Source organism: Canis lupus, chromosome 2 (genome assembly GCF_003254725.2).
Source record: "Canis lupus dingo isolate Sandy chromosome 2, ASM325472v2, whole genome shotgun sequence".
NCBI classification, from domain to species: domain Eukaryota; kingdom Metazoa; phylum Chordata; class Mammalia; order Carnivora; family Canidae; genus Canis; species Canis lupus.
Genome location: NC_064244.1, coordinates 70716446 through 70788026, shown reverse-complemented (window position 1 = coordinate 70788026; position 71581 = coordinate 70716446). Strand labels below are relative to the sequence as shown.

The following is a 71581-nucleotide window of genomic DNA, read 5'->3' as shown; positions in this document are numbered from 1 at the left end:
GGGATGCCTGTCTGGCTTAGTCAATAAAGCATGTGACTCTTGATCTTGGGGTCAGTGGGTTTGAGCCCCACACTGGGGACAGAATTTACTTAAAATAATAATAATAATTGTTATTATTATATATAAGCATATAATATTTACTTAAAAAAATAATAATTTACTTAAAATAACAATAATAATTGTTATTATATATAAGCATATAATACTTTTATATTAAATTTAAATTCAATTAAAATTTAAATTTGATATTATAGTTATATATAAATATTAAATTTCAATATTAAATATATATTTATATATAAATAATAATAGTTATTATTTATGTGCTCATACAAAATCTGGAAAATACAAAGAATTATATTAGGGTGACCCAAAGATGAAATACTAGCCAGTCATTAGAAAGAATGAGTTGTATCTCATTCTTGTACTGACATGGAAAGTTATCCCCAGATAATATTGTTAAGTAAAACAAAATTTTAAAAATTGGTGTGCCCATTATATGTGTGTATATGACATCTAGAAAATTATCTAGAAGGATATAATCTAAAGAGTGCACAGTGGTAAGTAACCTTTGGGAAGCTGAGATGGGCTTCATGAGAAGTTACTTATTCTATTCTTCCTTTGTTTTAATTTTTTAGAAGCATTTATTGCTTTAATAATTAAAAGGAAAAAGACTAATGAAAAAGTAAAGTATAGGTGCTGGCTCAGTTAGTGGAGCATGTGACTCTTGATCTTAGGTTGTGAGTTTGAGCCCCATGTTGTGTGTAGAGATTACTTAAAAATAAAATCTTTAAAAAAAAGAAAAAGATGAAGATGAAGAAAAGTAGACAGTGGAGAAACTCAGATAATACTTAAATGATTAAGATGCATCCATCATTAGTAGGACATATATCAACATCAGGTACACTTGATAATGGTGCACTGAAAAGAATATAATATCATTTTTGTGGTTTTCTTGCCCAAATCTTGCCCAAATTGCATAATCTCAATTTAATCATGAGAAAACATCAGACAGACCCAAATTGTGGGACATTGTATAAAATGACTGTTCAAAAGTATCAAGGTAGTGAGTAAGGAAACACAGAGGAACTGCCATAGATCAGAGGATATTAAAGAAATGTTGACAACTTAATACCATGTGGGATCCTAGATTGTATCCAAGAACAGAAAAAGATCGTTAGTGGAAAAACTGGTCAAATAAGGTCTATAAGTAAAATAATATCATATCAATGTTCATTTTCTGGTTTCGATCATTGTATTATCGTTTGGTAAATTGTTAACATTAGGGAATATGAAGTGAAGCCCACACATGCACTCCTCATACTATTCTGCAACTTCTTTGAAGGCCTAAAATTATTTCAAAACAAAAAGTCTTTTTAAAAGCATATTAAAGGGGTACCTGAGTGGCTCAGGTGGTTAAGTGTCCGACTCTTGATTTTGGCTCAGGTCATGATCTCAGGGTTGTGAGATTGAGCCCCAAGTCAGGCTCTGTGCTGGGCGTAGAGCCTGCTTGGGATTCTCTCTCTCTCTCTCTCCCTTTCCTGCTCATGTGCTCCCTCTCTCTCAAAAGTTAATTAAAAAAAGATTCTCCCATAAACTATATATAAATTTATATTATAAATATATATTTATATCATATTATAAATATATAAACATATAAATATATTTTAAGGAAGATGAAATTAACCATAATCCCACCAGCCAAAGTCTGGCCCATTTTCAACAGCATCTTTACCACCATCCACTCTCCATCAGAACCGGTTTGCTCCCTCCTCTCTTGTTCCTTCCACTGTGTTGCCAGCACAGAAGCCTGAAAGCCTCTCTGATGTTTGCATTGCAGGTGGGGTGGGGGAGGAGAGGGCAGGAGGCCCAGATGGGGTTAAGCAAGGCCCAAGGCTCACCATACACCACAGAACAGTGAAAAGAAAACAGAATTGGGAGTAAGATGCTACTTCGGAGCCAGACACCCTGCTAGATGTTTCCACGTGCACTACCTCATTTGGATCTCATAAAAGCCCTTTGAGATAGGAAGTAAAACCCCATTTTACAGAATAGGAAACAATAGAGGGTGTTTATGTGATTGTTCAAGTCACACAGCTGTTAAGAGATGGAGTCAGAATCTCAAATCCAGCTCTATGTGCATCAGTTCATTCACACATTAAGCCAACAGCGATTTCTGAGCACCAATTGTATGTCAGGCCCACCACTAAGCACAGGGGATCTGGGGTGACCATGACCGAACAGGCCAGCACACAGGAACTGACAGCCTCATGAGGCCGATGGACAAAAGCAATGTAAACAAACATAGTTGCAATGTAAAGAAAAGGGAGTGCTGATATGGAGCATACAAAAAGATATCCTTAAAAAATAAGTGACATATTTCCTCAGAGATCTGAGAGAGGAAGAGTGTTCCAGGCAGAGGGATCTGCATGGGTCCAGGATTGAAGCAAGAAGATCCTCACCCTGACGTCTAGCTGCCATTTCATACTCATCTGCTATCTTCCCACCAGAGGCCAGTCAAAATGGACCTCCCAGGTGGGTCTCCAAACATGCTCAGACCTTTCCTGCCTCAACCGGCAAGCATACATCTGTGCCAATGCTTCGAACCCTCTTTCCTAACCACACCCCACTTCCACCTGGCCATTCTAACTCATGCTTCAGACCTTAACTGAATTTCACTTCTTCAAAGAGGTCTTCACCAGTTCAGGTCAGGTCCCACTTCAAAGCTCCCTGTCCTTTGTAAATCCTAGCACATTTGTGATCCTATTTATGTTTGTATGATTCATAAGACTCTCCCACTTGACTGTGAGCTCCAGGAGAATGAGGGCCTTGTCTGATTATTCAACACTATTCCCAGCACCATGAACCAATAAAGGAATGGGTAATAAGCCTTGTTGATTACAACCATCTCTGGAGTAGAGAAGAAGAAGCCTATAGATACTTACAGGTGAGTTTAAAGAAACAACTGTCTCTCAAAGTGGAAACAGACCCATAAATAAAGAGAACAAGCGATGGTCTGGTTGCCAGAGGGACGGGGGTGGAGGTATGGGCAGTATGGGTGAGGGGGAGTGAGAGGGCTGGGCTTCCAGTCATGGCATGACTAAGTCACAGGGATGAAAGGTACAGCACATAGAGTCAAATGGGACTATAATAGCGGTGTATGGTGACAGATAAGTTACACTTGTGAGTACAGCATAACACAGTTGTCAAATCTCTATGTTGTACACCCAAAACTAATGTAACATTGTCTATCAACTATACATCAATTCAAAAAAAAAAAGAAAGAAAGAAACTAAGAAACTATTGGCTCTAATTCGAATTTTGATGATTGAGAAAATGTGCTTTGCCCCATTTAGTGTGGCTGTGGTTTATTATCTATGCTAAATTAAATACATGTAGGTTTCATTATTCCAATAAATAATGGTGATTCCTTTAAAAACAAAGAACTCAGCCTCAAGTCATATTGTGGATTACAATTTGTGGATTTTCATTGTGGCTGATTTGAATTACGTAGTTTTATGTTGCTTCCCCGGCAGCAAAATTGCTAACTTCTACTTAGCCAGGATCTTTTCCACTCCTTTTTTTTGTTTTGTTTTTAATTTTTATTTATTTATGATAGTCACAGAGAGAGAGAGAAAGGCAGAGACACAGGCAGAGGGAGAAGCAGGCTCCATGCACCGGGAGCCCGATGTGGGATTCGATCCCGGGTCTCCAGGATCGCGCCCCGGGCCAAAGGCAGGCGCCAAACCGCTGCACCACCCAGGGATCCCTCTTTTCCACTCCTAAATGTGGTCCTGCCATCTGATCCCAAAGCTCTAGAGTAATTATTCTCAAAAGGTGGTCCACAGAGACGAGGGAGGAGAGAGGAATATCTCTGAGAACTTCTAAGGGATCCATGAAGTCAAAACTATTGTTCTAATAATATCAAGACATTATTTGCCCTTTTCACTGTGTTGATATTTGTACTGATGGTACGGAGTGAACAAAACGGCTGGCTTCTTAGCACATATCAAGGCAGCAGCACCAAAAGGGAGTAGGAGCTTTATTTTTCACAGCTGCGCACTACTTAGTGCAAATAAATAAAGCCAATTTCCTTGATAAAGCAAGGACATTATTGATTTTTATTAAATCTTGAGTACACGTCTTTTTAATATTCTGGGTGTCAAAATTGGAAATATGCACGCAATACTTCTAAACACTGTAGTCAGTGTTTTGTCTTCAGGAAAAGCGCTTAAGCAACTGAGTCCTGAATTGAACTTCTCTGAGGATGATTGTTATCACTTGAAAAAATTACGGACCAGTTATGGTATTTCAGACTTGGGTGTCATATCTGCTCAAATATGAACAAAGAACCATCACTTCAAGGAACACAAACAATAGTCTTGGTGGCCAAGCATAAAATTCAAACTTTGGAGAAAAATAGTATCTTCAGAAAAAATTGTATCTGCCAGTCTGAGTTTGACAGCTTCCTATTCCTTAAAGACTTTTCTGATAAGATTGGTGGAGATGAATGTAATTTTTAAAAAATCATTTAGTCAAAGGTCTGTGTTTGGAAAACCTGCATAACTTGGTGAACCAATATTTTCCAAATGAGGGAAAAATGTTTCAAAATTATGCATAGGTAAAATAATCAAAGGGCGAGACAGATCAATATATTGCTGTGCAACAGATTACAGAAAGTTCATTGATATGATTCAGGTTCCATATTGCAACTGACTTTTAAGAAACTACCATTTGTGGAGATTTGATATAGTATCAAAGAAGAGCATCATCAATTATCTGAAAAAGACATTAAAATATCCCCCCCACATCGCTCCTCGGCCTTTTGACTAAGGTCAAGTGAAAATATCCCTCCCACTACAGATTTTCCTCATATACTCCAATCAAAACAACATATCACGATAGATTAAATGCAGGAGCAGGTATGAGAATCTAGCTGTCTTCTATTAAACCATCATTAAAGAGATTTGCAAACAAAAATGTAAATTAAGGCCACTCTAAATTATTTATGTTTTGTTTTTTTTTTCTTTTTTCTTAAGATTTTATTTATTCATGAGTTATTTATGTTTTGAAATTGTTAGCTAATTTTTGCTAAAAATGTTATCTGTGTTAACATGGAATGGGCTTGTTACTGGGTTTTGTATTTAAAAACAAAAGTTTTTCGAAAGTCTTAGTTTTCATTTTGAATATGGAAAATTCTGATTGGCTATAACCCACATAAACAAAAGTTCTCTGGGGCCCTCAATAATGTTTAAAAATATAAAAGAGAGGTTCTAAGACCAGAAGATTTTAAACCCACTGCTCTACAAGAGGAAGAAAAAAGAGAAAGAGAGACAAACCAAGAGACAGACTCTCAACTGTAGAGCACCAGCTGGTGGTTACCAGAGGGGAGGTGGGAAGGAGGCTGGGTGAAATAGGTGATGGGGATTAAGAGTACACTTATCATGATGAGCGCCGAGTAATGTAGAGTTGTTGAGTCACTATATTGTACACCTGAAACAAATATAACACTGGATGTTTACTACAATGGAATTAAAATTAAAATCTTAAATAAAAAATACATAAAATTGCAGCTCCGCTATCTCAGCCCTCCACCTCACCTTTTGTTTGAGCCCAAGACGCCCCATTCTTCTGGGACTGGCCTTGTTTCTTTCTCCTGCTGGACCCTCATGCCTTGGGGGACCCTGTTTCTGGGACCTCAGAGAGGTGGGGAGGCAGCCCACGCTGAGCAGTGTGTCGTGCTCACTCCGGGTCTTTGGAGAAAAGACACGTCCCACCCATCCCTACCACTCAATCCCACCCCTAAATAAGTCCCTTCCTCTTCTTGGGTGTAGGATCCAGCTTAGTAGGGTGGGGGCAACTCTCCCCTGGAAAGTCTTTCTACAGCCAGAGGATTCCACCCAGGTTGTCTCCTTGGGCCCTGTCCTGCTGTGCCATGCCTGTCCAGGCCTGTTGAGAGAGTCTTCCCACCAGGACCAGAACTGAGGTAAGGCTTGTGGAGGCATTCACCTAACTGTAAAATATAAGGGAGTGTTGAAAACCTCAGTAATCAAGATAAATAATATTTTAATGCAGTATCTTAAAAACATCAAAATCAGTATTGCAAATTGTTCCTTTTGCCTCAGATTCTAATATGGCTCTGCCTGGAACTATTATGATCCTGTCTTCACTATGATAATGATATTGTGGTTCTATATTTTTATGTTTTAATTCATTAGTGAAGTATTTGTAGGTAGATTTACACAGTATCTTGACTTTGCTTTAAAACATTTCAGGAAAAACATTCCTGCATGCTAATCTCCGTTTCAAAATCAGCTTCCCTGTGAACCCAACCTCTAACAATGTGTAATCAGGTCGGCTTGGCCCTGGAGACTCTCCAGTCCACATGGCCCCTACAGGAAGCCCAGTGGAGGCCTCTTCCTTCCAGATATAGGGCCATAATCAGTCTCGGGTGGGACCCCAGCTTTTGCCCAAAACCTTGCCCTGGATGCCTCTAGTACCTGTCACCCTGGCTCTTCCTATCTCTGCTGTCTTCCCAGATCCTGGTCTTCATGTGATTCCCACTCCCTTAGCCTTCATCATGAATTTAGCACTCAGTTGTCCCTTTGACACCCAGTGGAACCCTTTGACATCACCCAAAATGTACCCAGCAGAGTCTCTTCTGAGTCTGGGGGCTCAAATCTCCATGCCTTTGTTCATGCTTCTCTTTGCTCTGCCTGGCTACCTAGTGATCACTCTTTAAGACTGCCCCTGCCTCTTTCCCTACAGCTTGTTCCTCCTAAGCCTCCCTGCCTCTTCCACACCCTGTTTTCTGCCCCTAGATGTGGCTAAGTCCTCATTGTCTGAGCTCCCATAGCTTATAGCTTCTTATACCATGGAAATTGCTTGTGTGTCCTGCCATACTAGATGGTAGCTACTGGAGGGCAGAGAACATGTCCATCCATTCACTCTACAGTTATTGATATATACTGTTGGGAGCTGGGCACTTTGTTGCGGATGCTGCAGGAACAAAATAGGCAAGACTCCTGTTCTTGAAGAGCTTACACTCTAGTCAGGGAAAACAGATACAGAGAGATCAAAGAACACAATAATTCCAAATTGTAATGAATTCAATAAAAAGAAATAAAAATAGTGACATGACAAAGCTTGGGTAAGGTGCTGCTTTAAATAGAGTGACCAGGGAAGGCTTCTCAGAGGAGGTGACTTACAAACAAAACCAGAGGAAGATTTGCCATGAGGCCAATATAGCGTAAGCTTCAAGGCCTCTTCCTAGGTCTTGTATCTAATCAATCACCCTCCGTGGCTCCCTTGCGCAGGATCAAATCCAAGCTCTTTTCACACCTCATCTGCCTTCAGCCTCTTTTACTACTTGCCCTGTATTCCAGCCACACTGAATTTCCTGCTGTTTCTCTAAAAACTCCATTTCCGGGGCACCTGGGTGGTTCAGTCTGTTAAGTAACTGCCTTTGGCTCAGGTGATGATTTCAGGGTCCTGGGATTGAGCCCCAGCATCAGGCTCTCTGCTCAGCAGACAGCCTGCTTCTCCCTTTCTCTCTGCCCCTCCCTGTTTGTGTTCTCTCTTTCTCGCTCACTCTCTCAAATAAGTAAAAAAAAAAAAAAAAAAAAAAAGCCCCAAAATAAACAATAAGCAAATAATAAAAACTCCATTTCTTCTCAAACATCTGTGCCTTCCCACACTTGCTACAACCCTACTGAGAGCCCTTTTGCCTATTGCTTTGCCTAGCAAACTCCCAATCTTCCTTCCTTAAGACCCAATATGCTGACTCTAGGATGCCTCCCTGATTGCCTCAGGCAGAATGAGTTGCCTTCTTCTCTGTGTCAATGTGGTACCGGGGACATTCCCCAGTATAGTACCTGATACAATGTGTTATAAGTATTGATTTCAATGGCCATTTCCTCACCAGCCAGGAGATTCTGGAGGGCAGGGACTAGATCTTTTTCATCTCTTTATCCCCTGTGTCAGATATTGGGTACTGAAGGAATGAATGACCAAGCCCCTGATGACTATTCAATAGAAACTGGCATGAAGGAAACATGTGCAGTCCCTCCGGGGGAGGCACAGTAGGATGGGGAGAACAATCCCTTTCTAGAGTCAGAAAGACCTGGGTTCATACCTGGCTCTGCCATTTACTTGCTGTGTGACCTTGAGCAATAAACTTGTACACAGTCACACAGTTTCTTCATTTGCAAAATTTTACAATTCTAACAGTGATTCCAAAAATAAGCATCCCAAGGGGTCAAAACGGCCAGGCCTCCCTCCCCCATCGGCTCAACCACATGAAGTCAGCGGAGGTGACTATGGTCACCACTGTCCCAGGGGCTCTAACCCACATACTGACTTCTCTGTCAGCTCCAGACAGAGCCTTAGGCTAATGCCAACAAATATTTCAACAGGTCAGGAAGGGAATGGGCATTTGGAGGGAAAGAAGGCAGCAGCAACTAAGAACAATCAATCTTACATGAGGGCATAATTCTCTGATGCCTCAAGTCTGGGCAGCAGCCCAGGCCCAGCTCTCAACTAGGGGTAGGTGAGGGAAGCCATAAATATCCCTGAAAACAGAAGAATTCTGCTATCTGGATATCGCATCCTCTACCCTGCATAGCATTCAGTCCCAACCCCCTACCATTCCCATACTGTCTGGGAACATCATGCCCCTAGAGAACCTGAACTCTCATCCTCAGCTGAATAGTCAAAGGGGAGGGACCACCTGAATCTGGGCAAAAGAAGTATGTGCTGGTTACTTCCCCAGTGCAGGCAATGGGTTGGGAAGTTGGGTTTGCCAGTCAGACTAGCTCCTAGCATTTGTAGGGCCATTAGGGGTCAAAAGTACAAATGTCAGGGCACCGGAGTAGCTCAGTTGGTTGAGCATCTGTCTCTTAATTTTCACTCCGGTCATGATCCGTGAATCATGGGATTGTCCTCCCCATACGCCACCCCCCCATCCTGTAGGGCTCTGTGTTCAGCAAGGAGTCGGCTTCTTTCCCTCTCCTCCTGCCCTTCCCCACACCCACAAGAGCTCTCATGCATGCTCTCTCTCTCTCTCTCAAATAAATAAATAAATGCATTTTTTAAAGTACAAATGTCTAAATATTTATAAGCTATAAATAAATAAGCTATAAATTTATAAGCTATAAATATGGTGACTCACATTCAAGTTCATGCAGATCTCATGCACCAGTAGCTGCTTGTAATTGCTGCAAGCCTGGAGGCACCAGCACAGCTCAGGCTAGAAGTTGGGTGTGGGAGGGACACTGGCTCCAAGTGGAGATTTACACATGGATCCAAAAACATCCTTGCCTTGTGGGTAGAGCACGACAGGAGGGGAGTCGCAGCCATCCTACCTAAGCTCAGGGTACCAGTTTAAATATACAGACACTACTTCCCCATGAATACATTTCGTCCTCAAGGCAGCCTTGTGAGGTGAGTTTTACAAAATGTTCATTTTTTTCCGGAGAAGAAAGTGAGGTTAGAGATGGGAATAGACTTGTCCACAGTCACACAGCTAAGAAGTGGCAGATGGGATTTTGAACTCCAAGACCCATCCTATCTCCTAAACCAAGCCATGGCCCTTGCTGGAAGCAAACCACTCATTGGCCAACTTAGCCACTCACAGACCTACCTATCCTATGACCCGAGAACAGAAACGGATCGGGAAAGGAGGGGCGGGACTGCTCTGCGTCCATATCTCTCCTACCAGGGAGCCCTGGAGCTGGAATCAAATTCTGGTTCAAACATTAAACTCACCCCATGACTCTGAGACTCTGTTTCCTCATTGGCAAAACAAAAATTGAAAAATGGGTCAAAGAGGGGTACCTGGGTGGCTCAGACAGTTCAGCGGCTGACTTCAGTTCAGGTCACGATCTCAGGGTCCTGGGATAGAGGCCTGAGTTGGGCTCCGTGCTCAGCAGGGAGTCTGCTTATCCCTCTGCCCCTCCTCCTGCTCACACTCTCTCTCTAATAAATAGATAAAATCTTTTAAAAAATAAATAAAAATGGGTCAAAAAAGAAATTAGGAATACAATCCCATTTATAATGGCATCAAAAAGAATAAAATACTGGGAATAAACTTAACCGAGAAGGCAAATGACTTGTACACTCTAAACTACAAAGCATTGCTACAAGGAATTACAGAAGACACAGATAAATGGACAGATGTCCTCACTCATGGGCCAGAAGACTTAGTGCTGTTACAAGACCCATACTACCTGAAGCCATCTACAGATTCAATGCTCTACCAAAATCACAGTGACATTTTTTGCAGAAACAGCAAACACAATCTTAAAATTCAGATGGCATCTCATCTCAAAGGACTCCAAAGAGTCCAAAGAATCTTGAGAAAGAAAAACAAAGCTGGAGGCCTCATACTTCATGATTTCAAAACATATTACAAAGCACAATAATCAAAACAGGATGGTCTTTTTTTTTTTTAATTTTTATTTATTTATGATAGTCACAGAGAGAGAGAGAGAGAGGCAGAGACATAGGCAGAGGGAGAAGCAGGCTCCATGCACCGGGAGCCCGATGTGGGATTCGATCCCGGGTCTCCAGGATCGCGCCCTGGGCCAAAGGCAGGCGCCAAACCGCTGCGCCACCCAGGGATCCCAGGATGGTCTTGACATAGAGTGATATATATACCAGTGGAACAGAACAGAGAGCCCAGAAATAAATCCTCACACATATGGTCAAATGATCTTTGACAAGAGTGCCAAGACTACACAATGGGGAAAGAGGAGCCTCTCCCACAAGTGCTGAGGGAAAAACTGGATATGCACACACAAAAGAATGAAGCTGGACCCTCTCTTATACTATACACAAAAATTAACTCAAAATGGATTAAAGATCTAAACCTAAGACCTGAACATGTAAAACTCCTATGAGGAAACCCAGGGGGAAAGCTACATAACACTGGAATGAGCAATAATTTCTTGGATGTGAGACTAGGAATATAAGAAACAAAAGCAAAAATAGACGTATGGGGCTACATCAAACTTTAAAACATCTGTGGCAAAAGAAACAGTCAACAGGGGTAAAGGCACCCTAGACAAAGGGAGAGAACATTTGCAAACCATATCCTAGATAAGAGGTTACTATCCAGAAGATACGAAGAACTCTTATAACACAATAACCACCACAACAACAAAATAATAATAATTGATTTTAAAATGGGCAAAAGACTTCAATGGATTTCTCCAAAGAAGATACACAAATAGCAGGTAAGCACATGAAAAGATGTGCAAGGCCACTTATCATCAGGGAAATGCAAGTCAGAACCACAATGACATAGCACTTCTCAGTCGGTAGAATGGTCACTATCAAAAAGGCAGAAAACATCAAGTATTAGTAAGGATGGAGAAATTGTAACCTTTGTGCACCATTGGTGGGAATATAAAATGACACCATCACTGCGGAAAATAGTACAGAATTTCCTCAGAAAATTAAAAATAGAACTACCAGATGATCCAGAAATCTCTCTTCTGGATATACTTCCAAAATAATTGAAAACCAGATCTTGAAGAAATATTTGCACACACATGTTCATAGCAGCACTATTCACAATACCAAGAGGTGGAGGGGTGCCTGAGTGGTTGAGCATGTACCTTCAGCTCAGGTCAGGATCCTGGGGTCCTGGGATCGAGTCCTACCTAGGGATCCCGAACAGGGAGCCTGCTTCGCCCTCTGCCTATGTCTCTGCCTCTCTCTGTGTATCTTTGATGAATCAATAAATGAAATCTAAAAAAAAAAAAAATACCGGGCAGCCCCGGTGGCCAAACGGTTTAGCACCACCTTTGGCCAGGGGTGTGATCCTGGAGACTGAGGATCAAGTCCCACGTCAGGCTCCCTGCATGGAGCCTGCTTCTCCCTCTGTCTGTGTCTCTGCCTCCCTCTCTCTGTGTCTGTCATGAATAAATTAATAAAATATAAATGAATAAATAAATAAATAAATAATAAAAATTAAAAAATAAAAAAAATACTAAGAGGTGGAAGTGACCCAAACATCCAACAGCAGGTGAATGGATAAACTACGTGTGGTATGTACGTATAATGGAATACTATGTGGCCTTTAAAAGGAAGGAAATCCTGTCATATGCTATAGCATGGATGAAACTTGAAGATATTTGAAGATACCATTAAGTGAAATAAGCCAATTACCAAGAGGCAGAATCTGAATGATTCCAAGTATATAAAGTATCTAAAGTAATCAAACTCATAGAAATGGAAGGTAGAATGGTGGTTGTCAGGAAATTGGAGAAGGAGAAACAGAATTGTTGTTAAATGGGTACAGAGTTTCAATCAGGCAAGATGGAAAAGTTCTAGAGACCTGCTGTACAACAACATGCATAGAGTTAACAATACTGTAATGTGTACTTAAAAATTGTTAAGAAGAGGGGCATCTGGGTGGCTCAGTCAGTTAAGCATCTGCCTTTGGTTCAGGTCATGATCCCAGAGTCCTCAGATGGAGCCCCGCATTCTGGCCCCCTGCTCGGTGGGGATCCTGCTCCTCCCTCTCACTCTGCCCCTCTCTCTGCTCATGCTATCTCTCAAATAAATAAATGAAATCTTTTTTTTAAAAACTGTTAAGAAGGGAAATTTATGTCATGTGTTTTTTTACCACATAAAAAAAATTCTTAATGGGAATTAATCTACCAAGTCATGGTAGATTTGTTTTTTGTTTTTTTTTTTTAATTTTTATTTATTTATGATAGTCACACACAGAGAGAGAGAGCGAGAGAGGCAGAGACACAGGCAGAGGGAGAAACAGGCTCCATGCACCGGGAGCCCGATGTGGGATTCGATCCCGGGTCTCCAGGATCGCACCCTGGGCCAAAGGCAGGCGCTAAACCGCTGCGCCACCCAGGGATCCCGTCATGGTAGATTTGAAAGTACATTGTATGTTCTTAGAATCACAGGGCTCAGCCTTTTAAGACCTACTACTGTGCAACTTTGGTAAAACTGTTGACCCTCTCTGGGGCTCATGTATAAAATGGGGACTATAACACAGGGAGCTTTTGTGAGCATTCAGTGAGATAAAGAATACCAAGTGTTTAGAAAGAATAGTGGTTAAGACCACGACTCTGGTCAGACAAACCTGGGTTCAAAATCTGCCTCTGTCCTGTCCTAGCTTGTGACCATTGCCAGGCACATCACTCTCTAAGCCTCAGGTCCTTCTCCTGTGAATGCAGTGAGGGTATTCCAAGCACGTATCTCCCCAGAGTGGTATGAATATTCGATGAATAATGTGAATAAAGAGCTTGGCACAATTCAAGGTATTCACAATCAACAGCTCTAAAAAACTGTATCTAGAGGAAATCCAATCTCCTAATTAGATCAGATCAAATGTTTCTCAAAATAGCACCACCATCATTGCAACTGCTCACATTGAGCTCACGCCAGGCTGAAGCCACCTACATTAGGCTTCCAGCTGTATCATGAGCTCTGAAAGTTTCTGGAAACCAGTCACATCTTTTTACGGTAGCTGGTGACAGTTGGCAAAATGCCATCAGTCAATCCTTACCCAAGATCATTAATTAACCCCCAATGGGCCTCTGTTTATTCATCTACAAAAATAATAATACTGGGACGCCTGGGTGGCTCAGAGGTTGAGCATCTGCTTTGGCTCAGGGCGTGATCCTGGAGTCCCTGGATCGAGTCCCACATCAGGCTTCCTACAGAGAGCCTGCTTCTCTCTCTGCCTCTCTAATAAATAAAATCTTTAAAAGATCTCTTATTTTTTAAAACTTTATTTTAAACTACCTACTTCATAGGGTTGTTGTAAGGATTAAATAGAAAATGCCTCATCCATAATCAAAGTTCAAGGAATGTTGGCACCTTGTCTGACTTCTCTGAGAGGGAGTCGTGATTCCATAACACAACACATCACACTGGTTTCTTTTTCCTTTGGGTTGGGAGTTCCCTGGGTTCAAGGCTTCTGGTATTTCACCAGCATGCACAACAGGACCTCCTCCACAGCAAACACTCAGGAAATACTTACTAACAGAGGTGCCTGGATGACTCAGTTGGGTAAGTCTCCAACTGTTGATTTGGGCTCAGGTCATGATCTCAGGGTCGTGAGATCAAACCCCACAAGGAGCCTGTTTGGGATTCTCCCTCTTCCTGTCTCTCTGCCCCTCCCCTCCCTCACATGCATGCATGCACGTGTGCTCTCTCTCTCTCTCTAAAACAAAAAAAAAAAAAGAGAGAGAGAAATATTTACTAATAGATAAACACACACACACAGAGTCACACTGTCCCTCATCAGCCTTAGCCACTCCCAGCCCTTAGATTTCCTGAGGCCTCCCAAACACGACAGTTTAATCATTTCTCTTCTGTGAGTCCTATTTTTCCTGTGTATAAAATGAGAATAATATCAACATTGACCTCACAGGATAGCCCTGAGGTTGAAGGCAGGTGAACGTCTAAAGTGCTTGGCACGTAGTAGATGCTCAGTAAATGAGTTACTCCTATTCTGACCTCCCCTACCACTTGACATTTGGGCCCTGGCCTGGCCATGCTGGCCATACTCTTTAAAGATTCCTTTCACTACCATTTCTCCAAGAAGTGGAGACATTTGAGGGGGAAACTGAGGGAGCAAGTATCTTGACCTCTGGGGAGTTCTGCCCTGGGCTCCCCACAGTTTCTAGTTCAGGGAGTCCACACCATGCCGGGTACATTTGTGGGTGGATAAATGGAATTCCTTGTCTGGGAGAGGTCCGTGACAAGGCCTTTGAGGTGAGAGTGGCCTGGGTACCAGATTTCCCTTCTCACAGAGGGCCCTTCCCGGACTCCAGGAATATATATTGCACTGATGAGACGCGGTCTCTGCTCAGGTGATCTAGGACATTCCTATGGAGGTGGGGGATCCTGAACCTGGTCTGGGTCTTTACTCTTGGCTCCCAAATACCCAGATGGTATCTATGAATCTTCCTCCCTCCTCCTTGATTCTGGGAAATAGGCCAGGGCAGGGAGGAGGGAGTGGAGAGGCACTTCTTCCTGCGAGCTTCCTAGCATTGGGCATACCCTCTGTTATACCAGGAATCACACCAGAGGACCACGTCTTCCAGACTGGAAACTCCTGTGAACTGCTTGTGTCCCCTGGGTACCTAGAGGCTGACCCAATGGAAAACATAGGGTACAGGGCACAGACCTTGGGGTCACACAGAACATGATCCACATAGAGCTCTGCTCTTCCCTAGCTGCTCTTTGGTTTTTTGTTTTGTTTTTAAAGGTTTTATTTATTTATTCATGAGAGATGCAGAAAGAGAGGCAGAGACACAGCAGAGGGAGAAGCAGGCTCCCTGCAGGGACTCGATCCTGGGACCCCAGGATCACCACCTGAGCTAAAGGCAGATGCTCAACCACTGAGCCACCCAGGTGCCCCCTTAGCTGCTCTTTGGCTCTCAGGCTTTGGCTCTCAGAAAGGTCTTTAGGTCTTTGGCTCTCAGAAAGCTCTTTGGCTTTCTTCAAGTGCAAAATGGGGATAACAAAACCTTCCTCACCAGGTGGCTGTAAGAGCAGAATTGAAGCAATCTATGCAAGTGGTTATTGCTCAGTAACTGTGAGCTCCTCCTAACCCCTCAGAAAATGTTTGTTGAATGAATGAATGAGTGAGTAAATAAATTAGCCATATACCAAACTAGCTGCAACCAGGGGTAGCTGAAAAGAAATTACAGGACTTGGATCGGACTGTGATCTCAACCATGCTCCCCACCACTTGGAGCCAGTGAGTCTCTTCCCAGAGTCTGAGGAAGAACCTCACTGAGTGTCTTGTGATCTGTATCAGAAAAATCCGGATGGGGAGTGGGGGGCAGGGTGCACAGAGGCATTAGCATTGCTTTAAAAAGAAAATAAGATGAGTAGGAGTGATAAAGGGTTTGTCAACAGCAAATCACTCGGGAAATAGAAATGGACTTTATAAAGTATAAAGGGCACTACACAAATGTTTGACATGCTTCTCCCATCAGCCAACTGAGCTCAGCACCAAAACCAGGCCCTAAGGGCCCCCCTCCTACAGAACTAAAGGGGTGGAAAGGGGCTGTTGAGTGGTGGTCCTTCCCCCCACATATCCTCTCTCTCTCACATATACACTCTCTCTGTCTCTGTCTCTCTCTCTCTCTCTCACACACACACACACAGAGTCTGGCTTTGGATCCTCTTTGGCTGAAGACACAAGGGAAGAAAGGTATACCAACCTCCCAGTGGGTTTGGCTGATGATTCTGTTTCTGGGAACTGCTGGGCTGTACCATACCCTCCTGCAGGTTGGTCATGTTCCAGGCACATGTGACTATAGCTAGAGCCAAAGCCCCAGTACAGCCTACACAACCATGACACACATGCACACACAGATACAGCAGAGGCAATTCTCCCCACACACCCTGCTGCCAAAGAACCCAATGGTGGCTGGGCAGAGAAGTGGCTGTATTGGGGACCCAGCATTTGCCCTTCTGGGAATGGGCTCCACTCCCAACCCAGACACACTCCCCCAGGACCAGTCAGGGAGTGCTCCCACCCTATAGTTAAGCCGATGCCCCCTACTGGGTCAACTCTTATGGGGGTAGGGATGGGAGTGGAGCCCCAACTCTTATGGGGGGTGGGGGAGAAAGGAGGGGTTGCCACTGACCAAGAAGAGCACCTCCTTCTCAACATGACCTTGTTCACAGGCCTAGGGTGGGGAGGAGGGGTCCCTCTATAAAAATCTCCTGTAAAAGGAGAAACAGACAGGATCTCAGCCTCTCATCACACCTCCTCCCACTCCAATACCAATCAGGAGCAGGACCTCAGTTCTGGAGGCAAATTTTGTCATTAACGCCATAGATGATAATCCCATACCCAAACCTTCATTGGACAGATGGGGAAATGAGGCCCAGGGAAGAGAAGCGATTTGCCCAAGGTGACAACAGGATCAGGGGCAGAACTGGGACCAGATGCTAGGCCTCTGGCTTGCTGTCCATTCTCTTTTAAGTACAACCTATTACTTTACCATCCATCTATTCAATTCATATTCTAAGATTATACTGCTCACCAAACACCGTGCTAAGGGTAAGGAGAAAAAAATGAATGAGACCAATTCCTCATCTGTAAGGCGTTTACAGTAAGGACTACAGGGCCAGTAGTACACATTGGTTCACTCTACTGACAAAGCATTTTCCCACCCAGCCTGTTACTTCATCCTCCCCCACAAACCCAAACGTCAGTACTTTAAACCCTAATCTACAAAGGAGGAAAGTGAGGCTCCTGAGTTGCCAAGGTCCCAGCCTATAAACAAGAGCTCAAATCAAAATTCTGGGTGTCCAGCCTCTGGCCCAGGGCCATTTCCTCATGTCCAGAGTAGACTTCTTTCTTTGGCTGGATTGTCAGTACCTAAAGGCAGGGACATCTCTTTCTTTTGCTCCCCAGCACCTCCTGAACACACACACACACACACACACACTCCGAGTACCTAGAACACAGCTGCATGTTGACATAGAGCTAAATCAGAGTTGCCCAAATGCTTTTGGAGAGACTCTGCTGCCTTCCTAATCCTTCACGGATTTAGCAAGTGTCTGGACAGCAACCTTGGTTCATCTGAACCTCCAGCCAGCAAAGGAAAGGGGAGACCAGCTTGCGGCCTGTCCCTCACCCCTGGGACCCGCTGGGGGAAACCAGTTATGAGCCAGGCCCTTTGTACCAATAACCTGGTTATCTTCATCATCCCCCAGGAACACCTGCAATCTCATGAGTTCCTAAGGACCCAGCTCTGGACCAGACCCTGTACTTCTCCCTACAGTCCCGCTGGGGGAACAGAATTATCCTCATTTGCCAATCCAGGAAATTGAGCTGCAGTGAGGGAGCATAACTTGGCCAAGAGACTATGTGCAGCTCGTCAGGCAGATGGCATTTAGCTCCCTGAGATCTAGATCTCATCACCATCATCAGCTCCCAGTAAGGTCTCTGGGGTCACTTTAGCATGGCCTTGGCCTCAGACAACTGAAGAGGGTAGCTGGCTTTCCTGACAAGTGTGGTCACGAGGAATCCTTTCTGAACACAAGACTCTGGGCCTGAGGAAGGTGCCAAAACAGTCCCTTAAGGACCGAACTACCCATTTGCTCAGGTGCAGGTGAAGGGCATGACCGTGGTCTCCTGAGGACATTGTCACATGCCACCCCCCCGACCCAGCCAGGGCTGGGGGCCCCCCTTACCTGTATCACAGAAGGCTGATCAGCCGACGGGCTGCAGCAGCAGGATCAGAGTGTCTGTCTGCGGACACAGCCCCTGAGCTCTCTGGAAATTGCAGAAGTGAGGAAACAAGAGCACACCACTGCCAAGTCACCCCTGGGGAGGAAATGCTGTGACCCTGGGGCTCCTCCAACGGGTGGCACAGGAACCTCCAAGCGGGGTCACCGGGCCCTGACCGCAGCTCGCGGGGCTCTCACTGAGCCGGCCGGTGGGGCGTGGGCCGAGGCCAGGGTGCCGGGGAGCTGGGATCAGAGAGGAAGCGGAGTGCGAGCGCCCGCTCCGGAGAGAGAGACGCTGAGCAGGAGGGCGAGGCAGAGAGAAGAGCAATGAATGACCGAGAAAGGGAGAATGAGAGGCAGGGGCGGTCGGGAGAACTGCGGGAGCTGGAGGGGGAAAGGCAGAGCAGGACGGACAGATGTAAACACAGACAGAGCATGAGGGCAATGAGGACACACGAGGCCAGGGATAGGGGAATTAGCAGAGACGATGAGGCGGTGAGTGTGTGCCTGGTGTGCGTGTGTCTGTGTGTCTCCGCGTGGGCCTGGGAGGGGGGATGAGAGAAAGGGAGAGAGGGAGGGGCGGGAGGGCCAGCCCGGCCTCGGCCTCGAGAAGGATGGGAAGGAGGAGGTCGGAAGAGCTGCTGTGGTCAGGGTGTCACTGGTCACCCAGGAGCACCGAGGCCGAGAGCCCTGGGGGACACCGTGGTGGCGGTGCTGCTGCTGCGGGGCCTGCGGGACACAGCGGGTGTCGGGGCCCCCAGGAGCGGCCCGTGGGTGTGAGCGAGGGATGGGTGGACGCAGGTGAGTTAGTGACCCGGAGTGAGCGCGTGTGAGCCTGTGGGTGGGAGAAAGCCAAGGGGTGGAAGCTTGATGGGGCGTCCGGGTGGCGCAGCGGTTTAGCGTCGCCTGCAGCCCAGGGCCTGATCCTGGGGACCCAGGACCCCTGCATGGAGCCTGCTTCTCCCTCTGCCTGTGTCTCTGCCTCTCTCTGTGTGTCTCTCATGAATAAATAAATAAAATCTTTAAAAATAATAATTAAAAAAATAAAAATAAATAAAATAAAATAAAAATAATAAATAATAAATAATAATAATAATTAAAACAAAAACAAAAACAAAAACAGTAGCCCATGGGCAGGAGCTCCCTGCCCCAGCTTCTGGTCCATTTACTCACTCATTCAGTGAGTAAACATGTATTAAGCACCACGCGCTGTGGTGGTCACTGCCTAGGAAGCAGGGTGTTCATCTATCGGCCAGTCCAACACCCTTCTACACAGAGAGGGGTGTGGGTCTAGCAGGGCCCAAAGGGAGGTGGGTAGGAAGCAGAGCCAGGGAAGAGCAGAGGCTCCTGACTCCCCGGCTCAGGGTCCACCCTCAGCTCTGCCCTGCGTGCCTGGGCTAGCCTCGTCCTGCTGAATGGGACCCCACTACTGCCAAAAATGGATCTCAAAGGGCATATCCCCCCCTCTTTTTTTTTAAGTAGGCTCCATGCCCAGCCTGGAGCCCAACACTGAGCTTGAACTCACACCTCTGAGATCAAGACCCGAGCTGAGATCAAGAGTCAGGTGTCCACCTAACTGAGTGAGCCACCCAGGTGTCCCCGAATCACTTTTAACATGCGCCTCAGCCCTGAAAAACTAGACCAACGTTCTGCTCCTGCCCCAGCTCCACCCTCATCGCCCACAGGCAGACATGCTCGCACCTCTTACACAGATGACCCCTGCACAGTCATGTACACTCAGTGCACACTATTATGCAAAGACACTTGCTCACAATCACATCCCTCCACCCACAATCATGTCCCTCCACTCACATGTACACTCACACACTCAGGTGCCCAAATCTGTTACCCCTGACTCACATCCACCCCGTCACCTCCTTCCTCCTGCCCATTCACTCTCAGCTTTCCATGCTCACCCACCACACACACTCTCCTCACATCTCAGCTTGTGACCCAGGCCTCCAGTTACAGACTTTGAAGAGGGTCAGACTCGTCATCCCTTCCCAGGTCCCTTAGAGGCATCTTGAGTCTTGAGGGCCCTAGGCACAAACTGAAAAGCTGAGGTCCTAGTTCTGCTCCCTAACTCGGATCCTCTTTCCCTAAATTGGCTTCACCTTCTCAGCCATCCTCCAGCCACCACACTCCATGAGAGCTACCAGCCTGGAGGGATCTCCAGGACCCACTGGTCTCATTTGACCACAAACTCCAAGGACACTTGTCTTAAATCCAGTACTATTCAGCTTAGCCTGTTTTCCAATAGTCCTTTACACATGCTCTCGTAGTAAATGTGTTTCAGTACCTCTTTTAAGATGATCAATAAACAGGTTAGGTAGGCAGACATTATCAACATTTTACTCCTCCTTCCTGTCACACCCACATCCATTCTGTTAGCAAATTCAGTCAGTTCTACTTTGAAATATATCTAAATCTGAGTCTAAATTGCCAATCAGGACATAATGCTGTCTGGTGGTGTGTGTGTGTGTGTGTGTGTGTGTGCGTGTGTAATCTAGCCTTGGAGGAAACTATGTAAGGGTACTTGTGACCTCTGTGTACTATCTTTTTTTTTTTTCTTTTAAGTAATCTCTACATCTACCATGGGGCTTGAACTCACAACCCCAGGATCAAGAGTCGCATGCTCCAGGTGTCCCCTCAGTGTACCATTTTTGCAACTTCCCATGAATCTGTGAATATTTCAGAATAAAGGACAAAAAAAAAAAGTAAAAATTCATACACACAGAAGAACACAGTGGAAAGGTACTCAAGAGCAATGCGTGCAAGGAATAATAAAAGTGCTAACTATAATAATCACAATGCTATTGAACACGTGGTGGGCATTTACTGTGTTTCAGGCCATTGTACCCTATGTAATTGCTTTACATATGCTATAGTCTATATCCTGACAATATTCCTGTAAAGTTGGTGCCTTTATTATTATCTCCAATTTAGAGACAGGAAAATTGAGTTATAGAGAAGCTGAGTAGCTTGCCCAAAGTCACACAGCTTGTATGTGGCAGAGCTCGGATTTGAACCTAGATAATCTGGCTTCATAGCCCACTCTAGATCTTAACCACTGTGCTGAAGTGGGAATAAATGGGAACAAGAAAAATGTTTTGTTTTGTTTTTTAAATAAAGGACATATGTATCAGTTAGGGTCCTCAAAAGAGCTGCACACTCAGTGTGAGGACAAAGGACCTATTTAGAGAGGGGAGAGCAGGGCTGGAGAACCACAAGGAATAGTGTAGTACTCCAAGGCTGCCAAGAGTGGGCGTCCTTATCATCTGAACGGCTGGAGAGAGGGAGATGTTACTGGAACCCAAGAGTAGCTATTTAGAGAGGGCTGCCTGGCAGGAGGTGTGACTTTGGGTAGGAAGTTGCAGAAATCCCCCATGACCTGTTGGAGAGGGAACTGGAAAATAAATACCCAAATCTCTTCCTTCTTCCACCCTCTGATGTCTTACCAGTACCCCACCCCCACCCCCCACCCTTGGCTGAGTCCAACCAGAAGCAAAGGACACTGGTAATATAGCCCATACAGATCAGCCTCCAGGGGCACAGAGTGGCGTGGAGAAGGGTGGTGAGGGGACCTGGAGGGAAAACAGAAGATTTCCAGCACAGACACGGTTGAGAATTTAATATGGACAGAATTTTAGATGGTTCTAAGGAATTATTGTTAACTGTATGAAGCAATAATAGTGGTGTGGTTATATAAGAAAGTATCCATTTATATGGAAATATTTAGAGATGAAGTTACAAGGAATTGCTTTAAACCACTACAGCAAAATAAGGATAAAGAGAGAAAAGAAAGGGAATGGAAAGGATGGAATGGGGGAAGAAGAGAGGAGAAGGAAGGATGGACAAAAGGAAGGAAGGAACAACGGGAGGGAAACCGTGGGGCAAAATACTGAATCTAGGTGATGGTGTTGTAGCAGGCTGAATAATGGCCCACAAAGATATCAGGTCCCAATCCCTGGAGCCTATAGATGTTACTTTATGTGATAAAAGTTTTACAGGTGTGATTAAATTGATGCACCTGAGATGGGGAGATTATCCAAATAACATGAGTGAGCCTTAATACAATCACAGGTATCTGATTGAGAAGCCAAGCAGTGCCTGGGTGGCTAGGTCGGTTAAGCCTTGGATTCTTGATTTCAGCTTGGGTCATGATCTTAGGGTCATGGGATTGAGTCCTACATCCAGCTGCTGCTGAGCAAGGCATCTGCTTAAAGATTCTCTCCCTCTGCCCCTCCCCCTGCTCATGTTCTCTCTCTCTCTCTCTCTCTCTCTCTCTCTCGTATAAATAAATAAATCTTTAAGGAGAGAGAGAGAGAGAAGCCAAGGGAAATTTGATTGCAGACAGAAGACGAGAAGTCAGTGTGGCCACAGAGGCAGAATGACATGGCCACAAGCCAGGAATGCAGTAGCCACAAGACATAGAAAAAGGCGAGGAACAGATTCAGTCCTAGAGCCTCTGCAGGGAGCACAGCCCTGCTGACTCTTTACCCATTGATACTGATGTTGGACTTCTGATCAATAAATAAAACCTTAAAAAAGGTCTGACTCATGAGACAATCAGAAATTTGAACACTTATCAGATACTCATTATACGAAGGAGTTAATGTTAATTGTTATCTTAAAAAGAATTCTCAGGGGTCCCTGGGTGGCTCAGCGGTTTAGCGCCTGCCTTCAGCCCAGGGTGTGATCTTGGAGACCTGGGATCGAGTCCCACATTGGGCTCCCTGCACGGAGCCTGCTTCGCCCTCTGCCTGTGTCTCTGCCTCTCTCTCTCTCTGTGTCTCTCACAAATAAATAAATAAAATCTTAAAAAAAAAAAAAAAAGAATTCTTATCTTTTAGAGACACATGCAAAATATTTACAGATGAAATTACATATTTGAGGTTTGCTTCAAAATAATGTGGGATGTGGGATCCCTGGGTGGTGCAGCGGTTTAGCGCCTGCCTTTGGCCCAGGTCGCGATCCTGGAGACCCGGGATCGAATCCCACGTCGGGCTCCCGGTGCATGGAGCCTGCTTCTCCCACTACCTATGTCTCTGCCCCTCTCTCTCTCTCTCTCTCTGTGTGACTATCATAAATAAATAAAAATTTTTTAAAAACTTAAAAAAAAATAATGTGGGATGTACCTCAGTGGAAAAACGGGTTGATCATTGTCAAGGCTGGGTGGTGGTCCACGGGATCCATTACACCAGTAAGTGTCCTCCAGTATGTATTTTCAATCTTTTATAAGGGCGAGGTTTTTTGTTGTTTGCCTTTTAGAGCGATTCAGCACTTGTTTAGATTTTAGAGATCAGAACAACAGTGAAAAAAGAAAACTGTCCCAGTGTTATATAATGGATAGTTGTGTCTTGAGATGTCATTTTTCCTACCATGGCATCTTATTAGGGGATCAGGTGCTGGATCTCATACAGCATAGATGGAAGTGAAAATGATATAACCTGGAAAACTGTGTTAAATGACAGAGAAATGATGAAGATGCCGAATTGAAACAAATTTGTTTCATGCGATTTGAGAGTGTAAAAAAGTAAAATGTATAAAATAATAAATTACTGCACAAAATATTTAAGTAGGTAACTAAAGGGATAAAGTATATACTGTAAGTAGGCATTTGACTATATCAGTGGTTCTTAATCGGGGCTACTTAGCCCTCCAGGTATGACATATGCCAATATCTGAACATAGTTTTGGTTGTCACCACTGGCTGGGGAGGAGGGGACAGACATGCTGCTGGCATCTAGGGGGTAGAAGCCAGCAATGCTGCTAACTGTCCTAAGGAGCACAAAACAGTCCCTACAACAAAAATTGATTCAAAATGTTGCTAGTCCTGAGGTTGTGAAACTCTGGACCATTTCATCTACATTCCTAAGAGTTTAAATATTCAAATTGGCATAAAAAATCTTTGGGGGATCTTATCAGGACGATTAGAGGATTGCTTATTTAAGGAGTTGCCTTATGTTTGGGTTTATAGAATAATTTTTTAAGGTAATCTCTACACCCAATGTGGGGCTTGCAAGATCAAGAGCTGCACATGGGTTTATAGAATATTTTAAAGTTTCCTTCATCAAATAAATTTATTTTTAATTGTAATTAAATAAATTTACTTTAAACTTTAAATGATAGGGATACCTGGGTGGCTCAGTGGTTGAGCATCTGCCTTTGGCTCAGGTCATGATCCTGGGGTCCTGGGATCAAGTCCCACTTTGGGCTCCCTGCATGGAGCCTGCTTCTCCCTCTGCCTATGTCTCTGCCTCCCTCTGTCTCTCATGAATAGATAAATAAAATCTTTAAAAATAAACAAATAAACTTTAAAGATTAATTTTTTAAATTTATTTATGATAGTCACAGAGAGAGAGAGAGAGAGAGAGGCAGAGACACAGGCAGAGGGAGAAGCAGGCTCCATGCACCAGGAGCCTGACGTGGGATTCGATCCCGGGTCTCTAGGATCACGCCCTGGGCCAAAGGCAGGAGCTAAACCGCTGCGCCACCCAGGGATCCCCAATAAATAAACTTTAAATTATACATAGATGGATGATAGGTGATAGATTGATCCAAATTCTGACCACTTTGCCCCAACTTCACTGATACGGCCCTGGTCCAAGCCACCACCCTTCACCTAGATGTGGCCCCTCACTGATTCCCCTTCCACCCATGCACCCCCCCTTGAGCCTGTTTTCAACACAGCGGTGCAGTGGAGCCTATTAAACATCAGTCAGACTATATCATTCCTCTACTCAAAACTCTCTAGTGGCTTCCATCACACTTAGAAAAAACTGGGGTGCCTGGGTGCTCAGTTGGGTCACTCAGTGAGTGACCGACTGGTGATTTTGGCTTAGGTTATGATCTCAAGGTCATGAGATCGAGCCCCATGAGGGGCTCCATGCTCAGCGCCTAGTCTGCTTATCCCTTGTGCTATGCTCCTTGCACCCTCTCTCTAAAATAAAGAAGTAAATAAATATTAAAAAGAAAGAAAGAAAGAAAGAAAAAAAACATCCAACCACCAGATTGGAAAATATTAATGTCTGGCAATTCCAAGTATTAGAGAGGATGTAGAACAATGGAAATTGGGGCAGCCCAGGTGGCTCAGCAGTTTAGCGCCGCCTTCAGCCCAGGGCCTGATCCTGGAGACCAGGGATCGAGTCCCACGTCAGGCTCCCTACATGGAGCCTGCTTCTCCCTCTGCCTGTGTCTCTGCTTCTCTGTGTGTGTGTGTGTGTGTCTCTCATGAATAAATAAATAAAATCTTAAAAAAAAAAAGAACAATGGAAATTGTCATTGAGTTACTAAAAAGATGACACAAATGGCATACTACTTTTGAAATTAATTTCATAATAAAATTGAAAATGTGGACATCGTTCCTAGGTACACACTGGAAATATTAATATTTCCTTGTATATAATGTCATCCTATGCACATATTAAAGTGAACAGAGCCACATGTAATAACATGAACAACAGACATATTGCTAAATGAAGAAAGCAAGTTGCAGAAGGATAAACACAGCATGATACTATTTCTTAAAACTTATTACTGTTGGCAGACACAATACATATGCATCGATATATAAAAACAAATTCAAGATATGATTATCTCTGGGGAGAGCGGGAGGGGGCAGGACTGGTGAGGTACACAGGAGGCTTCTATTACACCTGTATGTTCTGTTTAATTGGCGATGCGTACACAAGTATTTGTCATATTTAACAAGTCAAAAAACATGCCACATCATATATTGAGATTTTCTGGAAAGTAACAGTAATTAAGACAGATGGTATAAGCACAAGCACAGAATAGACAAATAGTGCAAATGAACAGACTAAAGAGTCACAGGAGGGGGGGATTACCACAAAATTGGAGGCCCCTGAGAACCGAAAAGTAACTTGAGCAGCAGGTTCCTTCTGAGACCCCTCTCTGGGATGCCAGCCCCGAGGCCTGGGAGCCCTGAATCCTCTCTTCCTCTTTACCATAACCTCAGGGATAACTCCTGACTCTCTCTGGCTCTCTCTCTCTCTCACTCATCCTCCCTCAAACCTTAGGAGTTTGAATCCTCTCTCTGCCACTCAACATCTAGGCAACCTGAACCTCAGACTCTGTATCTGTCAAGTGAGGACACCACCACCAACCTCACAACGAGATGAGGTCTGTAGAGCACAGTGCCTGGCAGCTGGTCCCCATCCTCCTGCATCCTCTCCCTCCCCTGGTCCGGCTGAGTCCTTCTGCCCCCGCCCCACCCCCCAGCCTGGGGCCACCTGCAACAGCACACCTGCTCTACTCCCAGCTTGTAATACGGCCACAGCCACATCATCATACACAAAAGGAAGCCTCGGGGATGTGGCCAGGACTATTGAACTTGGAACTTTTAACTTTCTTATTTGCCACGTCTTTAAAAAATTAAAAATTAATTCAAGAGGAGGTGCCTGGGTGGTTCAGTGGGTTAAGCATCTGACTCTTGTTTTCGACTTGAGTCATGATCTCATGGTTATGAGATCGAATCCCACATTAGGCTCTGCACTAGGCATGGAGCCTGCTTAAGATTCTCTCCCCTGGGCAGCCCGGGTGGCTCAGCGGTTTGGCCCCATCATGGAGCATGATCCAGGGCGTGATCCTTCAGCCCAGGACGTGATCCTGGAGACCCAGGATTGAGTCTCACTTTGGGCTCCCTGTGGGGAGCCTGCTTCTCCCTCTGCCTGTAACTCTGCCTCTCTCTGTGTGTCTCTCATGAATGAATAAATAAAATCTTTAAAAATATATATATTCTCTCCCCTTCTTTCTGCTCCTCTCCCTCCCCCTCTAAAAACAATAATAATAGGGGATCCCTGGGTGGCTCAGTGGTTTGGCGCCTGCCTTTGGCCAAGGGCACATTCCTGGAGTCCCGGGATCAAGTCCGGCATCGGGCTCCCGGCATGGAGCCTGCTTCTCCCTCCTCCTGTGTCTCTGCCTCTCTCTCTCTCTCTATGTCTATCATAAATAAATAAATAAATAAATAAATAAATAAATAAATAAATAAATAAATCTTTAAAAAATAAATAAGTAAAAACAACAATAATAACAAATTAAAGAGAAGTGGATTCTGGGGTCAGATTTACCTATCCATTGCCATCTCCTGGCTGTGCTTATTGGGCAAGTTTCTTAACCTCTCTAAGCCTACTATCAAAACATAGCTATAAAATGAGATTAATAGTATCTACTTCATAAAGGTAGTGCATAATTAAATGAAATAATGCTTGTAAAAGCATGGAGCATGATCTTTGACCCACAGTAGCCATGTGATGAATGCTAGCTAGCTTTTTTTATTACCAGCTTAGGCTGAGTCCTGGGGCCATTAGGAAGCAGCAGCACTCAGACAGCTAGGATAGTGGCATCTCCCATCATGCTCCATGATGGGGTCAGGACCCCTAGCACTTCTGCCCACCCTCACCCCCACTCCAGCATGAGCATGAGCAGGACCTGAGGTGGGAAGTGACAAGTTGTGGGGATGGTATTGCTGACTGGGCCCCAGGCCCTGCCCCAGCTGAGCAACAGCACCCAAGGATCTTGGGGACCTGTTTAGGGGTGAGGAGAGCTTTTGTGATCCGTACATATGGTTGCGTGGATGTGTGTGTGTGTGTGTGTGTGTGTGTGTGTGCGCGCGCAGGTGTAGAGTGGATACTTGCGTGTCTGTGTAAAGTAGGTTTGTTTGCAGCAAGTGAGAAGGTCTTTCATGTCTGGGTTGCTGTGTCCTGCAGGGGTTTATGTGTTGTGTCTGCCAATGCTGTTGGACTTGTTGTATGTCTGTAAAGATGTGTGTTTCATCCTGTGGGTCACAACATGCATCACATGAGGGGATAGCGTATCAATTGGGACAGTTTGTATTATTGTGTGTAGTGAAGGGTCATGGGTTCTTTCAGTAGATGTCAAGGGTCTGTTGTGTGTTATGTATTTGTGAAGGGCCATGAACTATGTCTATGGGTGATGAGGGTGTGTTCTGTGTGATGTGTGTGACTGCTGTCGGTTGTTGTGTGTTAAATGTCTATGAGGAGTAAAAGGATGTGTGTTATGTCTGTGGCGACAAAGAAGAGTTGTGTGTCCATGGGGGTGTGCTGGTGGGAAGAAAGTCAGACATGACCCAGCTCTGTGGACCCCTCCAGAGCCTGAACAGCCTTAAGGGATTCTACGGGGCAGCTAGACAAAGCAGCCAAACCTGACCCTCTCACCCAGGCCACCAGACTCTTACCTGAGAAACAGCAGAAACAGTGGTCTGAGGGGTGACAAAAGGAGGAAGGAGAGATGGGGGCCACGGAGAGCATGTTTCCTGGTCAGCTTCTCAGAGAACTCAAGAAGTGCAGCAGAGAGTAGGAAGGAAGCAGAAGGCAGGCCCAGACCCAGGTGTGTGACTCACTTTACGCTCCAATCCCCGTTCAACAGCTGAATAAAGAATTAGGGGAGGCCTGCCTACAGGCTCTGCTGGGCAGGACAGGACATAAGGCAAGGAAACCAGCTCCTTGGGTGGGGACCCCACCCCAAAGTCACTGGGAATACCCACATCCAGCCAGAGAGTCTCTCTACATGTCCATCAGCCCAGCCAACAACACTGGGCTGGCCCACCTGATGCGGGGCCTCTCTGGGAGTAAGGGCTCAGCGTAGGTTGGCAGAGGAACTGGGTCCCTTGTCTGAGGAGGAGATGAGCCCTGACCCGGAGAAGGTCCCACTCCCGTCCAGGAGCCCCCAGTCTAAGGTGGGGAGTAGATGCAGCCTTCTCTTCAGGAGCCTGAGTTTCAGTGCTCACAGCCCCAATTCCAGGGAACCCAGGCTGAACCCAAGCTGGTGAAAAAGACCAAACCTGCTTTCAGAAGATAACCCTAAGGGACCACACAGCCAGCCTTGCCCACAGGCAGCCACAGGACAATGGGTGTGACATAGCCTGCCCACAGATACCCCCAACCGAGGAGGAGACAGCCGAGCCCTCAGGGATGCCCAGTCTATGGAAAAGGGGAAATCCTCCCTTATGAATCCACTCCTCTGAAGAGGCGACACAGCCACTGCCGCCCTCATCAGCCACCAGTCTGAAGAAGGCGACAGATCCTTCCTCTGAGGAGTCCCTCGTCTGACCAAGGCCAGAGCCCGTTGTTCTGTCAACAGCCTAGAACTGCACGTGGAGCTCTAACCCTGTGGGCTCTCTGTTCAAAGTCACTCCTTATCTCCACCTCACCCTCACCAAAATATCTGATTGCGCTGGGCAGGGAGCAAAAGTGTCGGGGTGCAGATAAAAGCACACTAGGCCACTGCACAGGGGGACACTCTCAAATACCAGCTCAAGAATCCACTAGCCCGGGGTTTGACCACTGCCTCTGGTCTTCAACTCAAGCCCTCTGCTGAGCATCTCCAAGCCTCAGTTTCCTGGGTAATAGTCACATGTACTCCCTGCATTATAACTAGCATGATGCCTGGCCTCTAACAAGAACTCAGTAAATGAAAATCACTTTACCCAAGTTCCTACCTATGTCCCAGAAGTGGAAGTCAAATCCTTTCTCCACATCAGACTCAGTTGAAGAACTTATTAAAAATGAAGGTTTAGGGATGCCTGGGTGGCTCAGTGGTTGAGCATCTGCCTTTGGCTCAGGTCGTGATCCCGGGGTCCTGGGACCAAGTCCCAAATCAGGCTCCCCACAGGAAGCCTCCGTTCTCCCTCTGCCTGTGTCTCTGCCTGTCTCTCATAAATATATAAAATCTAAAAAAAAAATGATAATTGGGGATCCCTGGGTGGCTCAGTGGTTTAGCACCTGCCTTCAGCCCAGGGCATGATCCTGGAGCCCCAGGATCGAGTCCCACATTGGGCTCCCTGCATGGAGCCTGCTTCTCCCTTTGCCTGTGTCTCTGTCTCTTTCTCTCTCTTATGAATAAATAATAAATCTTTAAAAAATAATAATAATAAATAAAAATAATAGTGAAGGTTTAAACAAAAGCAGCCTCCAGATTCCACTTTAAGAGATTCTGATCCAAAAAAAAAAAAAAAAAAAAGAGATTCTGATCCAGTGGTGTTGGTAATGGGGCCCAGGAAATGAATTTTCAACAAGCACGCATTGGTTCCAAGGTAGACAGCCCATGTGGCAAAGCAGGCTTGGGGGTACTACAGAGGAAGTCAGGGACTGGGCAGGGAGTTCCAGTACCCAAAGATGCTTTCTAGCTATGTCTACCTACCACTTACCTCAGCAATGGCTGCCCCACCAAGCCACAGGTAGAGGGCCAGGATATTGGCATCTCCAACAGAATGCCAAGTTCCACTCATCCACTACCTCATGATGGACTGGCCGGGATTTTTGCTTTTTTTTTACTTGTGTTTATTTTTTCTTCCACATTTTTTATTTAAATTCCAGTTAGGGGATCCCTGGATGGCTCAGCGGTTGAGTGCCTGCCTTTGGCCCAGGGCCTGATCCTAGAGGCCCGGGATCGAGTCCCACATCGGGCTTCCTGCATGGAGCCTGCTTTTCCCTCTGTCTGTGTCTCTGCCTCTCCCTCACTCTCTCTGTGTGTCTCTCATGAATGAATAAATAAAATCTAAAAAAAAAAAAAATTCCAGTTAGTCAACAGAGTGTAATATTAGTTTCAGGTGTAGGATTTAGTGATTCATCACTTACGTACAACACCCAGTGCTCATCGTAAGTACCCTCCTGAATGCCCGTCACCCACCTTGCTCAGCCCCGCCCCCCAGCCACCCTCAGTGTTCCCTATAGCTGAGTCTGTTTTATGGTTTGCCTCTTTTCTTCCCTCCCGTGTACATATGTTACGTTTCTTAAATTCCACATAGGAGTGAAATCACATGGTATTTGTCTTTCTCCAGACTCGCTGTCCTTGCCTGACGTTGCTGTGCTGAGACAGTTAACCTGGGATCTTCTTTTTAATTTTTATTTTTTAAAGATTTTTATTTATTTATTCATGAGAGACACAGAGAGAGACAGAGACACAGGCAAAGGAAGAAGCAGGCTCCAGGCAGGGAGCCCAACAAGGGACTCAATCCTGGGACTCCAGGATCACACCCTGGGCCGAAGGCAGGCGCTAAACCACTGAGCCACCCAAGGATCCCAACCTGGGAGTTTCTTAAAGATCTAGCGGTTCGCCTCCCCAACCCTGATTTCTCAATGGTAATTTTCAGGGAGACCAGAGAATGTCTTTTCACCAACTTTCCCAGGTATCCCCAATTCTCTCCTCTTTCACCCAATCCTTGGTGCAGCCGTGAGAGAGGGCAGGGCTGGGGACGACCTCTCGCCATGCACCACCCCGTGGCAGGCATCGGTTTCCCTTATCTCCTGAACTCTGCAGGCAATGGGTTTGAGAAGAAGCAGAGACGCAGGGAGGTTTGAAGACTATAGTCTGGCGCCAAATGCAGGCTTGTTGCCTCCATTTACAAGCTTTGTTCTTTTTACAATAAACAGAAACTCATTAGAATTTGTTTAGAACAGTAATGAAGAAAGTATATTTACTCTCATTTTCCCAGAGAGGAGGAAGCTAAAGCCCAGAGAGGGGAAATGATGTGCCAGGATGTACAAAACTACTGAGTGAAAGAGCAGATACTTGGTAATGTGACTCCAGGCCTTTTCCCTGCTCACGCCTCACTACGCTATGTTCCCTGAGTCCATGGGGAGAAGCATGGACAACCCCCAGCTAGGGGGCAGCTGGACCAGATGTGCCAGGATGGCTGGGGGAGGGGCCAGGGGAAGACAAGGAAACGGAGAGGTAAATCCTGCTTGGCTTCTGCACTTTGCACCCTCTGGGCAGGCCCAGACTCATCCTCAGCCTCCCACACTTGGGGCCCTCAAGTGTCAAGGTCAGCTAGAAGGTGGGGCCTGACCACAGACAGCCACAGCCACTGGGGAGGGGTGGGGTGGGAGGGTTTAGGGGGCTGGACTGCCAAAGACGATGACTGATGCTTTAGGTAGTCGCATCTCTTTTTAAAGGTACCATTCCCACTTTACCCACGAGGAAGCGGAGGCTGGGCTGAACCCCACATTCTAACGCCATCTGGCTCCTTCCCATTCACCTCTGGCCCTGGTGGTCCCACAGGCGGCAGTGCGCTGCCCGGCGGGAGATGTGAGGGCGGAGGGCCAGGGCTAGCTGCGCCATTACTCACAGCCAACCACAGGAAGGAGTGAAGGGGCTCGCCCAGCCTTTCATTCTCTCTGGGGCGTGGCACTCCTCCAGCGAGGCCCTTAACCTGCAGGTTACGATGAAAGGTCTGGAGAAGCTGCCAGAGCCAGAGCCCTGCCCTGGAGGCATCTTGGCTCACCCCAAAGCACTCCCCTCTCCTGGGCGGGTCAACACTGAAACAATTGCTCTGAATAGGTTTATGGGAATGGGCAGGGACCACAGCAGGTCTTTGGCTACAATGTGCCAGAAAGGAAATAGGAGGGCTTTAGTCCATCTGGGAACATAGGATGTCATGGGAAACCCAAATTCCTTAACAGGATTTTCTGCTATCCCTGGTCTCACTTCAGCCCACTTCAATGCTTATAAGCATCGCAATGATTACCACTGGATCTCTGCACCCTGTTCTGACTGAAAGGTCACTTCTCAAATCCCACCCCACCTGTGCCAGACACTCAGTGATCCCTGGCAGTCAATCTCCCTTTCTTCCTTCCTTGCCAACAAAACTTCACTGGAAATAGTAGGTGCCCAGCCCCCAGGGGCAAGTCCGGGTCTATGGCCTGCCCATTTTCCCTTTCTGTTTTCCCAAATTTACCACTTGGGAAATCTTCTATGTGAAACATCTTCTAGAGAATGACATCTTTTGGGGAAAATATGGCTTCCTGATGGCTTCTTCCTGCTTCGCAACTGGTATGAGGTGTGGAGCTGCCACAACCTTCTATGAGATTATGCAACAATAAAATGGCAAGCCCTGCTGAGGATGGAGGGGAATCACAGTAAGAGCCCAGTTCCTTATAAGTACTGTAGACACTGTGACCAATACCTGAAACTGCCTGCCATCAGACTTATGTGAGCAAAATATTCCATTTGTTTATGCTAGTTATTCCACGCAGCTGGAAACATTCCTGAGGCATCAGAAATGTCACTTCCGGGGCACCTGGGTAGTTCAGCAGTTAAGCATCTGCCTTTGGCTCATGTCATGACCCCGGGGTCCTGGGATAGAGTCCCACATCGAGATCCCTGCAGGGAGCCTGCTTCTCCCTCTGCCTATGTCTCTGCCTCTCTCTCTGTCTCTCTCATGAATAAACAATATCTTAAAAAAAAAAAAAAAAAAGCATCTGCCTTCAGCTCAGGTCATGGTCCCAGGGATCCCTGTTCAGTGGGGAATCTGCTTCTTCCTCTCCCCCTGCTTATTTTCTCTCTCTCGCTCTCACTCTCCCCACTCTCTCAAATAAATAAAATCTTAAAAAAAAACATGCCTTGGCTGGTAAAAACAGGATCAAGGGCCCCCTCCTCAGAGCAGTGGACACATTGTGCCTCTCATGATCTCTGCACTCGCTGACTCATCCATAGGCCCCAGGAAACTGAGGTAGGTAGCAGGACCCCATGGTGTTCACCATTTTATTCAAAACCCCATGGGCAGCCTGGGTGGCTCAGCGGTTTAGCGCTGCCTTCAGCCCAGGTTGTGATCCTGGAGACCCGGGATCGAGTCCCATGTCAGGCTCCCTGCTTGGAGCCTGCTTCTCCCTCTGCCTGTGTCTCTGCCTCTCTTTCTCTCTTTCTGTCTCTCATGAACAAATAAATAAAATATTAAAAAAAAAAAAAGCCTTCACATTTGTCAAATGCATAAGTATGCCCACAGCTGATTGCTGGCACAACCTCCTTCGGGGCAAAGACCGGGCCTGGTCCTCAGGAGCTTGCAAAAACAGCTAACCACATAACCTCAGAGGAAAGGATGTGTGTGTACACACACATTCTGGAGTGAGGTGGGTAGCACCTTGCCTGGCTAGAAGACATGCCACTGCTCCCTGCACAGGACAGTCTATATCACTTCATGACCTACGTCACTCTGCAGGCTAACAGAATATTTCCCTCTGTCTGCCTCTGTCCACTTCCAGCTAGAGCCACCCTCACCCACCCTCTGGGCTCGGATTCATCTGTAGCTTGGACTGCTTAGCTGCACTTGGAAGAACAGTAAGGCACCCAGGCTTCCGTCCCCTCCAAATAGAGAAGCAAATCAAACATGCTGTGTCTCTTGATCCTACCACACAGTATGCCTTTGTGATTACTGTCCCTCTTTCCTTACCTATTAAACACTGCACCAAGTCTACTTAAAAATCATCCAGTTTCTCCTATCTTCACATTTTGGGAGCCATCCTTCTATTTTCCACCTTATATCCCTCCCAAGAGCTGATCCTGTTTCTCACAGCCAGCAGGACATTTGAGTATATTCTATAAGCTGAGCACTTTCATCGGTTATTTCATGTAATTCTTGAAATAATCGGTATCTTCATTTTATACCTAACAGTGTACTAGCAACAGCCTCTGAGCGCTGTGACAGCCACTTTATATATGCCATGGCTAATCCTCTCTAAAAGCTGCCACACTGATCTATATTCCCATTTTGTAGATGAAGAAACTAAGTTACAGCAATAAAGTGCTAGGGAGCCGGTGAGGAGCCGCTCTGTCCAACTCTAAAGCGTTTCAGAGTTGGGCCAAGGGACCCACCCTTGGAGTAATACCTAAGGAAGAGTACATCAATGGTTAGGGTATAAAAATTTATTACAGGTACAGAATATGACCACTAACGAATGCAGACAGGCTAGGACACAATGATAGTGGATGGAAGATGGCTAGCTCTTTGGAAAGTGAACAGGTTTGGGTGGCTTGGAGCCTCATGCCACACGGAATGGTCAGTCAGAAGGGAGAGCGCATGCCAAACACTGCAGGAGGTCAGGGCATCGAGTGACTGCTCTGTGTGTCCAATGCCTTCCCCATCTGATCTGGGGCTTCAAAGGATGCCACACCCAGAAGCAAGCAACTGAAGCAGAGAGGATTCCTAAGGTGGCCCAGGCTTGTCTCTGAAGTCACGGCAACACCATTTTAAGCAATATGTTTAATTGGATGATTTCCACAAACTATACACGAAGTTTCTAACCATCACAATTCAGTGAAGTACAAAACATTAAGTTACAGGCTGTGGGAAGAGAAGGCAACACCAGTGGTGGCACCTTCCAATCCTGGTTGGTCTAAGAGTAGGGGGTGGGGAAGGTTTCGTTTTAAACTGAGCCCCTCATTTCAATGTACAAAAGAATTACTCTGATCGATATTAAATTGTATTGAAAACAAAATGGACTAAAAAGCAACTACTACTCTATGTTGGGGTGGAAATGGGAGGAAAGAATGAGTCCTTCAAAGCAGGAGGGGAGACAGTTGGGAAAAGGTTCTGTGGCTGTGACCCCAGGTGGTCACTCACGCTGCTCCATTTTTACTTTGGGTGGTCTCAGGAAGGTCCGATTTTTCTTCTCTTTCTTCCCCTTTGTATTTGCTTGGAAGTTTCGCCAGCTGTCCACACGGCCATCTCGACTTTCCTAAGCACAAAAGAGGTTTGGGTGAGGAAACTAGTTAAGGAGAAGGAGGGCCTGAACCTGCTCTGCCATCCCTGCAGCCCAGCCCAGCGCAGCCCTCTGGAATAATCCAAGAGTAGAACAGAGCAGAGCTTCCTCCCACTTCCCTGGGCCCACAAAAAAGTGGCATCCCACCTCCAGAAGGCAGATCAGCTACAGGTTGGGAAGAGGACAAAATCATTGCAACCTTTGCTGGGGACCTCAGGGCTAGATACTTAGCATATGCTAATACTAATCCTCACAAAAAAAGCTGCCTGCAGGGCACCTGGGTGGCTCAGTTGAGTGTCTGCCTTTGGCTCAGGTCGTGATCCCAGAGTTCTGGGACCACCCTGCATAGGCTCCCCACTGGGAGCCTCTCTCTCCTTCTGCCTATGTCTCTGGATCCCTGTGTCTCTTATGAATAAATAAATAAAATCTTTACAAAAGAAAAAAAAAGCAAGCTGCCTGCAGCGTGTAGTGCCACCACCATTTCACAAATGACAACACCAAGGCTCAGAGGTCAGATCACTTTCTCAAAGTCATTTGGCTAGCCAGCAGTACAGCAGCTCTTCCCACCGCACCCTCCTCCTGCCTCACAAAACTTGGATGAGGCTCAAAGCCAGCATGATGCTGAGCAAGTTACCCTGAGAGGGTTGCTAGGGTCTCTCCCTGCTTATCAAGAGGCCTACTCATTTTCTCTCTCTGCACACACGTAGGGGAACAGAAACAAAGTTATCAACTCTGGTTTACCAATCCCTAGCCAGAGACCTAGACATTACAGAAGACAAGACACCAAATGTGGTTTAATTAAGGAAACTAGCTGAGCACCTCAAGAATATAACCAGGGTGTTAAAGAGGAATCAAGTTCAAAAGTCTGACTATCAGGGTCACAAGAACCTCGGTTTCTGCTAATAGACCTCTTAAGTAGGGTACTACTCCACAACTACCCTCCAATCTAAATGTGCAAAGCATTTTTCTTGAGCCCACTTGGCAGGTGTGCCTTCTATAAATCTCTAAAAAACCATCCAGGGACCCTTCCTGCCCTTGCCAAGGCTAGAGTTCCTACAGGCAGCTGAGCCAGGACTCATTCTCCAAAGCTCCTGCTCTTCCCCATACAGCCCCTTTCCCCGATCATCTGCCCCAGTTAGTCCTGGCAATGCCCCAGGAGCCAAGTTTCCATGCTGGGAAGTTTTCTTACTCTGGAATGAGAATCCCTGGCCACTGTGGAAACTTACCTCGAAGTTTTTCTGCCACTCCCTTTCTCGTTTGGCTTTTTCTTGAGCTTCAATTTCTTCTTCCCTTTGTCGCTTCCTAGGAAGAAAACCAGGCCAGAGTATTTATATGATACCTAGTGACTGTCTTAACCATACAAGGTAAGCTATCTCCTCACAGAAGCAAGTATATAAAGTAAATCCATTCCCTAGGGTTCTATAAAAATGGCTGTCTGCAGAAGGCTCAAAGCCGTTTCATGAATGTCTCACTCTAAACCACGCAGATGATACCATGGGCAGGGCTACAGGGCAGGGTATAAATACCCCTATTACATAGACAAGACATATAAGGGGGGCAAGGCCGAGCCAACAATAACCATAGGTTATGGGCTCAGGCTCTAGGTTCTGGGTTCAGTCTGAGACAACGCCATCTCGAGAACCCAGACCACCCTACTTTGGTAGAATGACCATTACAATAGTAGAGGTTCTTACTCAAGAGGATCTCTAGGAAAAAAAAAAAAAGCATCTCTAGACAAAACCCAATCCCAAAACAAGGACATTTCACACAACCTCAACTAGCAAAACATGGTTACTGCTAAACATTAATCAATAATACAATATATATATATATTAACAGAATGCCAAATCATCTCTGAAAAGCAAGGGAAATCATACTTTCGGACAATATTTTTAAGTGATTTCACTATACGATAAATACTACATACTCAACAAAGCTGTAGCCACTAGTCCCACAAAATGTTCTGGCCTCAAAACTCTGCCTATTTAACTCCAGGAAATCAAGAAGAAAACACACAGCACTCTTCATTAAAAATTCCCTAAGGATAGGCCCATTCAACTTCCCAAAAGTCAGAGAATTTCTTATCCTAGAGATTTGAAAGTTGGGCTGTTTCAGGAACTATTTTAGATAGTCTCTTAAATGATGTACTACATAATTCCTTGATCAGAAAAATCCTTCATTAGGAAAATCCCCAAAGACTAATTTTAATTAATCTAGGTAGTTAGATGAATTAAACAAATATTCTGATGCATACCTTTCGTGCATCTCTTTGGCTTCTCTCTCTTTCCTTTTAATTTCCAGCTCAGCAAAAAGTTTCATGGTCTGTTTATATACTGCTTGTTTGAACTACAAGAAAATTAAGAACAGAAGAATATAAAAGTCAGTATTTTACCAGCAACTTGAATCAAGCACTCTTAGATAGAGCCCAAGACAAAGCAGATTAGAACCAGCAAGGAAGAAAGATTTCAGAGAGAACTATTTAATGATGCTCTCTCCTGGGAGATAAATAACATAACCACCTAACAGACCTTTCCACTTTCACCATGCAGAGGATACACAGGAAACTTGCTCTGATAAAAAAACACCAAAGAGAAAAAACTACTACCTACTTATCACAACCATGTTGGAGGACCCTTTCCTCCCAAGAGCTTCGAAAAAATAACTTTAATGCTTTCTTTTCACAAACATTTTAAAATTACTCTGTGCGAGGCACCCAGCTAGGTACTAGAAGTTGCTACCAGGCAGACGAGTCTCAGGAGTCTACCAAATATGGCATAGCTATTAGAGTTATTAGTTGTGTGACCCCCACACCACCCCATTATCTGTTCTCCTTCCATGTAAAATCCCTTATCTTTAGGTACCTGGTCACCCAATGTAGAAGCCTGTATTTCCTAGGCTTCTTTGTAGCTAGGTGTGGCCATGTAACTTAGGTTTTAGCCAATGGGATATAAGGAGAAGTGATGCAGCAATTTCTTGGAATGTTCTTAGAGGGAGTACGCTTATCCCTCGTCCCCTTCCTCTATTCTGCTGTTTGGCACATGGGTGAGGTGATGACACATCCTGGACTGTGAGGATGGGGGCGACATCCTTGTTGGCAGAGCCACAGAGAGGAGAATGAGTCCTTGGATGACACATGGTCCAGCGCTGCCATACCAGCGGCCATCTTCCCAAAGACTATATTATACAGGACAGAAAACAAATCACTGTCTTGTTCAAACCACCATAATTTTGGGTCTCAGTTGTATGCAGTTCAACTTATATTCCAACTAATACTCAAATGGAAAAAAATAACACAACATAAGACAGAAAACAGAACTCTATCTTTAAAGCTTTTTTTCCCCAAAATATAAAGTATTTTAAATATGCAAAGAAAAATAGAAAATAACCCATCATGCAGATTTCACAGAGCTTAAATCCCAAAGCAGAGACACGAGAGCCAAGAGTAATGTACAAAAAGAAAGGGAAGTTAAAGAGCCCCAAAATTTGTCACTTCTTTTTAATGCGGTTTAATGCCCAGCATTGCTCAATAAAAGCCATACTCACAAACGCCAGTCCCTAACAAGGACAAACATCAAAGGAGTGAAGGAGTCTATAATGAATTGTTTCAATATCTTTAAAGGCTCCAAACTCTCTTGGCTGGACAATTACTGATGATTTTGAATTTTTTATATTCTTCTGCTTTTTCCAAATTTTCTATCATTAGCATGTGTTCCTTTATAATGGGGGGTGGGGGGAACAACTTAAAAAAGTTAGGGTTTTCAGAAACTCAGGAGGACCACGGAGTATTTAATAGGATCTTCAGAAAAGACCTAAAAGGGTCATTAAAGAGACGGGAAGAAAAAATAAGACTGTGGAGAAAAAACTGAAATACCGGACAGAGTAAATCCAAAACAGGTGGCTAATGCAAAAGGTGACCTCACAATTCACCAAGTAGTGTCACTACACAGAAGACGAGGCCAATCACTCCCAGCAAAATCACTGAAGTAAGAAGTTGCAGGCAAGTTTCCCTAGCAAGATAGCCTGTCTTGTGTATATCTTTAAAAACAAGGTAAAGACATGATAAGTTACTTATTGATCTAAATTGAGGCAAGATTAATAGGATTTTATTTTTTCAGGCTAGTAAGGCAATCAGACACAAATACCTAAGTGGAATCTCTCTCTCAGCCAATTCACACTAAAGAATCCAAAAGATGATGCAATGTTCTCCGTTTGTCAGAAATTACGACCTAGAGCACAGTGAGCACTCGTAGCAAGTGGAGTGCCATCTACTAGCTGCTTAGCGTCACCTATGGTTCCTCTCAAAGTTGCCCATGCCAGTTGCAATTACTACCATACTGTGAGATGTAAATACCACAGAAATTGATGAATGTAGTTACACAAATAAATGCTTATAGTTTCTTTTTTTAAAGATTTTATTTATTCATGAGAGACACAGAGAGAGAGAGACACAGGCAGAAGGAGAAGCAGGGAGCCTGACATGGGACTGGATCCTGGGTCTCCAGGATCACACCCTGGGCTGAAGGAGGCACTAAACCACTGAGCCACCCGGGCTGCCCGTAGTTTCTTTTTAAAACTAAGGCGAGTGCTCTAGAAAGATTCAATAAACGTTAAGTCCCTAAAAATACTGCTGTTGAATTAGGTACAGGTGAGACATCTGAAAAGCGAATCATCCCGGTGGGCTTGCACTTTTAAGGCCTTTGCTTGCTGCAGCCTCCTTTGCCCAGGAGAGCAATAAAGCTGTTGTTCCTCTTTATCCAAAAACAAAACAAAACAAAAAACAACCAATGAATCATATATAGCTAGCATTTTGATCTTGGTTTGTTTCATAAATACCTAAGTTTCAATGTACTTCAAAGAACATTACAAGGAGAAATTATGAATAATGCTTTGTGTGTGTGTTTTCTAAAATGAAATCAACTGCAAACTCCAATCAGCAGACACACAACATTCAAAGAAAAGGCTGTGGCCCTATGACAAAAAAAGAGTAAAGCTTAAAAAAAGGTGCATGGACATATATTCAAATATTTTAAGTTAAAACAAAATGTTTCTAGTGCCTGCTTCAGCAGCACATATACTAAAACAAAATGTTTCTAACACGTATGTGTCCTTCTTTAGGCTTCCTTCTCTTTAACCCACCAATCAGTATGCTCAAGCACATGAAATAGTGTGGCTTTTCCCATATCTCACTCACCAGCTCAGGGTCATCCTCCTCCACATTTGTAGGTTTTCCTTCCTTCTTTAATTGCTTTTTTCTCTCTTTCACCTAAAAAGAATTTTTTTTCATCAAAAAATTGAGAACATCCATTAAGTTGCACACATATGACATGTGCACTTTTCTGCAGGTATAGGTATAACAAAAGGTTTACATGGAAAAAAATGAGCTTCTTCCCCTCCCCTCCACAACAGCAATGTAATCAAAGGAGAACAAGCAACCAGGGGTCCTTCCTCTAACCTCATCTAAAATCCAATCCACCAGAAGAATGCATAGGGACCAGCAGGGAACTTGTCCCCAGCTCATCAGATCCCAGGCCAGAGCCAAAGAGCCTTGAATACGGTGAATAAATTACCCATCTCTCTTTTGAGGGCTGTAGTTACATGTTTATGGCAAAGAAAATATATCTGTCAAGTTTTAGAAGAAGCTACCAAATTTGTGGCATTAAGTATAATTGCTTTCTGATATTTCAACAACTGTATTGATCATTTTCACTGTGACACCCCCTAAACCAATAATTTTCACATCATATTAACTGACGTTTTTTATTCCTTTGGCCACCACTGAGATCTAAAAAAAATTTAAATATATGCATTCACACAAGAATGTGATTATTCTATTAAATAACCATCCACTACTGCTCCAGCAGTCAGTGCCTTCCAAGCTCAGAGCAGCCCTACTGCCACCTTGTGGCCAGAAAGCCTGAGGATGGCTCCTTTATAGGCAAAATACATAAGAGAAGTACCACAAGAATTTAAGAATTTGTCAGGTCCTTTTATGATTTTTACCAAAATTTGGCCTACACATATCACTTCCAACACATGAACAGCAAGACATAGTTATGGCCATCCATCTCCTCTTTTTACTCCTTTTCTTCATCTAAATTGGACTCATTATTATTATTGGTTATACAGCTATGAGATATTCCAAAGCTCTTCAAAGAAAAGGTCACACCCATATTCACTCCCAATTGAAACAGCTCTTACAAATGGCCTCATGATTCTTACCCCAGCAAGTTAAAAATTAAAACAAAGACCTTTCTTACCTCAGGCAAGCCATCTGAACACTTCCCACCACTCAGGAAATTTAGGTAATGCAAAAAAATAAATCCAGCTATAACTGAATTTATTTGACTCGTTCCCAACCCTGTTAATACAGATACGCACCTCCTCCTATTTAAAAAAAATTTACTCACGTCCCCTTGCCAATCTTTCTCAAGCCCATGTTCCAACCCCTTCACAGAGACAAGAATCAAAATAAAGGGTCAAGGATCATCCTGGCTGCTCCACTCTTCCACTCTCAGAACTGGGTAATGTGATAACACGTGATGAGAAGAAAAGACCTCTCTCCACAGCAAGAGGCTGGTAAGGAAAGATGGAGGAGCATCCTAAGCACTCCACCTCCTGAGCTCTAGGGCACACACTATGCATGAGCACCACAGCAAACTTATGGAGACCAGATAAGAGGTCACAAGTTACACCAGTAGGTATTGCTATGTTAACATTTACCCTCCTGCAAGGTGCCCAAGGCTTGCTAATACTTCCTGTAAACACAGCAGCACTATAAATACTTACAGTGTGTTCCACGTATTCTTTTCCTGCCTGAATTACATCCAGGGCCCTCTTCTTTTGTTCCTGATCCAGTAGCAACTTGTAAGCTTTGTCCACAGCTAATGCAAAACATTGAAATTAACTGTTTCTGCAAACACCCTCTGAAAGTCTGAACTATACTCAGGCAGTGTAAATGGACTTGTGCCATCTAAAAGCATCCCCTACTTTGTTAAATTATTTATTGTTGTTAAACTAATTTAAAAACATACAACTATAAGCAATGACTTTCCTTGAGAGCCTTGGAAAGAATTAAATATACCCTCAAGACCAAATACACCACATCCAGATTTAATTCAGTGATAAAATACTTCCAATAATTTTTTTTGTTTGTTTCAAAGAAGAAAAATGATCCTATGCAGTAACAGTCTTTCTTGGTACATAAGAGTTTTAACAAAGCAAAGTTAAGATCTATGTCTTAAACAGCAACATTCTGCTTTGGAATGACAACTGTTCTACTGAAAACCACAGCTTCTTCATCACCAGAAGACAAATCTGTAACATTCCTTTTTTGATCCAGAACAAGGAACAGTTAGTCCCTAGCATTGATAAAATATTACTCAGGAGCAGGTAAATTTACAAATACCTTCAAAAGCCTTTTGTGCTCTGTCAGCATCATCTTGATTTTTGTCGGGGTGTACCAATATGGATAACTAAAATAAGAAGAAAGTTAGGTTTGTCAATAAGAATAATATTTAGTAACTCTTCGCCTACACTGTGCCTCTTTACAACCAAAAGCTCTAAGGCAAAAAAGACTGTAAGCCGGAAGCATTTTTAACAAGTTAATAAATATCATAAACTGCGCAGATATACTGGTCCTTAAAATTCAAGCACCAAAAGATTTGTAAATGCACAGCTGGGAAACATGTAGGGTTTTAATCACAAAGTTGAGAACAAATATAAGCCTAGCATTTATGAGGATGCTGTAAGGATACAGAAGAGAGATTGAAAAGTACCCAGTTCCTATTATGTTCCTTATACTGAACACTAAAAAGAGGCTAAAAAGCAGATATGAGACATCATCTTTTCTAAAAGAACTTTTAATTTAAAGTAGTAGTTCTGGGCAGCCCGGGTGGCTCAGTGGTTTAGCGCCACCTTCAGCCCAGGGCATGATCCTGGAGACCCTGGATCGAGTCCCACGTCGGGCTTCCTGCATGGAGCCTGCTTCTCCCTCTGCCTCTCTGTCTGTTTCTCGAATAAATAAATAAAATCTAAATAAATAAATAAATAAATAAATAAATAGATAGATAGATAGATAAATAAAGTAGTGGTTCTCAAGAGGGAGTCTGGAGGGATGGATTAAATAGGTGATGGGGACTAAGAAGTACACTAGTGAGCACCGAGTGATGTATGGAAGTGCTGAATCAGGGATCCCTGGGTGGCGCAGCGGTTTAGCGCCTGCCTTTGGCCCAGGGCGATCCTGGAGACCCGGGATCGAATCCCACATCGGGCTCCGGGTACATGGAGCCTGCTTCTCCCTCTGCCTATGTCTCTGCCCCTCTCTCTCTGTGTGTGACTATCATAAATAAATAATTTTTAAAAAATTTAAAAAAAAAAGGAAGTGCTGAATCACTGTATTATACACCTGAAACTAATATACACTGTATATTAACTAGAGTTAAAATAAAAACTAAAATTAAAATAAAATTAAGGGATCCCTGGGTGGCGCAGCAGTTTGGCGCCTGCCTTTGGCCCAGGGCGCAATCCTGGAGACCCGGGATCAAATCCCACATCGGGCTCCCGGTGCATGGAGCCTGCTTCTCCCTCTGCCTGTGTCTCTGCCTCTCTCTCTCTCTCTGTAACTATCATAAATAAATAAAAAAAAAAAATTTTAAAAAAAATAAAAATAAATAAAATTAAATTAAATTAAAATTTAAGAAAACAAAGTAGTGGTTCTTAGTTCTGGCTATGTTCCAACCCTGTAAAGCTTTTTATTTTTTTTAAAGATTTTATTTATTTATTTATTTGAGAGAGACAGAGAGAAAGAGCGCAGCACAAGCAGGGGGAGGAGCAGAGGGAGAGGGAGAAGCAGACTCCCTGCTAAGCATGGAGTCCAATACAGGGCCCAATCCCATGATCCTGAGATCATGACCCAAGCAGAAATCAAGAGTCAGATGCCCAACTGACTGAGCCACCCAGGCGCCCCCAACCCTGTAAAGCTTAAAAATACAGGTCTACTTTCTACTTTCAGACCCTCTGATCAGTCTCTGGCACCTATACTTTTTAGACTTCTACTGGATTGAATATCAGGTGACAGTAAGGAATTAATGTTAATTCTGTTAAGTGTGACAAGTAGTTATGCAAGAAAATATCCTTTTTCTTCTTGGGGAGATACATGATGAAGCATTTGGGGTAAAGTATCATATGTCTGTAATTTACAACAAGTCAGCCAAAAACAGAGTTAATGAAGGAAACCGATGCATACAGATGGTGAGTATATTGGTGTTCACTGCTCTAGTCTTTCTTTTTAAAATGTAATTTAAATTTATTATAATAAAAAAGTTAAAAAAAAAAAGCAATAATCTCCATAGGTGAATTCTTTTAGACAGCCAGGATTAGAACCACTGACCTACTATCATTGACAGACCAAAGTCAACTAGTTGGAACAGTGTGACTGGGTCAGAGAAATGACAGCAAGTAGGAATCCAATGCTAATCCAGCATTACTGGAGCCAAAATCCTGGGTTCTAATTTCAACTTTAATCACCTACTGGCTGTGAGACGTTAAGCAATTCACTTAACCTATCTCTGCACCAGTTTCCTCCTCTGTAAATGGGACAATACTAGGTACCTCTAACTCACTAGGTTGTTAAGAATGAACCAATGCAAGTAAGAAATATAGAATAATGTCTAACACACATTAACAATAGTTAACATATAAAAAGGAGATACTATATACCAAGAAAAAGATATACTATTCTATTGTGTATTACCTCTAAATCCTCATAATCACCCCATTGAGTAGACACCATTATTATGTGCATTTTACAAATACACAGAAAGGTTGAAAGTAACTTGTTCAAATTGCTTATAAGATGTATGGCCAAGACTGGAACTCAGGTCATATAGCTCTAGGACCCACATTCCTTTTTTTTTTTTTTTCTTTAAAATTTATTTATTTGAGAGAGAGAGAGAAACATGCACAAGCAGGGGGAGGCACAGAGGGGAGGGAGAGAGAGACAGGGAGAGGATCAGAGAGAGAGAGAGAAGCAGACTCTCCACTGAGCACAGACACTGATGTGGGACTGGATCTCACAACCCTGAGATCATGACCTGAGCTGAAATCAAGAGTCAGATGCTTAACCAACTGAGCCACCCAGGAGCTGCCAGGGCTCAGACTCTTAACTATTAAATCATATTAATGACTAAAGAACTTACTGAGCTCTTTGTATAGCTACGGATTTGAATGCTTAGTTATTAAATTGGTAAAGACTGCTAATGCCTTATATTAGGAAATTTGAAATTTTAGGGAAAAAATGCTGAATATAAGTACAGAGTAACTCTATAAAAAGTTATAAGGTAAAAAAAAAAAGTTATAAGGTTATATAATGACAAATGCCTGAGTAGGCAAAGATAAACATCTTGGCTTAACAGTAGATCAGATGATTGTGAGTCAGCACCATGGGGGCAACCAAGGAATCAAAGAAGCAGACATAATAGTGGATATTACCAAGTATGTCATGCAGGAGCTGAGAATCATATCCAGCACTGGTCAGGTCCTATTAAAATATGAAGTATATAAGAGATATAAAAAAGTTGTGGAAGGGCACCTGGGTGGCTTCAGGTCATGATCCCAGGGTCCTGGGATCAAGCCCCACATCTCTGCTCAGGGTGGAGCCTGCTTCTCCCTCTTCCTCTGCCCCTCCCCCTGCTTGTGCTCACTCTCTCTCTCAAATAGAAAATTAAAACTTAAAAAAAAAAAAAAAGTTGGGAAAAGTTAAAAAAAAAAAAAACATAAAATATACAGAAAATCCAATTAGTAAAGAGAGATTGCAGGGAGTGTGATTATTCAACTCCTAGAAGGAAAGAGGGTCACTCAACTATCAAAGTTGGAAGTTTTTTTTAAAAGGCTACTATAAACATTTCGAAGCTCAAGTTACAAAACATGAGACTGAGAAGAAAGCACTCTTTATATGAACCAGGTATCTATTGGGTTGTTTGCAAAACATAAAATTATTGAGGGAGGAGGTCTTAAAACTATAATACTGTTATGAGGGGCACCTGGGTGGCTCAGCCAGTTAAGCGTACAACTCAGTTTCGGCTCAGGTCAGGATCTCAGGGTTGTGAAATCAAGCCGTGCCTCAGGCTCTGCACTCAGAAAGGAGTCTGTTTGAGATTCTTTCCTGCCCCCACCTCCCACCCCCTCTGCTCCTCTCCCTGCTCACTCTCTCTCTAAAAATAAATAAATAAAATCTTAATAATTGTTACAAATCATTTAACACATTCTCCTGGGGAGAAGGCAGGAAATTTAATAAGCATGACTCCATGTAAGCTCTACTATTCTATCTTGTACTCTTCCTACTTAATTAAGGGGCTGGAAAGATTCTATTTGGATATAAACTTCATTCTATTCATAGGTTAAATTTGTTCTATTCTTCTAACTTCCAACTGTGTGCCTAGATTTGAGAGTGGGTATACTCCTGCCATAATCTTCCAAAGTCTGCTGAATGCAGTGGTCATTAAACTTCATGGCCTACCAATAACTACTGCTGTGGGGAGGCTGTGTGAATGTCAGAGGCAAGCCATAGTCATTAAATTACTTACGAATTTTGTCACTGTTAGTTTTTTTTTTTTTTTTTAAGAGTTACATAGCCTTAAATTTAAATAAAGAAAAGTTAAGGGGCATCTAGGTGGCTCAGATGGTTGAGCATCCAACTCTTGATAATGGCTCAGGTATGATCTTAGAGTCTTGAGATGGAGCCCTGGTTTGGACTTCTCGCTCAGTGGGAAGTCCACTTGAGACTCTCCCTCCCTCTCTCCCTCTGCTCCTCCCTCCACAAGTTCATGCACACGTGTGCTTTCTCTCTTGCTAAATAAATCTTAAAAAAAAAAAAAGTTAAATTTTGGGCCAAAAATCATAATAGCAAGTCCTTAGACAATCATGTGCTTACTATATTTCCAAAAGGTTCAGACTCCAACTACTATAGGAAAATAGTACTGTACCTGTCGAAACCTCTTTTTTATTTCTTCATCTGTCACTTCAGGATCTATCTGAAGAACCTAGAAGAATCAAAATCAGAACTGTAAAGGAGATTAAGAGAATTTATGAATTTAACAGGTATCCCATAATTACACATATTACAATCAGCATCTCACTCAGCATTCTAGAACAATGCCTGGCACACAGTTCTTAAAAATGCTCAAATGTAAATGAGGGGTCCTTGGCTGGCTCAGTCAGTAGAGTGTACAACTCTTGATCTTGGGGTTCTAAGTTTCAGCCCCATGTTGGGTGCAGAATTACTTTTAAAAAATAAAATATTTTTGGGACACCTGGATGGCTCAGCGGTTGGGTGTCTGCCTTTGGCTCAGGGTGTGATCCTGGAGTTCCCAGGATCGAGTCCCACATCGGGCTCCCTGCAGGGAGCCTGCTTCTCCCTCTGCCTATATCTCTGCCTCTCTCTGTGTCTCTCATGAATAAATAAAATCTTTAAAAACAAAAAATTAAAAAAAATATATTTTTAAAAAGAAAAAAGAAATATAGATGAACAAATCAGTTACCAGAATAATAGTTATCCCATTTTAGGGTTCTCAATTAATACAGTAGCTACCTTTACTCTATCAGAAGAATTTATCATATACCCAGACGCATGTTCCAGACCATGCTGAATTTTGCCTTCATTCATTAAGAAAAGGACCCTCCTGGGGCACCTGGGTGGCTCAGTGGTTGAGCGTCTGCCTTTGGCTCAGGTGATAATCCCACTGTCCTGGGATCGAGTCCCACATCGGGCTCCCCACAGGAAGCCTGCTTCTCCCTCTGCCCATGTCTCTGCCTTTCTCTCTGTGTCTCTCATGAATAAGTAGATAAAATCTTAAAAAAGAAAGAAAGAAAGAAAGAAAGAAAGAAAGAAAGAAAAGGACCCTCTCTACCCACCTCTACTTATCTTTACAAGTAAGAGAAAGCAGAAGCATGCAATTGGGAAAAAAATCAGGCTGGCCCCCTGATTTTCAATCCAGAAAGGTCCACTGGACTCCATGTTATATCTGTGATTCATGTGGGCAAATGATTCTCAGCCCAGAGAGAACATCAGAATTACCTGTGAGGATCTGTGACTAATGGCTGGGCCTACTCTAGAAAAGTCCGATTCCTGGACACCTGGGTGGCTCAGTCAGTTAAGCATCTGGCTTTGGCTCAAGTCATGATCTCAGGGTCCTGGGATTGAGCCCCAGCATCAGGCTCTCTGCTGAGCAAGGAGTCTGCTTCTCCCTCTCCCTCTGCTCCTCCCCCCTGCTTGTGCTCACTCTCTCAAATAAATAAATAAAATCTTTAAAAAAAAAAAAAAAGGAAGAGAAGTCTGATTACAATTCATGAGAACTGAGGTACAGCCAATGGAAAGATCCTCTGTATCTTCTGAGCAACGTTATTCTCTTTTTTTTTTTTTTTTTTTTAAAGATTCATCATTCATTCATGAGAGAGACAGAGAGAAAGGCAGAGACACAGGGAGAGGGAGAAGCAAGCTCCTTGCATGGAGCCTGATGTGGGACTTGGCATTCTTAAAAAATAAATCTAATCATTTTTCTCCAAGCCTAGGTAAGCTGGTGTTGACAGTACTCATCAAGCATCCTGACCACATCACCACAAATACATACTTTCATTAAACATTTACACAGTAGCTACTACCTGCTGAACACAATGCTATGTGCTAGAAATGCAAAGATAAACAGGGAAAACATATTTTTTTTAATTACCATATAATAAGTGCTTTTGGGGGAAGGGAATGTTATATACAATAAAGCAGATGATTTCACAGTGTGAAATCATCACATGGATTCAACATAGCACCTAGTATTTATTTACTTAGTATTCAAAGCCAGAGGAAGGTCCTGAAAGGGCATAGGGTGAGGAGAGTTAGAAATTAAGAGAAGGCCCCATTCAGTGCAACTGAATCAGAATCAACACATGACAAGATCCCCAAATGGTTTGAATCTGTTAAAGCCTGAGAAGCACTGGCAAGAAACAATGGAGGTTAGAAAAATGTGTGTTCAAAGTTAGTAGAAATAAGGATCAGTCAGTAATGGGCAGGGGGTGAGGAACAGTGGCAAAAATAAAAAATAAAAAATAAAAAAAAACCTTGAAAGGAAAATATATACTAGAAATTAAAACTGCAAAGTAATCCACCGGATGCTTGCGGTATTTTTTTAAAACATGGCAACAAGTAATGTCAAGATTTATTGTAAGCTTTCAAAACATTCCAACAGCCTATCTACCGTTATAAAGTTATTGGAAACCAATGAAGCTGAATCACCACTGCATTCGGCATACTTTGGAAGGTTATGACAGGCGCATACCCAGTCTCCAATGCTGAGGAGACATTCAGGGTGAGGGAAAAGAACTTTAGAGCAAAGAATTTTCAAGATTCTTTGTGTCCCCTCATACCTTATGTGGAAATTTCTTCTTATTCTGAGGAGATGCATAGTAAATTATTCAGGCATAAAGCATCACAATGTCTACAGCTTACTTTCAGATGATTCGGCAAAAATGAAGAAGGCATGTATATACACACAAACACATACACACCAATCAAAAGTTATTTTCCAAGAGTTATATCACATGTGCACATGTGATCACTGGCAACAAATATTCACTGAGTGCCTTCAAAGCTAATCCAACTCCTTTTCTATCTCTAAGAGTTGGAGGTACCATATATGGCCATGAAATACAATTTTAAAATAGTGGGCCTATCCCTGTGGCCCAAACCACTGTAAAGCCAGTTTCCCACTCAGTACAAATGTTTGGAACACCTAGGATTGCTAGATACTCTGCTCACTACTATTCTCATGAAATTTAAGCTCCATCAGGGGAGGAACAGACAAGTAGTAATTCCAATAGCATGATAAATGCCATATTATCAATATGGCTCTTAGGAAGCACACAGAACATTCAGATTCTTTGAAGGTTTTTCTGAATTCCTACTGTCTCAGGCTTTGGAGATATTGTAATGAAAAATCCACAGTCTTAGACCTCAAAGAGTTAATTAGTCATTTCACATTAACAAAAACATTTGACATTTATACAAGTTTCTGAACTCAAACTCTAAAAGCCTCCTTTGGGATCTTCTGCTTGAAAAAAGGAATCCACTCTAAAAAAAAAAAAAAAAAAAAAAAAAAAAAAAGAAAAAAGGAATCCAGTCTTAGGCACACATCTGAACTCTACAACCTGTTAATAATGTAACAAGTCCCAGAGTTACATGAGATAACTACCCTTCTTTCCAAGGTACTTAAGATAAACAGAAAATAAAGTCAGTGGTGCTCCCTGCTGGCATCTTAAAGTTAAATCAAAATAAGGAACATAAATAGGACAGGAAGGAACAGGGACATGGGTTCATCTAAGCTTAGGGAAGGAAGTGGGGAAGGGCCCCCAAATTAAGAATTACTATAGAATGCCTAAGAATGATGCTTCTTGCATAATGGCTGAAGGTTAGATATATGTCCAAATAGGGAGGCACAGAGATGGCAGGAAGAGAAAAGAAAATGCACCCTCGATAAGGATTCCTGTGAGAAGATCCCTCAGATTCCCAATTTATTTCCTCCCATTTCTACCTGCTGCTCAGTGAGGCGGTGTCAAGGAAGACCACTCACACTTTAGTTGACTTGACAGCTGAGATGACAGCTATCACTGCATTACTCCCTTTACTAGAAGACGACCAGGCTGCTTACCTCTGTAGAAAAATCAGCTTCATTTAGATGGCTCAACAGTTACTTGTTGCATAAGAAACAAAAGTCACTCATTACTTATATCTCCAGAACATCTAATTCTGACTTAGAATAAAAAAGCAACTTGACTTTTTGACATTCACCCTATAAAGAGGCCAGGACATTTGTAGAAAATAGAAAAGAAAATGTTCTAAAGGATAGTCATGGAGTCCTGCCCATTTGAATACAATCTCCCATCTTCCCAAGTGTGTTGACCTTAACATTTTGTTGTGTAAAGATATAGATAGATGGATATAGAAATAGATATTCAAATACACATACATACACAGTCAACCCTTGAACAATACAGATTTGAATTGTGTGGGTCAACTTATGTACGGATTTTTAAAATATATATATATATATATAGTACACAACTATAAATGTATTTTCTCTTATGATTTTAATATTTTCTCTAGCTTACTTTATTATAAGAACACAGTATTTAATACACGTAACATACAAAATATGCGTTTATCAATGGTTTATATTATCAGTGAAGCTTCCAGTCAATAGTAGTTATTAGCAGGACGCCTGGGTGGCTCAGTGGTTGAGCATCTGCCTTTGGCTCAGTCCTAGTCTCAGGGTCCTGGGATCAAGTCCCACATGGGCCTCCTTGCTCAATGGGGAGTCTGCTTCTCCTTCTCCCTATGCCCCTCCCCCTGCTTATACTCTCTCCCACTCTCAAATAAAATCTTTTTAAAAAAGGCATTAGGGATCCCTGGATGGCTCAGCAGTTTGGCGCCTGCCTTCGGCCCAGAGCATGATCCCGGAGACCCAAGATTGAGTCCCACATCGGGCTCCCTGCATGGAGCCTGCTTCTCCCTCCGCCTGAGACTCTGCCTCTCTTTCTCTCTCTCATGAATAAATAATTTTTTTAAAAAAAAAAGGCATTAAAATCCTAGCCTTTGGGGATCCCTGGGTGGCTCAGTGGTTTAGGGCCTGCCTGCAGCCTGGGGCGTGGTCCTGGAGTCCTGGGATCAAGTTCCACGTCGGGCTCCCTGATGGAGCCTGCTTCTCCCTCTGCCTGTGTCTCTGCCTCCCTCTCTCTCTGTCTCTCATGAATAAATAAAATCTTTAAAATTAAAAAAAATATAAAAAATCCTAGCCTTTATATTAGTTCCAACAATCTGTCATTTCTTGTCCATCAGATCTCCGCAGGAAACACAAATTACCTTAATAAATGGGTAAGCTAAATGATCACATCTCCTTTTGACGGTACTATGTACAGTTTAAGAGTACAGTTAAATAAAAAGGATATACCATCAAATTCTTTATCACTTCTCAAATTATCTTCTCCATGCCCTTCCAAAAGTCAAATCAAAAGTCCTTTTTTTTAAGATTTTGTTTATTTTTTAAGTAAACTCTACACCTAATATGAGGCTTGAACTCATGACTCTGAGATCAAGAGTTGCATGTTCTACCAACTGGACCAGCCAGGCACCCTTAAAAGTATTCTTTAAGCTTCTCATCTTCCCTTTCCCTTTCTGAGCAATACAATCCAAACACATTAAATGGAGCTAGGCAACGTAGACATCTACATTGGGTGGGGCGTCAAAATGGCCCAGAGTAGTGTCAGAGTCCGTTTGAGATGAAGACAATGGTGAACACACTGGGAGTAGTGGCCAGTCACACATTGGTGGAGTATAAATCGGTGAGAAGAGCATCCCCACAGAAGGGCAGCCTGACATGGAAGTACAAAGGGGTTTGAGTAGGGCATCTCAGTGGACAGGTAGTCTGGCACAGGATGTTAAAACTTAAGCAAGGTGAGACTGTGAACACGGGAGGGTAGCCAAGTATAGGGTTTCAGAGCCCAAGAGGGATAAGCAAGGCATCCACATGGTAGTAGAGCCCAACATAGGGTATCTGAGGCTGAGCAGGGTAAGCAAAGTGTCCACAAGGGAAGGTGGTCTGACATGGAGTATAGGAGCCCAAGCAAGAGCACCTCTACAATGGGATGGCCTAGCATGGGAAATCTGTGCTTGGTAAGATGGATCCCCATGTAGGAGGGCATCCAGTATAAGAAGGCAGCCCAACAAGAGGTGTCAGAACCCAAGCAGGATGTAGAAAGCACTTGTATGGAAGTGAAGAGGGCCTCCATGCACAGGGATGCCCTGGAGGGTGGAGTCAGAGCCCAAGTAAGATGAGGAAGGTGTTCTCAGAAGAAGGCAGCCTGATGTAGAATGTCAAAGCCAGAGCAGAGTAGGAAGGTGTCTGCTTGATGGGGAGGGATGAAGCCCAAAGGGGATAAAGAGAGCCCACAGAGGGTACAGAGCAAGCACAGAGTCTGAGCTGGGTGAGGAACACACTCACATGGACGGGTAACCTGGCAAGGTAACTTTGAGCTCAGGTATGGTGAAAAGGGTTTTGCACACTGAAGCAGCCTAGTGTTGGGGTCAGAATAAACTGGCTGAGGAGGGCATTCACAAGAGGGAAGGAATGGCAGTTGGGAGATCAGATGCAAACAAGAGGATCAATTAAATAAATATATATATACACATATATATATTTAAGGTAGTGGGAGCCTGATTTCTCACTATGAAAGGGAACCACAAACATGGAAAGAAAAAAAATGAGAATAAATCCTATAATGTTGGATTGAAATTGGATGTAAGTACATGTACGTACGTACACATGCACACACCCATACGCACACACACGCACACTCACCCCACTCCTTAGCCCTTTCTACTAATAGGGCCTAGGGGTGGTGACAATTCCAACAGCAATAAGTACACCTAGCACCCAAATCTTGATTTCTAAATACCATTCATCACTAAAAGGAACCAGACCTCCTCACTGAAATGATTAATTTTAGGCTGTCAGGAAAAGTACAAGAGTGCCTAGTAATCAAAGAATGATGAAGAAATTACCAAAAGACAGATCTGGCTTGAAAAGTAACCTGCCAGGGATCCCTGGGTGGTGCAGTGGTTTAGCGCCTGTCTTTGGCCCAGGGCGCGATCCTGGAGACCCGGGATCGAATCCCACATCGGGCTCCTGGTGCATGGAGCCTGCTCCTCCCTCTGCCTCTGTCTCTCTGCCTCTCTCTCTCTCTCTCTCTCTCTCTCTGTGTGTGTGACTATCATAAAAAAAATAAAATAAAATAAAAAAAAAAAGAAAAGTAACGTGCTGGCCAAATTTGGGACAACTTGAGCAATAAAATAATGTCAAAATATAACACACTGAATAAAATAGGAAGCCCAAATCTATACTGACCAATAAATGAATAAATTGAAACTTTGATAAGGAGAGGATATTTATACAGTCTCAAACATCTCCCCATAAAATACTTATTACAAAGAGGGAAAAAAAGTAACTTCATGAACAAACACAGCAAGCGCCTCCTGAAGTGATCAGATTAACATCATTAGTAATGGAATAAACAATAAACCTGTGACAATGGAAATATCATATACTTTATAAGGTGCAAAATAACAACACAAGTATCGCTTCTGTGATATTCCTGCCAAGGTTGCATAAAGCTGGTGTTGGGGCAGCTGACTCCAGCTGAAGAAACATCAAACAAACTCAAATTGAGAGATATGCTACAAAATAACTGGCCTGTAATCTGCAGAAATGATAAAGTCACCAGTGTTAAGGGAATCCTATGAAACTGTTCCAGAATGAAGACTAAAGGGACATGACAACTAAATATAACAGTTGATTCTGGGCTGAATCCTTCTGCTATACAGGACATTATTGAGACAACTGCCAAATTTGAATGGGGTCTGAGAACTACATGGTAACAATGCATCAATGTTTATTTCCTGATTTTTTTATTGTCATACTGTGCTTCAGTAGGAGAGTGTCATTTGTAGGAAAAATACACTGAAGTACTGCTGGGCAAAGAGGCATCATATTGACAACTTAGTTATCACTGTCTAAGAAAGTCTTCATAGTATACTTGAAACCTTTCTGCAAATCTGAGAATGCTTTAAAATGTAAAAATTCTTTAAAAAGTACTCTTCAAAAAACAGAAGCAATGGATGAACCTTGAAGACATTATGCTAAATGAAATAAGCCAAACACAAAAGAACAAATATTATGTGATTCTATCTATACGAGGCACTTAGAACAGGCAAATTCATAGATAGAAAGTAGAATAGAAATTACCTCTGGGTAAGTGGGGGTAGGAGGAATGGGGAGTTATTGTTTAATGGGTTTGGAGTTTCTGTTTGGAATGATGAAAAAGTTCTGGAAATGATAGTTGTGATGGTTGTACAACACTGAATGTACTTAATGCCACTGAACTCTACACTTAAAAATGGTTAAAATGGTTAATTTTATGTATATTTTACCAAATAAACTGGGAACAAAAAGGTTTATAATACTCAATAAATGTTTTTATAAAATGTAACAATATTCATGTCAATATTATTTATAACTGTGAATAATTAGAAACCAGTTTAAATATCCTATAATAAAAGAATTGTTTAAACAGTAATTATAGAGACTTTAAGAAACATATACAAATACTTTACATAACAATACAGCATTGAGAATAGCACAAAGTGCATTATCCTCCTTGTTTTAAAATAAAACTTTTGGGGCACCTGAGTGGCTCAGTCAGTTGAGCTGCTATCTTCAGATCAGGTCATGATCCCAAGGTCCTGGGATCGAGCCCCATTTGGGCTCCCCACTCAACAGGAAGTCTGCTTCTCTCTCTCCCTCTGCCTGCTGCTCCCTCTGCTTCTTCTTCTTCTCTCTCTCTCTCAAATAATTAAATAAAAATTTTACAAAATAAATCTTTTCTTTTTTAAATACACTCTACACCCAGCATGGAGCCCAATATGGGACTTGAACTACTGATATCAAGTCAAATGCCCAATCAACTGAGCCATGCAGGTGCCCCTAAAATAAAACATTCAAAATAGTTAAAGTATAAACAATTAAGAGTGGCTACTTCTCTTAGATGGGATTATATATGATTATTCTTGCTTCTTTCTTTCCTTTTTTATAAAGATTGTATTTATTCATGAGAGACACAGAAAGAGAAGTAGAGACACAGGCAGAGAGAGAGAGAAGCAGGATTCATGCAGGGAGCCCGATTGGGGACTCGATCCTGGGACTCCAGGATCATGCAACTCTAGGATCACACCCTGGGCCGAAGGCAGGCGCTCAACCACTGAGCCACCCAAGCATCCTCTTGCTTTCTTTATATTTCAAATCTTTATTTTTTTTTAAAGATTGATTATTTATTTATTTATGATAGACATAGCGAGGGAGAGAGAGGCAGAGACACAGGCAGAGGGAGAAGCAGGCTCCATGCCGGGAGCCTGACGTGGGACTCGATTCCAGGACTCCAGGATCGCGCCCTGGGCCAAAGACAGGCGCCAAACCACTGAGCCACCCAGGGATCCCCTATTTCAAATTTTTATAAGAAATAGTTTACTTTTATAATTAGGAAAAGTTTAAAATTATAAAATTAAGGAAATCCAAAAAATATATTTGATTGTTTACAACCTTGTGATCATTTTTTGGTTCTTGGGTTCAGAAAAGTTGTAACAAGCAAACTAAATCAAAGATTCTAAATATATCAAGGCTAACTATCCCTTTACATCTGACAATAAAGTCCTATATATTTGGGTTGGTAAAAGATGGAGAATATTTGACAAGGCAAGACCTCAATTTCCTTAACATACTGCCTCTGAAACTCTGCTCACAATAAAACCACCAAATCTTGAGATGCCTGGGGAGCTCAGTGACTGAGCAACTGCCTTCGCCTCAGGTCATGGTCCAGGGGTCCTGGAATAGTCTTTGTATTGGGTTCCCCACAGGGAGCCTACTTGTCCCTCTGCCTGTGTCTCTGCCTCTCTGTCTCTCATGAATAAATAGAATCTTAAAAATAAATAAATAAATAAATAAATAAATAAATAAATAAATAAATAAATAAAATCACCAAATCTCAGTTCCAACTATCAGACAAATTAGGTGTGTGTTCTGATGTAAGCCTGCCTCCAGCTATGCAAAGCTCCCCATCACAAGGCCACAGCAACATCAGACAGCTCACCTCAAATGGGTTCAAATTGAAGTAGGAAGAACCAGGACGGGTCAATCTTTCAATCTGATTTTTGGATGTTAGAACGGAATCTCTCTTCTCTATCTGTTTCACCTAAAATGAAGGGAGATAAAAACTTCATTAGTAAAGTTCAATAATAAACTCTGAATATTAAGCTACTGACATGTTCAGCAAACATTTGTCTACATGTGGAAGACAATTTTTTAAATGTTTTGAGGAATAATTCCAACAGCTATCATCCACTGAGTTCTAATAATATAAAAACTTGACACATATTTATCCCTCTCAACCATCCTATACAGTTTTTACTATTACCCCATTTTACAGTTAAGAAAACTGAGATTTAGAGAGGTTAACTGTCTTGTTCTCAACTACCCAACTTGTAACTAGAATTTTAATTCCAACAGTCTGAGGAATCAAGAAGATTCAAACATAAATATGTCACAGCCACCACCTTCAAAGAGCTTCCACTATAATGATGGAAGATGTACTTGTGCTGTTCATACTTAATTTACAGCTTTTTATTTAAAAATACAATTACACTGAAATATATACTAAAACAGCATTTAAAAAAATAAAATAGCATTTAAAAAAGTATATGGGAAGGGCAAGTAACTCTGCCTACCTAACCTGAATAAGAGTTAGAAAAATCCCTGGCCCAGGGGCTCAGTTGGTTGGATGCCGAGCTCATTTCCACTCAGGTAGTGATCTCAGGGTCGTGGGGAAAAGCCCTGTGTCTGGCTCTGTACTCTGTGCAGAGTCAGCTTGGAATTCTTTCTTTTTCTCTCTCTCTCTGCCCTTCCCCCCATATACATACATAAAAATTAAAAAAAAAGAAAAGAAAAGAAAAGAAAAGAAAAGAAAAGAAAAGAAAAGAAAAAAAAAGAAAAGAAAAGAAGGAAAGAAAAACCCCTGACCCAAAGACAATGCTAAGAAGAACAGACATCAGGTAGTGCCAGGAAAACATTCTTGGTGCCACTGTCAGAGTTATAATACTAGTTGAAATGAATCACTGGTATGTTATATACCATCTTTATTCCTATGAACAAAAAGAGTTTAGGAATAATTTCAGTAATCTAAAAGGCCCTTCCTTCTCAGTATCCTTCCTTTTTGCTTTCTTTAAAACAACATGCCACTCCCCACCCCCTCTACTCTACCTTCTTTCCCGAATTTATTTTCCTCATGGCACCTATCACTACCTGATACAATATTGTATATGTTTGTTTATTGCTTATCCTTCTCTATAGAATGCAAGCTCTATGAAGACAGGATTTGTCTCTGTTGTTCACTACCATACCTCTAGCAACTAAACAGTACATTAGTACATGTCAGGTACTCAAAAAACATTGGTTGAATGGTAAATGAAGGGTGCTCCTTTAGGTACTTTCTCTCATTAGATTCAAACAAACCAAGATTGCTTTTCTTTTTTGTTTTCTTTTTTCTTTTAACTAAGATATAGTAAGCGAAACAATTTTCAGTATTAATTGCAACAGAAGTCCATCTTCAGCTTTAACTCTTTGAAAGACCCTTTCTTATACATTAATTCCTTTAACGCTCATAAAACTCTTTTTTATTTCTTATTTTTTTTAAACTCATTTTAATATTAACTCTCACTTTACATAAGTGGACACCGAAGATCTGTAAAATCAATGCCTTGAAAAAATGCAATCACGGTCCAATAAACTGCGTTGCAAAAATCCAATCCAAGGTCCTCTGATTCCAAACGGCATGCTTTTCTTTCATTTATTCATTCATTTATTCAACAAATATTTACCAAGGAATCACCATGTTCTAGGCGCTGGAAACACGACAGTAAGCGAGGCTCAGACCAAAGTGACTCCAGTCCTAACATGATACCAAGCTGTGATCTGCTTTAGGATCCAGAACAAATTATTTCACCTCCCTAAACCTCAGGCTTGTCATCTGTAAAACAGATAATGCTACCTGGCACGATGCATAGTGCCTGGCGTCCACAAATGTCAGAAACAACCACTACTACAACTCATGACAGAGAACTAAAAGTGGACAGTGCTTCCGTTTAGAATAAAAATGAGGTCCACGATTAGTTAAGTCGCCCCCAAGAAGGTCAGCCTCTGCCGGCCCCTGCCAGCCTCCGACTCCGCGGACTTCGGAGACCTCTGCACGCGCCCAGGCACTTCGTTGGCCACACTCGTCGTCTACCCGCAGACGTGGGACCCTGGCCCCTTTTTCCAAGCCCAAGGGATCCCCTAGCAGCTATCAGGCAAAGACGCAAACACACCCCCAGCTCGCCCCCCCCCCCATCCCCCGCCTTCCCGAAGGCCGGACCGGAGGAGCCGCCCAACGGTCCAGGCCAGGAAGACCACTGCCTTTGCCCGCTGGGAAAGTAGGACCGGGCGGGGTTGCCCTGGTGCCATTACACCCCACTCGGTGTTCACCTCACTGTAAAAGGTCATAAATGCTTCCTCGGTGCTCCCTCCGCCAGCCGAAGCCCCGCTCTCTCCTGGAGCCGCCATTTCCCCGGCCCAACAACCACGTGACTCTCCTGCGCAGGCGCAGCCTCCTGTGATTCTTACAGGCCCGCCTCTCTAGCCCCGCCCCTTTCCTTGTGACTCTTAAAGGGTTCGCAGCCCAGCCAGAGACCTCTAACCTAAACAAACACTCATTTCTAAATTGACGTGGGATCCACAAAATATATCATTGAAATTAATAATTCGGTGTTTCTGAGTACACTTACAGTGTTGTGCAACTACCAACCTCTATCTAGTTCCGATTTTAGTATATGTGTTGCCTAAGGAGCACGTCACTATCTAGTTCCAAAACAGTTTCATCGCCTCAAAAGGATACCTGGCACCTATTGAGCATTTCCTCCCCATTCCCCCTTCTACTCAACCCCTGACAACAACCAATCTGTGGTCTGCCTCTATGGACTTACCTATTCTGAACATCTCAAATAATTGCAATCACAGTATGTGACCTTTTGTGTCTGCCTTCTTTCACTGTGCACAATGTTTTCAAGTTTCATCCAAGGTGTAGCGTGTGTCGTCATTTCATTGCTTTTTATGGCTGGATGTTATTCTGCTATATAAATATACCACACTTTGTTTTCATTCATCAGTTGATAAACATTCGGGGACACGTGGGTGGCTTGGTGGTTGAGCATCTGCCTTTGGCTCAGGTCACAATCCTGGGATCCTGGGATCAAGTCCCATATCGGGCTCACCAGGGAAGCCTGCTTCTCCTTCTGCCTATGTCTCTGCCTCTCAATCTATGTCTCTCATGAATAAATAAATAAAATTAAATTTTAAAAATTGAGGGACGCCTGGCTGGCTCAGCGGTTAAGCGTCTGCCTTCAAGCTCAGGGTGTGATCCTGGAGTCCCCGGATAGAGTCCCACATCCCGCTCCCTGCACGGAGCCTGCTTCTCCTCCCTCTGCCTATGTCTCTGCCTCTCTCTGTGTCTCTCTTGTGGATAAATAAATAAAATATTTTTAAAAAATTTTTAATTGATAAACATTTAGATTGTTTCCATCTTCTAGCTATTGTGAAATGATGCTGCTATGAAAATGTCTGTACATGTATTTGAGTACCAGTTTTCAGTTTGGGGGGGTACATATCTACAAATGAAAGTGCTGACTCTTATGATAATTCTGTATTTAACTTTTTAAGCACCTGCCAAACTATTTTCCACAGTAGCTGAACCATTTTACATTCCCACCAGCGATGTACAGGGGTAACGGTTTCTCCACATCCTCACCAACACTTGTTATTTTCCATTTTTTAAAATTACAGCCATCCTAGTGCCTATACAATCCTTTGCACAAACTCAGCAAGACCCTCCATTGAATGCCCAGCCTAGGAGATAATCAAGAAACAGCAATACCTGAAAACTAAAAACAGAGTTTCTGAAACTAGAATGGCACTTATATACTGTCTAGAAACACAGGAAATTATTACCACTAGTAGTGGGCTTCTAAGTGATTATTATTTCTATCCTTCTGCTTTTGTATTTTTCCAAGCTTTCTGCCATGAACTTTTGAAAATGTGCCCTGCATGCATTTCCTCTCATTTAAGTCATACAAACTAAGGCTGGTATTTTTCCAACCAAAAAATATCAATAAAAACAGTTCTACAATTTCATAGAAAGCAAATATTTTTATAATCATAAGATATAAGATAATCTGGTGCAAGTCTCTCATCTAAAGGAGGAAAAACTGGGCCCAGAGAGAAAATGACTTAGGAAAAGGCTATAAACAACTATGGTCCTGTTCACACCTGTTAGCAGAAGGAAGGTCACAACAAAGCCTGCCCCAGAATCCTACTTATGGCCTTTTCTACTTCAATACATCACATTGCCAAAAGTCCAGTTATCAAGCCCGTCCGATTACATGTTAATGCATTTTACAAATATTAATTCAGTGCCTGTTTGACCAAGGCTCTGATAACTTCAAATGGTGAAAAGTACAAAGAGAGAAAAAAGAACAAAACGTAGCTATAAGAGCATGACTAAGGAGGTCTGGCAAGACTTCTGATAAGGTGACTTTTAAGCTTTGACTTGAGTGACATGTCAATGCAACAAAAGAACACTGGCACCTCTTAAGAGACTACATACACATACCCATATTAAAAAAAAAAAAATTTCCCCAGAACTCTAAATGGGATTATCCTGGACATAGGCCCCCACCACCCCTACATTGGCCATCTTATTGATGCTAGCAGTCCAGGAAAGGGAAGGCTTCCTTCGGGTGTTTAATAAGAACTTCGGGACTGGAATTGTGGTATGGAGTGGAATCTGTTGAGTTCAAGAGTCCAGACTTGGGACTTCAGACAGTGTCCCTCCTCCATTATTATTCTCCAGGCCTTTCGCCCCAAAGCCCTTGCTAGGGATTGGCTAAGAGTAGGCCCGCCTCTCGCTCAGGATTCGCTGCGAGCTGCAGGAGCCCCGCCTCCTCCGCCTCATCATTCGCTACTCCTGGGCTCCTCCCGCCTCTCCACTGAAACGATTGGCTGCCGGGGCTTCCCAGCGTCGTTAGCGCCTGCGGAGAAGCTGCACGCCCGGGTGACTGCGAAGGGCTGCTCCGACTATGGCTGTCTCGGCGGTGTCCTCGCGGGTGTGGCTGGGCATGTGGGGTGTTAGGGCCCTGCAAACCCGAGGCTTCGGCTCCGAACGGGTACGCCGGCTGTAGCGTCCGTTGCCCCAGCCCTGAGCGCGTATCCCCCTTCGCCCTTTCGCACCTTGACGGATGTTCCCATCTCTCTCCGCAGTCAGAGGACCCGGGCTCCGCGGGCTCGATCCGGGAGGCAGGTGGGGCCTTCGGAAAGAGAGAGCAAGCTGAAGAGGAACGATACTTCCGGTGAGGTCCACGGAGCCCCGCGTCCAGTCCGAGGCTCTCAGGCCCTCAGGGCCCTCCTATCCTTCTCTAACTTACAGCCCTCCCGGGCACCTGGGCGGCTCAGTGGGCTGAGCAGCTGACTCTCGGCTTCCGCTGTGGTGGTGGTGATCGCGGGCGGTGGGACCGAGCTGGGAGGGGAGTTTGCTGGGATTTCCTCTCTCCCCCTCCCTCAGCGCCTCCCCACTGCCGCTCCACTCTTTCTCTCTCGAATAGATAAATCTTTTTTTTTTTTAAGATTCTCCTAAATTGATTTATTTCACAAAGAGAGAGAGACAGGGAGAGCACAAGCAGGGGTGGCTGCAGAAGGAGAGGGAGGAAGCAGGCACCCCAGTGAGCAGAGAGCCCAGATGTGAGGCTCGATCCCAGGACCCTGGGATCATGACCTGAGCCGAAGGGATACGCACTTAACTCACTGAGCCACCCAGGCGCCCCTCATATATAGATAAATAAATCTAAAAAAAGAAAAAAGAAAAAAAGAAAGAAAGAAAGAAAAAGCAAACTTCCAATAGCCCTACCCTTACTTCCCTGGGCCTTGGGGCACCACCCATCCCCCAATAGAACTAGCAAGCCGAACCCATTACACTCAACGCTTGAGGTCCTGACTGTTGCCACCTGTAGGGCACTCCCAGTACCCTGCACAACAGTTCAGGGTCCCCAAACCGAAGCCATTTCCACCCCCGGGTTTCCAGAACTCTCAAACCATGCTCGACTTTTCCTGAATCATTTACCATGCCCACCCATGGAGTTCTCCCCCGTGTTGCCAAATGGCTTCCAGATGCTTCCAGGTTCTTCTGAGAGTGTCTAGATCCCACTGCCCACTATTGGCAGGACTCCTGAGCCTGATTACCTCGGCCCTCACCCGCCATAATCCCTGTACACTTTGTTTTCTCCTCCACATGAATGGATTCCCTGGCTTTACAGACTGTCAGCCATTTCTAGAGCCCACCTGTCTTCAATTCTGCCGGAGTGAGTGGGTCATAAGAGCTGATAGCTGCAGCTCCTGGTTGGAACCCTTCTCTCCCACTTCTTGGAGACTTTTGCTCTGCCCTGCCCTGCACAGTGCAGCCCAACCCAGCTCCTGGGCTGGATAGATTTCTCTCCTGCATAAGAGTACAGAGCAGGCTGGGGCTAGGGACTCTTTCTAGCCCTAAGTTATCATTTACTGACTTCTGTCCACAGTGGGGAGCAGCATGGAACTAATCTCGCTTCTGCTTCTCCTTTGGTCTAGCTTTTAACTTCTGCCCTTTATTGCTTACTCTTAAGAATTTTATCACTATGGCACCTGCCATACCGGAGAGCCAAGGCACAACTCTAAGAGACCATCTAATTGGGCATCAACATTTTACAGATAAGGAAAACTGAGGCCCAAATGTGCCCAAACCACCATTTGAATGTCCCTTCTTGAGACCTAAATCAGACTGCCAGGTACTTTTCTTCCTATTCATTTTGGCCTTTACAGTGAGCCATGCATTTCCCCAGGCAGAGAAGGCCCTAGATAAATTGAGATAGGATATGGGTATTTGTCCTTTATACCCATTTGTCCATCCTTCCCTCCTTTTACTCTTTTTTTCTTTTTTCCCCCCAAAAAAGGGATTCTTATCCCTGGGGGGTTCCTATCCTAAGGTATTGAAGAATTAATGTCACACCTCTCTGGACTTTTCTAAAGAGAAACCTGAAAGGAATAACTCCTAAATAATGGAATTTCAGGGACGCCGGGGTGGCTCAGCAGTTGAGCACCTACCTTCAGCTCAGGGCGTGATCCCAGGATCCAGAATGGAGTCCCATGCTGGGCTCTTTGTGGGGGGGCCTGCTTCTCCCTCTGTCTGTGTCTGCCCCCCCCCTCTGTGTGTCTCTCATGAATAAATAAGTAAAATCATTTTAAAAAATAATGGAATTTCAGGCACTAGCACCAGGAAAATGGAATCATTTGGTTATATCCTTAAGAAGGATATATCTCAAGATGGAGTATTCTTTCACTGGTGGGGCTTGAGGGGGTAGAAGAGGATGTGGCCAGCCAAACTCCAATGGGACTGGAACTCCTGTTCTTTGCCTTAGGTATTACCGGTTATGCTTAGAGATCTCTGTGGGGTGAGGCATTGGGATTAAATGCAGAACCACTGTATCCTTGTAGAGCACGCACTAGAGAACAACTGGCAGCCTTGAAGAAACACCATGAAGATGAGATCAGTCATCATATAAAGGAGATTGAGCGTCTGCAGAAAGAAATTGAGCGGCACAAGAAGAAAATCAAAAATCTAAAATCTGATGATGATTAAATGCACACAGTTCCCATAGAATGGCTACATATCATCACCCACTTCTATGGAAACATAGTTCTGGTTTTATTATCTGTCTGTGTGCTGCTAACAGATTATAATAAATTGTCGTCAGTGAATTGTGTCTAATGCCTTCTTCCACTATCTGGAGATGGGTAGGGGGACATACTACTGGACTTCTAAAATGAGTCAGATAGGGTCACCTGGGTGGGTTACTTGGTTAAGCTTCTAGCACTTGATTTGGGCTCAGGTCATGATCTCAGGGTCATGGGATCAAGCCCTACTTCAAGCTCCACGCTCAGGGCCAAGTCTGCTTGAGATTCTCCCTCTCCCTCTGCCCTCCTGCTCTTGTACCTGCTTGCACTCACTCTCTTTCTCTCTCTCAAATAAATGTTTACAAAAAAATAAATCAGGGTACCTGCAATAGGGAGCTCAAAGAGCACAGTGTGATGAATGCTATGCAATTTACAGGGGAAGGGGGCTATGACACAAGGAAAGGCCCCTTTCTCTGTGTGATACTAAGAGGTGTTCAGAGAAAGCTTGAAAAATAAACCCTAATCCAAGACAAAAAGTCAAGAGCAGCCTGGAAAACAAGAATGATGATTGCTTAAAAGGATACAATTCAAGGCACCATCAGTCCATTTTGCATTTATAAAGTGATTAGAAAGGGGTACCTGGCTGGCTCAGTAGACCAAGTTACTCTTCATCCCAGGGTTGGGTATAGAGCTCTTCATATGAGCTAGTTATCTTTGTTCTAATTAGCCTTGTGCAAATTGAAAGAACTAGAATTAGAAACTTAGGTTTTGCCTACAGTCAGTCACCCAGTATTGTGGAGTTGAGATTTCCAAGTTTATTAATAACAATCAGAATTATTTCTTAAAAAAATTATTTCTTAGATTATATTTTGCTGAGTGTGCTCTTGATTCAAATTTGACTGTAAGTCTCGTTTAAATTTATACAAACTAGTAGTGTAATTACTCCAGATGAAAAAAAAAAAAAAAAGAGTGACATTTTGGGCCAAAAGCAAGACAGTTTCAATTTACCAGTTAAATAGATCATTTGCCCTAGAATTGTGATGAGTCCTTTGTTGCGAGAAACAATTACAAAAAGGTCTTTAGGGCCGTTGAATGATAAAAGTTCGGACAAGTCACTGACCTTGCTCCTGCAGACAAGACACTAGATGTCTGTTTCCAAAACACATGCCCATGATGCTCCTAGTGGAAAGTTAATAGACACTCCTGAGATATGAATGCTGAGATTCAAGTGGCCAGAAATAAAGTTACCTCAAAGATGTAGTGCAAAAAAATGATCGTAAGTCACATACCTTTTTTTTTTAACCTTACAACAGTACAAAATTTGAAAAGCTAAAAATTAGTTGGACAAGTAACATCTTCCATTTTACGTTTTTGTGAGCCTCTCCCCCAGAGCCTACTAAAAGGCTTACAAAATCCCTTAAGTTTGTAGACAGTGTTTTCATGACTTCTAATCAGTAATTACCTTGTTAGGAGTTATGTTCCTGAGTATACCATCTGCCCTTGAGATCTAAATCAGTCTAATGATGATCAAATAAAGTAAGCAAAAAGTTGAAACTTTGAAGATGAAGAGTAAGCTTGAATTCTTAAACAAAATGAATAATTTTTGGAGCAGCTTAATTTAAGACTACCTGAACTTTATGAAAGTGGTAACTCGTGGTCTTTTTGTTGTGACGTACCCATGGTTAATTTTTCTATCATGCTATAATAAAAACGAGATATAAATACTGTTTAAAAATACATTTTAAAATACCTTTTAAGTATATTTGTTTAAATATATCTTTGTTGTGGTATTTTTGTTGTGATGTACCCATGGTTAATTTTTCTAAAATGCTATAATAAAAGCAAGATATAAATACTGTTTAAAAATACATTTTAAGGGCAGCCCCAGTGGCGCAGTGGTTTAGCGCCGCCTGCAGCCCAGAGCGTGATCCTGGAGACCCGGGATCTAGTCCCACGTCGGGCTCCCTGCATGGAGCCTGCTTCTCCCTCTGCCTGTGTCTCCGCCTCTCTCTGTGTGTGTCTCTCATGAAAAAATAAATAAAATATTTTTTAAAAATACATTTTAAAATACCTTTTAAGTATATTTGTTTAAATATATCTTTGTTAAAATCATAAGATAATTTATGTGGTATGAATCAGTAACCACAGACACATAGCACAGGTCATAAGATTCTGCAAAAGCACCCCAGATGTTTCTTAGAATTTGGAAAATACTACAGCAGGGGTTCTTAAAGTGCCCACAAGCCAGCAGCATCAGCATCACCTGGGAACTTGTTAGAAATGCAAGTTCTCGGGATTCCTGAGTGGCTCAGTGGATGAGCATCTGCCTTTGGCTCAGGGCATGATCCCAGGCTCTTTGCGGGGAGCCTGCTTCTCCCTCTGCCTGTGTCTCTGCCTCTCTCTCTCTCTCATTCTGTGTCTCTCATGAATAAATAAATAAAATCTTTAAAAAAAAATGCAAGTTCTCAAGTCCCATCACAGAACTGCTAAAACTGAGGGTTGGACCAAAAAACCTGTTTAACAAGCTTCCCCAAGTGATTCTAATGTCCTCTGACGCTTGAGGACTACTGTACAAGCAGTTTCTCATGGCATTTGCTGGCATTCTTGGGCATAGAACAAAGGCAAAATTTTAAATATAAGAATACGGGATCCCTGGGTGGCGCAGCGGTTTGGCGCCTGCCTTTGGCCCAGGGCGCGATCCTGGAGATCCGGGATCGAATCCCACGTCGGGCTCCCAGTGCGTGGAGCCTGCTTCTCTCTCTGCCTGTGTCTCTGCCTCTCTCTCTCTCTCTGTGACTATCATAAATAAATAAAGAAAAAATATTTAAAAAAAAATAAATAAATAAATAAATATAAGAATACATGTCTCTAACATACTTCTTCATATGAATGCCATTTCAGGATAAAAATAAAGATATGTTGAGGTTATTCTTGTACAAAACATTAACATTTTAGAGCATAGCATTCCCTCGAATATAATCCTTTTTGTTTACAGATAACAGACAACCAACACAGTCTGGCTTAAAGGAGGAGAAAAAGACCATTTTTGAAAGAACAGAGGCTATTGTCTCAGAATCTCAAGAAAACATGAACAAATAAAACTCAGGATAGGCAGGGACCAGAGAAGCCTGAGAACTGCAAGAGCAGATCTGTTGAAGCAGCGTCCTAACCATCTGTGTCAGAATCGTTGGAGTGCTTTTTTTTTTTTTTTTTAAGATTTCTGTAGAATTTTATACAATGAAGTTATCTAACAATTGCACAATTTATATTTATAATCATGTGGCAATTACTTGCTCATTAAATCTTGTGTGATTTCTGGCAAATGGATCCATACCATTAGTTTAATTGTATAAGCAAAGTAACTGAAACGGGATTGTGAAGTTTCTCAAGGTCACACAACCAGGCTTCTCCTGAGCAAGAACTTTTCTTCAAAGCTGCTGCTTCCACAGGGGCACCTGGGTGGCTCAGTCAGTTAAGCACCTGCCTTTGGCTCAGGTCATGATCTCAGGGTCCTGGGATTGAGCCCCACATTAGGGTCCTTGCTCAGTGAGGAGTCTACTTCTTTCTCTGCCCCTCCCCCCAGCTTGTTTGCTCTCTCAAATAAATTTTAAAATCTTAAAAAAAAAAAAAAAAAAAAAAAAAAAGCTCTGTTCCCACAAACTTAAGTTGCAATCTCAGTGTAGTGGTTCAGCTGCCCATTATTAGTTCTCAACTCAAAATGTTGAACAAGTTGGGGGCATGCCTGGACATCTGGGAATGAGCGGTAAAGGTGAAGACTCCTGAGTGTAAATATAGAAGTGCCAGCGGTTGGTGTTGGCATTGGCATTAGCATTTTGGCTGCATCATGAACCCTATCAGTATGTCAGTGCATGCCTGTATGGTGCAAACACACATTTGCCGTAGAGTCTAGTTTGAGATTTTCACATCAGTGAGTCCAAAGTTGTAATTCCCAACCCAGGCAGCACCTCAAAATACCTGAGAGCTTTAAAAGTAAGCCAAATCCTCAGGACCAATAAATCCAAATCTCTGAGGTTAGGGTATGAGCTTGAGTATTTTCAAAAAGCTACCCCTTTTTCCAGTATGTGGTCAGAGTTGTGAACCATTGGTATAAAGGATCCCTGCAGATCTGTTGATATGGTTGGGCAAGTTGTTCACTGGATAAGGACACCTCACTAAAGGAGCCAAGGAGAACTAAAATTCCGCTCACGCCCTGCTCATCAAGCAGTGTACTCAGTTTAAGGGTGGCATCTACTCTGAAAGAGACATCTTTTATTTAATTTCCACAAGGAGGACCTTAGGTCATTCCACTATAATTTTTTTAAAGATTTTTATTTATTTATTCATGAGAGACATACAGAGAGAGGCAGAGACACAAGGCAGAGAGAGAAGCAGGCTCCATGCAGGGAGCCCAATGCGGGACTTGATCCCAGGACTCCAGGATCACACCCTGAACCAAAGGCAGATGCTCAACTGCTGAGCCACCCAGGCGTCCCTCATTCCACTATTCTTGAATATGCATTACTGTATATTCCACATACTCCATTTTCAGATTTTAAAAATGTGTTAATTAAAAATTATATTTAACTACTACATGCTGGGTACTTGGTATGCACTGGAAATACAACTACAAAATAATGACAGCTCCTGTCTTTTTTTTTTTTTTTTTCAATTAGCTGTATGCCCAACATACAACTCAAACTCATGACCCAGAGATCAAGAGCCACATGCTCTACCCACTGAGCCAGCCAGGTGCTCCACCCCCCCCCCACCCCCCCCCACCCCCCCCCCCCGCCAGCTCCTGTCTTTACAGAACCCACAACCTATTGTGAAAAACAAGTGGTTAAGCAATGTGGGAAGTATTCTAATGGGAGTGAGTGCAGAGTGCTGTAAGAAGGACACTGGACCAGCATTCCACCCAGACCTGGGACTCAAAGGGACCTCATGATGGGAGAGGTATAACAGGCCAGGTAAAAGGGATGGAGTGACATCCAAGGCTGAGTGACAGCATTTGAAGAAGTTGGCATTGAGGGATACCACAAGTTACTGGGAATTGACAATAGTTCACCCTGTTCATCTGGAGGATGGAGGGAATGATGGGGAGGAGGAGGAGGTAGTGTGCTAGTTTCTGCCAATCTTCTAAGGGCTGGGTTGACCACTGACAAGCTTACTCATTATGTCTTACTCCTCACCTTCCTCCTTCCTTCCTTCTTTCCATCCTCTCCCTCTCTCTCTTCCTCCTTTCCCTATCCTTTTTAGCTACAGCCCTTTATTACAGCAGAAAACACCTAAACTACTTGTACTGCACATTGAGAACTCTTAACTTCAAGCACAAAAATGAACAAAAAGCTTTCAAGCAAGCAAAGAAACAAAGAAGCATGGGGACACACATGCCACTGTTTTACTTGGTGTCATGCAACCTGGCACAACCTCACAAGTAGCAGACCCCACAAATTCCTTTTTGCTTACCACTTTTTAATTGAGGTAAAACTCACATAAACTTCACATAAAATTAATTGTTAACCATATAAAGTGTAAAATTCAGGCATTTCGTATATTCACAATGATATGCAAATATTACCTCTAGTCATCTGAGACATTTTAATCATCTCAAAAATTCCAAACCCATTAAGCAGTCGCTCTTCATTCCCCCCTCCACCTAACTACTAGTCTGCTTTTTATCTCTAAAGATTTGCCTATTCTGAATATTTCATATAAATGTGATTACAGCTGGCAGCCCGGGTGGCTCAGTGGTTTAGAGCCTTGAGGCCAGGGCGTGATCCTGGAGACCCAGGATCGAGTCCCGCATCGGGCTCTCTGCATGGAGCCTGCTTCTCCTTCTGCCTGTGTATCTGCCTCTGTGTGGGTGTGTCTCTCATGAATAAATAAATAAAATCTTTTAAAATAAATAAATAAATGCGATTATAGGATAGGTGACCTTTGGAATATGGCTTCTTTCACTTAATGTTTGCAAGGTTCATCCATGTAGCATTGTACAGTGCTTCATTCATATTTTTATGGCAGAGTAATATTCCATTGTATGGAGTACCACTTGGTTATTCATTCAACAGTTTATGGGCATTTGGCTTGTTTCCATTTTTTGCTATTATAAATAGTGCTGCTAAAAACATTCATGTAGTGATACTTGTTTGGACACCTGCCTTCAGTTCTGGATACATACCTAGGAGCACAGTTGCTGAGTCACATGGCAATTCCATGTTTAACTTACTGGAGAATTCCCAAACTTTTCCCACAGCAGCTGCAGCATTTTGTGTTCCCATCAGCAATATATGAGTTCCAATTTCCCTGTATCCTCACCAACATTTGTTAATTCTGACCATTTGATTCTAGCTGTCTGGTGGTCATAAAATAGTATTATGTTATGGTTTTGATTAGCATTTCCCT

General features: G+C 43.3%; 3 protein-coding genes across 5 annotated transcripts in view; 1 reads left to right on the top strand and 2 right to left on the bottom strand.

Moving 5' to 3' along the window:
* The window catches only part of PTAFR (platelet activating factor receptor), a 21424-nt gene extending 2515 nt beyond the window's left edge, over positions 1 to 18909 (bottom strand). The window contains exons 1-2 of one of the 2 annotated variants that reach the window (XM_049105658.1): positions 18196 to 18909; positions 9835 to 9993 (exon numbers count right to left, since the gene is read on the bottom strand). The gene's annotated coding sequence lies outside the window, so the exon portion shown is untranslated. The remainder of the gene's footprint in view (positions 1 to 9834; positions 9994 to 18195) is intronic. The other variant, XM_025447886.3, reaches the window with a different exon arrangement.
* A 15990-nt stretch (positions 18910 to 34899) lies between these two features.
* Positions 34900 to 60067, bottom strand: DNAJC8 (DnaJ heat shock protein family (Hsp40) member C8). Of its 2 annotated transcripts, none has more exons than XM_025447474.2 (9): positions 59915 to 60067; positions 57489 to 57590; positions 47732 to 47788; positions 43156 to 43222; positions 42537 to 42631; positions 40942 to 41013; positions 38005 to 38096; positions 36977 to 37052; positions 34900 to 35726 (listed from the first exon to the last, which is right to left on the bottom strand). In XM_025447474.2, the coding sequence occupies exons 1-9, from the start codon at positions 59990 to 59992 to the stop codon at positions 35604 to 35606; spliced, it is 762 nt and encodes a 253-aa protein (XP_025303259.1). In that variant the 5' UTR covers positions 59993 to 60067; the 3' UTR covers positions 34900 to 35603. The 2 variants fall into 2 exon arrangements, with proteins under 2 accessions (XP_025303259.1, XP_025303260.1); XM_025447475.3 differs by lacking the exon at positions 59915 to 60067 and adding an exon at positions 59272 to 59364.
* A 2398-nt stretch (positions 60068 to 62465) lies between these two features.
* Positions 62466 to 65263, top strand: ATP5IF1 (ATP synthase inhibitory factor subunit 1). Its single transcript, XM_025447640.3, has 3 exons — positions 62466 to 62646; positions 62741 to 62829; positions 65000 to 65263. Exons 1-3 carry the CDS (start codon positions 62560 to 62562, stop codon positions 65142 to 65144), a joined length of 321 nt encoding a protein of 106 aa, XP_025303425.1. The 5' UTR covers positions 62466 to 62559; the 3' UTR covers positions 65145 to 65263.
* Positions 65264 to 71581: the final 6318 nt, after the last annotated feature.

What these genes read in the sequence shown, in the direction of transcription:
- DNAJC8 (XM_025447474.2), bottom strand. Translation starts at nt 59,992, where the DNA reads ATGGCGGCTCCAGGAGAGAGCGGGGCTTCGGCTGGCGGAGGGAGCACC. An exon ending in TTATGACCTTTTACAGTGAG is followed by an intron (nt 57,591 to 59,914) that starts GTGAACACCGAG and finishes CCTTCATTTTAG; the next exon opens with GTGAAACAGATAGAGAAGAG. An exon ending in AGCACAAAAGGCTTTTGAAG is followed by an intron (nt 42,632 to 43,155) that starts GTATTTGTAAAT and finishes GTTTTGCATTAG; the next exon opens with CTGTGGACAAAGCTTACAAG.
- ATP5IF1 (XM_025447640.3), top strand. Translation starts at nt 62,560, where the DNA reads ATGGCTGTCTCGGCGGTGTCCTCGCGGGTGTGGCTGGGCATGTGGGGT. An exon ending in GAGGCTTCGGCTCCGAACGG is followed by an intron (nt 62,647 to 62,740) that starts GTACGCCGGCTG and finishes CTCTCTCCGCAG; the next exon opens with TCAGAGGACCCGGGCTCCGC. An exon ending in GAAGAGGAACGATACTTCCG is followed by an intron (nt 62,830 to 64,999) that starts GTGAGGTCCACG and finishes GTATCCTTGTAG; the next exon opens with AGCACGCACTAGAGAACAAC.